General features: G+C 44.1%; 1 protein-coding gene across 1 annotated transcript; it reads left to right on the top strand.

The window, feature by feature from the left end:
• Nucleotides 1-28,224: 28,224 nt before the first annotated feature.
• On the top strand, nucleotides 28,225-66,748 carry LOC122933908 (zinc finger protein 260-like). Its single transcript, XM_044289015.1, has 5 exons — nucleotides 28,225-28,575; nucleotides 29,075-29,230; nucleotides 29,314-29,437; nucleotides 38,014-38,935; nucleotides 65,881-66,748. The coding sequence occupies exons 1-5, from the start codon at nucleotides 28,504-28,506 to the stop codon at nucleotides 66,719-66,721; spliced, it is 2,115 nt and encodes a 704-aa protein (XP_044144950.1). The 5' UTR covers nucleotides 28,225-28,503; the 3' UTR covers nucleotides 66,722-66,748.
• The last annotated feature ends 5,341 nt before the right edge of the window (nucleotides 66,749-72,089 follow it).

Here is a 72,089-nt window from a genome sequence, read left to right as displayed (position 1 = left end):
ATTTGGTTATTCCTTATTTGGATAATCTTCTAGTGGTGGCAGAATCTGAAAACCTTTTAACCTCTCATCTCCAAGAATGATTGTAAAACTAGAATGGCAGATAAATTGGGGAAATTTTTAGGGCTTATTCTGGACTCAGTAACCCTACGTTGTATCCTTCCTCAGCACAAGATATCCTGATTAAGAGAAGATGTGCGGTCCCTGGTAGCCTTAAAAGATTGAACCATAAGACAGAGATTAGCAGTATTAGGCAGAATGTCCTCCACGTTACCCGCAGTCAATTGGGCCCAGTTTCCCTCCAAAACACTTCAATGGCAGATTCTAAAGGTGTGGTAGGTGGATGCCCTGCTTCCTCTCACCCCTCAGGCGATACAATCCCTAATCTGGTGGCTGGATCTTTCAAATCTGTCTCAGGGCCTCCCGTGGGATCAGTCCAACCGGGTGGGGTGCCTATTGTCAGTGGGGTGTTCGACAGGGGGTATGGAGCTCAATTGAGAGTCAGGACTTCCAGAACATAAGGGAGCTCAGAGCAGTTTTATTTGCCTTAAGAGAATTACTACCCATAATACAAGCAAAGGGAATAAAAATCTTCTCAGACAATGCCACGGTGGTATCCTACCTACAATGTCAAGGAGGGACCAGATCAAAAAATCTTATGTCCTTAGCCGCAGAAATTTTTTCCCTGATTATTTCTTATGTTCCTTTTATCAAAGCCGTGCACTTAAAGGGAACAGAAAACAAAGTGGCAGACTATCTAATCAGAAATGTTCTAGACCAGGAAGAATGGTGTTTAAAAAAGAAGTCTTCAACCAGATAATTCGGCTCTGGGGCCATCCTCAAGTAGACCTGTTCGCAACCAGAGAAAACAAAAAATGCAACCTATTCTTTTCCTTAAAATCAGAAGATTCTCCTACAGGGATAGATGCCTTCTTCCTTTTGTGGCCAAATCGGCTTCTGTACGCCTTCCCTCCGCCGAGGTTTCTTCCGAGAGTCTTACAAAAGCTGAGGCAGGAACAGACGAGGATCATTTTAATCGCCTCCTTCTGGCCAAGGAGAACATGGTTCACCTGGTTGAGAAAGCTTTCTCTAACAGATCCTTGGATTCTTCCAGACAGGCAGGATCTGTTGTTTCAGGGTCCTGTCTTCCATCCGGAAGTGAGACACCTTCATCTAACAGCCTGGTATTTGAAAGGGAAATCCTAGAACGCAGAGGTCTATCTAAGGAAGTTGTATCTACCCTATTATCATGTAGAAAAAAGTAACCTCTGCCATTTACCTCAGAATATGGAAGACTTTCTTAAATGTCTCTAAAAACCCAGTAGATCCCTTGAGTTCTCCTCCTATGTGTAAAATATTAGATTTTTTACAAAGGGGTCTCGATAAGAACCTAAGACCTAGCACTCTTAATGTACAAGTTTCTGCCCTTAGTGCTTTTTTTGATTTCCCTATTGCCAATCATCCTTGGAAGTCTCCATGTACTTTTTTTCGGCACTACAGATTAGATTTAGACTCTAAGGACCAACTATCTTTTGGCAGGAAAGTCCTGCAGGCTGTTGTTCCCCCCTAAGCTATTAAGGGAAATTTAAGATTACACTTACCGGTAATCACTTTTCCATGAGCCCATGATGGCACCTGGGATTTATTCCCACCCTACCTTTCAGCCTGTCAAAAATAAAAAAAGATATATAGTTGCAAGAAAAAGTATGTGAACCCTTTTGGAATTATATGAATTTCTGAGCAAATTGGTCATAAAATGTGATCTGATCTTCATCTAAGTCACAACAATAGACAATCACAGTCTGCTTAAACTAATAACACACAAATAATTAAATGTTGCCATGTTTTTATTGAACACACCATGTAAACATTCACAGTGCAGGTGGAAAAAGTATGTGAACCCCTAGACTAATGGAATGAGGTGTCAGCCAACTGGACTCCAATCAATGAGATGAGATTAGAGGTGTTGGTTACAGCTGCCCTGCTCTATAAAAAGCACACACCAGTTCTGGATTTGATTTTCACAAGAAGCATTTCCTGATGTGAATGATGCCTCGCACAAAAGAGCTCTGAATTGTTGACTTGCATAAAGCTGGAAAGGGTTATAAAAGTATCTCTAAAACCCTTGCTGTTCATCAGTCCACGGTAAGACAAATTGTCTATAAATGGAGAAAGTCCAGCACTGCTGCTACTCTCCCTAGGAGTGGCCGTCCTGTAAAGATGGCTGCAAGAGCACAGCGCAGACTGCTCAATGAGGTGAAGAAGAATCCTAGAGTGTCAGCTAAAGACTTACAAAAGTCTCTGGCATATGCTAATATCCCTGTTAGCGAATATACGATACGTAAAACACTAAACAAGAATGGATTTCATGGGGGGATACCACAGAGGAAGCCACTGCTGTCCAAAAAAACATTGCTGCACGTTTACAGTTTGCACAAGAGCACCTGGATGTTCCACAGCAGTACTGGCTAAATATTCTGTGGACAGATGAAGCCAAAGTTGAGTTGTTTGGAAGAAACACACAACACTATGTGTGGAGAAAAAGAGGCACAGCACACCAACGTCAAAATCTCATCCCAACTGTGAAGTATGGTGGTGGGGCATCATGGTTTGGGGCTGCTTTGCTGCGTCAGGGCCTGGACGGATTGCTATCATCGAAGGAAAAATGAATTCCCAAATTTATCAAGACATTTTGCAGGAGAACTTAAGGCCATCTGTCCACCAGCTGAAGCTCAACAGAGGATGGGTGTTGCAACAGGACAACGACCCAAAGCATAGAAGTAAATCAACAACAGAATAGCTTAAACAGAAGAAAATACACCTTCTGGAGTGGCCCAGTAAGAGTCCTGACCTCAACCCGATTGAGATGCTGTGGCATGACCTCAAGAAAGCCATTCACACCAGACATCCCAAGAATATTGCTGAACTGAAACAGTTCTGTAAAGCGGAATGGTTAAGAATTACTCCTGACCGTTGTGCACGTCTGATCTGCAACTACAGGAAACGTTTGGTTGAAGTTATTGCTGCCAAAGGAGGTTCAACCAGTTATTAAATCCAAGGGTTCACATACTTTTCCCACCTGCACTGTGAATGTTTACATTGTGTGTTCAATAGAAACATGGTAACATTTAACTCTTTGTGTGTTATTAGGTTAAGCAGAATGTGATTGTCTATTGTTGTGATTTAGATGAAGATCAGATCACATTTTATGACCAATTTGTGCAGAAATCCATATCATTCCAAAGGGTTCACATACTTTTCCTTGCAACTGTATATATATATAAGAGTTTGTGTTAGATGTATTCTAGGACAATTTCTCGCAATTAACTGGTGGTATAGGGGCAGGGACCCTCCTTAAGAGCTCTCCACGAACGTTCCTGTTTCCTGTCCTGGATGGAGGCGGTCTCTCAAGGTTGCTGTCATGGGCTCATGGAAAAGTGATTACAGGTAAGTGTAATCTTAATTTTTTTGCCTCAATAATGGACACATCCATGCAGGCTATTGTGATTTCTGATTTGCCCCCGTATCTCTAATGATACCCAACTTGCCACCTCAACTAAAAGCATGACTATGAAGATTCCTGCTTATCTGATTGAATCAGATGACTACCAGGAGCTTCAATGGGCAAACTGTGAATGATAATCTGGCCCATGTTGATATTGCGGCCCTGTTCTGGGTCACTTCTAAGGCAGTTTTTGGTGGTCATGTGATATCTTACACAACCAGGCCATTTCTTGCTTCCAGCATTTACAATCCTCCCTTCTTACTAAGGGAACACGGAAACAACACCTCTTAGCAGGCCTAATGCCACTATAAAGATCCCAGACAGACATTGGACATCTTTATTCAGGGTCAGTCGGTTTGGTTGGAATGGATCAAAACAAGTTTTATCGAGAGGTTAACAAGTCGGGGCACATCATTCCTTCCTGGAGTAATAAATGATGTTATAATCACACTTTAAGGATCCATACTTGGCCAAACTGACTGGTCCTGATTACTACAAACACTTCCAGTCCCTAGTCACTCGGTCTTTCTCAAGAGAGAAGTCACTGAGGACAATGTCTGTCCTCCTACAGATGATTCTCCCCATTTTAATCCACCTCTCCAAAGAGGTTTTTCCAACCACAGTTAAGAACATTAGCGTTCACAGTCTCTGCCAGGGAGCTTGACTCCTTTCCAAACCTTGTTGTTGTGCCTTGATGCAGGCAAAGCCTTTGAAAAGGTCTTCTGTACATTCCTCCAGACAATTCTGAGAAATAGATGATTCAGCCCCACCCTTTGTGACTTTATTAATTTCTTATAAGTGGACTCCCAGACTTGCCTAACCATTAATGGACACCTCTGGATATCTTTAGAGGAACCAGACTGGGATGTCTCCTTTCCCCCCTGCTTTTTAATCCCTCCCTAGACCCATTACTCCATTATATATGCCCACCTGACTCACTGACTAGTTCTTACCGTCTATAAAGTCAGATATCCTTAACTGCTTTTGGAGATGATGTTCTTCTCATTGTCAAATAACCTCAAAGTACTCTCCCATAATTTTTATACAACTTAAAAACCCTTTGTAGTTTATCTGGATATATGATCAACTGGGTTAAAGTAGAAGATGCACTTCTACAAGGTCTGGCAAAAACCCATTGGGTCTCACAGTTCCCGTCATCATCACTGTCTTATTTAGGCATACAGATCTTAAAATTACCACTTATACATGGTGAAAATCACACCTTATCTTCTGTCCTTGGAGGCCACCCAACAGAAATCTGTCACTTCATTACGGTGGTAGAGCCCACCTTCTTAAGATGGTGGGATTCCCGCGTCTCCTATGTCTCTTTCATTCATTACCATTATACCTGCTTACCAAGGACAAAAAGAAAATCAATTTCCTATACCGTTCATTTGTTTGGAAGGGTGGCCAGCCTGGAATCCCATTTCACATACTGCAACAATCCCGTTTGAATGGAGGAATAAATTTACCAAATATACCGGTGTACTATATCGTGGCTTTAGTGTGTGTTGCAGTGGATTCTCACAGATTGCTCTCAAGATTAAACTTTTTCACCAAATACAGACCTCTCTAACCCCCTTCACATCTCTTATGACTCGATTCCAACCCTAAGCAATCATGACCCACTCCTAGGTCATGGCCACCTGGAAAGAGTGGCAGAAGATGTTGCTTCTTAGCCATCAAACACGTGACCGTATGTGTTTTGTGGTCCCCAAAACACAGATACTGATTTTTTTTTCTCATTTTTGTAGAAATGTCTTCAAAACAGACAAGAATAGGACATGTTTTATCTATTTTGTGGGCCTGCAGAATGGACATACAGTTGCAAGCATACATTTACTGTTGTGTGCGTGGAGCCTTAGAAAATTTCACCCTAGTCACTCCTTATGTCTTACTTTAGTACATACCCCGACATTCAAAATGGCTGTTCTCGCTCAACGTTCTGCAGATTGCGACAGGGTGGCATTCATAGAACCATTAAAATATTAGACATAGAAACCCATAAAAACGTGACCTTCAAATCACATTCCGACAAGCTCAGATAATGTTTTTCCTTTACCTCCACGCCCCTAGTTATGTCTCTCTCTTACAAACCAGGATACACACCACATCACCCCCATTCTTGTTCAGAGCTTCTTTGAAACTTGGGAAAGCTTTATTTCTATACTGTCATCACGGATACAACATAATATTAAGAATGTTCCATTTTACCAGATGGTTCCAAGAACTTATTCTGCTTGGAGATGCTCCAGTGGTGATAGAGTTATCACCAATTACATACCACTCATCACCTGATGCCAAGGGATGCCCTGCGCCACATAAACGATGATTCAGTTACGGCTGCCAGCTTGGACATATGGAGATATGAAACTTAGCGGACGTTTTCGTTATTTTAAGTTTGCCGTTTCTGCCCCTTCTCTTTGACCCATTACTATCCTCCTCGCAGCTTGGACCAGTAATATACATGGGTTTATGGCTATATAGGTACAGACAATTTAACTGACTCTTAGAACATTAGACAATGGCCTGTTCATGGCCTAATAGACCTTTTCTTTATACCTCTCTTATTACCATGATGTATTTACTAGCTACTTTCTTCCATCCAGCTGCTCATTCTGTGGTTTTTATATACATGTTTTTGCTAAACCCCTTCATCACTGTCGCAGTACATGTACGGCTGAAGTGCGGGTTTAAAAATGGCCTCTAATGGGCGCCATAGCAACTATATTTCTGCTGTTTTAAACAGCAGACACCCAGGGCTAATGTCTGTGATCGGGGATAACGCTGATCGCAGACTTTCCCTTTAGATGCTGCGAACAAATGTAACCATGGCATCTGAAAGTGGTAAATCCGGATGCGCTGCGCTCCTGGGGCTGAAACAGATCCCCCTTACAGTGATCGGGGGAGCTGTTCATTACCTGTGGCAGGTCCTGTCTATAGAAGGGTTCCATAGGAAGATAGTGAATACTTCAATGCTAAAGGATTGGAGTCTATGACAGAAGAGATCTGATGATCGCATGTTCAAGTTCTCTAGGGGAACTTTTAAAAAGTGCAAAAAGTTTTTAAAAATAAAAAATAAATAAGCGCCATAAAAATTGGATTTATTTGTTTTTATTCAACTCTATTTGGAACTTGTCCTGCAAAAAACAATCTCTTATACACTTATGTTAGCGGGAAAATAAAAAAGTTTTAAGAACCTCACTCGGAAGTCAGAGAGTGAAAAACGGAAAACGGTCCTGGAAGGGGTTATTAGGAAAATGTTAATAAAAACATTCTAAATAAATGTTTACAATTTGGGAAATATTTGACATTACACATGAGATATATCACACAGGAGAGAAGCCATGTACATGTTCAGAATGTGAGAAATGTTTTATCCCTATAGACAATCTCAATGGTCATGGAAGAAGTCACACGGGGGAGAAGCCATGTACATGTTCAGAATGTGAGAAATGTTTTATCCCTATAGACAATCTCAATCGTCATGGAAGAAGTCACACAGGGGAGAAGCCATGCTCAAGTTCAGAATGAGTTCAAAGATTTTCCAGCGATTAGTGCTGCAGCAAGTGAACTGGGCAGGGAAGGCTCAGAAATATGGTAAAAGCAGGGGCTGGGGAGAGAAGAGGCAGGCTGAGAAGCCTCCTCATGTTACACGTAGCCGTCCTCAGTACAGTATATATATTAGAGTGCTGCTAAAGAGATACTTTACAAGCCGTTTACCTAATAAAGTATATTACAAAAAAAATTATTAAAATCACTGACTACTACACAATATTAAAATTTAACCAACATGTTGTAGTCACACAACAGACAAGGTGCAGTTCTACGTGTAAAATCACTTGGCTACTAACAACCAATAAAACCAGACTGATTTGTGGTAAAACTTCATGTTGGGAAGCTCTCATACAGCTATGTTAGCGGGAAAATAAAAAAGTTTTGGGAACCTCACTTGGAAGTCAGAGAGTGAAAAACGGAAAACGGTCCTGGAAGGGGTTATTAGGAAAATGTTAATAAAAACATTCTAAATAAATGTTTACAATTTGGGAAATATTTGACATTACACATGAGATATATCACACAGGAGAGAAGCCATGTACATGTTTAGAATGTGAGAAATGTTTTATCCCTATAGACAATCTCGATCGTCATGGAAGAAGTCACACGGGGGAGAAGCCATGTACATGTTCAGAATGTGAGAAATGTTTTATCCCTATAGACAATCTCAATCGTCATGGAAGAAGTCACACAGGGGAGAAGCCATGTTCAAGTTCAGAATGAGTTCAAAGATTTTCCAGCGATTAGTGCTGCAGCAAGTGAACTGGGCAAGGCAGGCTCAGAAATATGGTAGAAGCAGGGGCTGGGGAGAGAGGAGGCAGGCTAAGAAGCCTCCTCATGTTACACGTAGCCGTCCTCAGTACAGTATATATATTAGAGTGCTGCTAAAGAGATACTTTACAAGCCGTTTACCTAATAAAGTATATTACAAAAAAAATTATTAAAATCACTGACTACTACACAATATTAAAAATTAACCAACATGTTGTGGTCACACAACAGACAAGGTGCAGTTCTACCTGTAAAATCACTTGGCTACTAACAACCAATAAAACCAGACTGATTTGTGGTAAAACTTCATGTTGGGGCATCTTTGGCAGCACTATAGTCACACCTCAGCGATGTCATGGACACAACAGTTATAGCCAGCTCAGCATGGCGCCCGACACAGTGATGAATGTACTTATGACATTTCCTTCTGTGAAATAAAGTTTGGTGAATTGTTCTTCTAATGAATAATTATAAGGTGTGTTTTCTAAATCTTTTTATATCCTGATGATGAAATATTGATCTGTCCATAAACAGTTTACATGCAGCTTCTTTACATTTCTAAATGACTGACCGATGCACATGAACAGACAAAGTCGTCCCATAGAAGGGAATGAGGGCGCCATACTTGTAATTACCCTGCTCACTACTGCAATTACTGCGGCGAGCAGGTCAACAGCAGAGAAGGCAGCGATATGTTCTCTTCATACAGCTGATCGGCCGGGTATCGGACCCTCGCCGATCTGATATCAATGACCTATCCTGAGGATAGGTCACTAGTAAAAAGTGGCCAACCCCTTTAAGGCTGGTTTACAGAGCGCAATGGAGCAGGTAATTGTATGGAAGCAAGCATTCCTTCCCCACAACTACATGATCGTCAGCGGAGAAGAAAGCTATCACCTATGAGGACGAGCGATAACTACTCCCATCATTCATCCTCAAACAATCGTTGTTTGGACAGTACGATCCCTTGGCCCCAAACAATGATTTAGGTGCCCACACAAGCGATTGTTTCCCTAATAAACAATGGTTTTGCCAGTCAGCCAGCAAATTGCAGATCCGCAAAACATGGATGCCGGCCGTTTGCGTTCCGCTGGGTGGCACATGATAGAAATGCCTACTCTTGTCGGACAAGTATAGGACATATTAAATTTTTATTTTTTTTGTGGGGCCACGGGGCAGAGCAACAGAGGCGGACGGCACATGGACTGCTAAATGTGTACAATATATCGATCGACACTGCGGGAGATAGAGTGGCGGTGCGCGTGTCCCAGGGCAGGCGTCCCATGTAGATCAAAGAAGGAACGGACCGGCACTCGCTGTTAGTATAGCATATACTAACAGCGAGTGCCAGTCCGTTCTTCCTTTGAGCACACGGTCTGCTGTCCGCATCTTTTGTTGCCCCATTGAAGTCAATGGGTCCACATCCGAGCCGCAAAAATGCAGCTCAGATGTGGATCCAATGGTCATGTGCATAAGCCTTAAAAGGTGATATCAGGGCTACTTAGATAACACTTTAAGGAGAAGCCCAAGCCAAGGTGACAGAGCGGATCCAAGTCTGCTTTGTTACAGAGAAGCTAAGAGCGATACCTAATTATCACAGAAAGAGTTCCAAAACCTGACGACAAACTGTGAACCTCTGTCAGACACAATGCCTTCTGGTTAACCATGAGGTCTCACCACTTGTTGGACAGAGAGAAGCCAGCACATCAGCAGATTGTAAGGCAGATAAAGACATGAAATGCGCCATTTTACTGAACCCGTTCACAACCATCCATATGGCATCCCACAAATCTGATGTGGGCAAATAAACAAAACTCCATGGACATATGCATCTATGGTCTCTTAGGGTGTTGCTATTGCACCTCGTTGCTCCCAGAGGCCCTTCTCACTGTCCTTCAGGGTGAACCCCCACCACTGTCTGACAGGGTCTGGCAGTGAAGACATTGGTCGAAGCGTGTCAGTAGACTGCATGAAGATGTGTGTCCTTTAGGAATTTTAAGTAAAGTCCTGCTTTTCAGTGGGGTCTGCTCCTGTCCATTGTGTCTATGGCCCATGGGGCTGCTGTAAAGCAATTTTCTTAATGCTGTTAAAAACAGCCCAGGCAAGATGGCCCCCATAATCATGTTCAGGAATAAAAAAATCTGTAATTAGAAAATAAAACAGATTACTATTTGCTACTATCTGCTTTTAACTGGCAGATACATTCTTTCGTGGCATATTTCCTTTAAAGTTATCATGCTGGTACGCAGAATAAAATGATCAGGTCTTGTGTGCTGCACAGTGAACACCATAAGTATTAAGGCTGGTTACAGCCTGCATTTGTGGGAGGGGCTGCTGACTATATGTTCCCCACGCGTCCTCACCTTGAGGACGGTTGCTTCATGCAGCTTCCTCGATCCGTCCCGTCACTTCCGGTTCGCAGCGCATCACTTCCGGGGCTCCTCCGAGCGGCGGTCACGTGCTCTTTGCTCTCTGGACCCGAGCGCTCCGCCTCCCCCACGCGTCGGCGGGACGGGTAGGGTCCGGCCTGCGGGCTACCCCCTCCTCTGGGTCTCACCCATCCTCTGGCTTGGGCGCTGTCCCAGGCCGGCGTGCGTTCCGGTGGGGGGCGCGCGCCGGAGCTTCTCGGCCGGGCCTGGGCTTCCGGTCACGTGATCGGCGTGCGTTCCAGCTTGGAGCGCACGCCGGAATCCGGCCGGGCCCGGGCCCTCGGTCACCTGCTCGGAGTGCGTTCCGGCGTGGAGCGCGCGCCGGATCCCTCACTCAGGCCAGACGATTCCAGGGCAGCGGCCCCAGGACAGGTAAGCTCTGTCCCCACCGGGTCCCTCCTCACCGCAACCCCCTGTCCGGGCCCCCTTCCGTGCTTCTTGAGGTCGGATAGGCGTGCGTTCCAGCGCGGAACGCACGCCGATACCTGCTCAAGCATGGTTTTATTATGCATGCATACCATGTTCACAGGAAAGGTAATTATGGACACGCTTGTAACCTCAGTTGATCCCTGTGATGTGTGCCTAGTGAACTAATGTATAGGAGATTGCAATATTTCATTAGAAAATAGTCACATGCCTAAAATAGAAAGCACATTTTGAATGTTCTAACTGTACGTAGGGTTTCCTTCCAGTGCCTGTGTTTACCAGAAGGGTTAACTACAATATTGGCATGATGTTCCTGAAGAGAATTGCAATGATCCCTTATTAATATTTTACATCTGTACTTCTTGCTGCCCAGAACTATCGAGTTGACATTGCTTCAAATAAACAATTATAGTGCAGCATAATCATGCTTCAACACTCCCACAGTCCTATATCATATACGTGATATACCCAGGATAACACGCGATACACATGATAGATACGTTCTATCCACTGCTTTTCGGATTCCACCCTTGTTCCGTGCTCGTGCATCTCACCATATGTCTTCCGCCCCCAACATCAGACAATGCTCTGCACTGTTTTTCATAGGTTGTCTTTTTTTTTACAATGTTTGTTTCCACAATGTCCTCTGAGAGATGTGGATATTTTCTTAAGCAGGTGGCCCCGGTGCATTTGTTTATGGCGCAGCGGCGTTGGGACCGCCGTCCTGTGCACACGTGTCTGGCGGCCGTGTCTGCCGCCCTCCTGGGCGCATGCGTCTGGCACCATTGTAGTGCCGTCCTCGCATGCTCAGGTTTGGCACAGCTGTCCCGTGCGGCCCTCCTGGGCACATGCGTGTGGCACCGCCGTGTTACACCTAGGTGCTGATTATTGCTTCTTGTCTATACTTGGGTCTGTTTTTCCAGGCTTCTTATCTCGCTCGCACACATCATCTGTAGTCTTCCTGGATCACCCAGGCTCGTTCCGCCTCTGTCATCCTGGATCGCCCAGGCTCGTTCCTGTCTCTGTCATCCTGGATCGCCCAGGCTCGTTCTGCCTCTGTCATCCTGGACCGCCCAGGCTCGTTCTGCCTCTGTCATCCTGGAGCGCCCAGGCTCGTTCTGCCTCTGTCATCCTGGACCGCCCAGGCTCGTTCTGCCTCTGTCATCCTGGACCGCCCAGGCTCGTTCTGCCTCTGTCATCCTGGACCGCCCAGGCTCGTTCTGCCTCTGTCATCCTGATTCGCCCAGGCCCTTTCTGCCTCTGTCATCCTGGATCGCCCAGGCTCGTTCCGCCTCTGTCATCCTGGATCGCCCAGGCTCGTTCTGCCTCTGTCATCCTGGACCGCCCAGGCTCGTTCTGCCTCTGTCATCCTGATTCGCCCAGGCCCTTTCTGCCTCTGTCATCCTGGATCGCCCAGGCTCGTTCCGCCTCTGTCATCCTGGATCGCCCAGGCTCGTTCTGCCTCTGTCATCCTGGTTCGCCCAGGCCCTTTCTGCCTCTGTCATCCTTCCTTGCTCCCCGCCCGGTCCTCCGGTCCCGCATCCTCTTTCTCTTCCCTGCTCTCCTAAAACGATGTTTAAGAACAATGATAATATTAAAGCCAGTTGGTATAAGTTCTTCTTTAGTACACCGGACCTGGGGGTATCTACAACTGTAATCAGGTATAATTGCATGTATTGTTTCATAATTGCATGTATTGTTTCTATTTTTCATTTATTTTGCAGTACATTCCAGCCGAGAAGCCGTGGTTAGCAGGCACGGGGCTGGCCGGTCTGTTTCTCCATTTCGAAAAAAAAAGAAAAAAAAAAAAAAAAGAGAAAAGAAGCTTCAGGAACGCAGCGGAGAGACCAGACGCCGGTGTGATCAGTAAGGTGCTGCCTTGCGGACGCTGCTGCAGGGGTCTGGAACTGCAGTTCTGGTTCCCATCGTCTAGGCTACCGCTGGCCCAGGTTTAGTAAGTTCGAACCTCCAGTGGACCCCTATTCCCACAAATGCCTTTTAATCGCTGCACAATCGCTCTCTGCCTCCTCGACTGGAACCAGAAACTGCTCCTTCCACTGCTGCTACCAGAGGTGACACAGGTTATCCCCTCCGGGGTAGCTAACTCCATGGATGTCGTTTTACTCGTGGGGTTTTTTGTCACTGTGCCTTTTTTCCGGGTTTCCTAATGTGCCATTTTGGGCAATCTTTTCTATAACAAACAGGGCTGCGGTGCCGTCGTTTATTCAGCCCTCCCGATCAGAAGTAGCGGCTCATCAGCTTCCCGAATTCTTCAGGTATCAGGTATACGCCTTTTGTCTGTCTTCCCTGTCGTCCTGGATCACCCAGGCTCTCTCTGCTCCTGTCATCCTGGTTCGCCCAGGCTCTCTCTGCTCCTGTCGTCCTGGATCGCCCAGGCTCGCTCTGCTCCTATCGTCCTGGATCGCCCAGGCTCGCTCTGCTCCTGTCGTCCTGGATCGCCCAGGCTCACCCTGCTCCTGTCGTCCTGGATCGCCCGTGCTCGCTCTGCTCCTGTCGCCCTGGATCGCCAGGCTCGCTCTGCTCCTGTCGTCCTGGATCGCCCAGGCTCGCTCTGCTCCTGTCGTCCTGGATCGCCCAGGCTCGCTCTGCTCCTGTCGTCCTGGATCGCCCAGGCTCGCTCTGCTCCTGTCATCCTGGATCGCCCAGGCTCGCTCTGCTCCTGTCGTCCTGGATCGCCCAGGCTCGCACTGCTCCTGTCGTCCTGGATCGCCCAGGCTCGCTCTGCTCCTGTCGTCCTGGATCGCCCAGGCTCGCTCTGCTCCTGTCATCCTGGGTCGCCCAGGCTCGCTCTGCTCCTGTCATCCTGGATCGCCCAGGCTCGCTCTGCTCCTGTCATCCTGGATCTCCAGTCTCCCTGGATCGCCCAGGCTCGCTCTGCTCCAGTCTCCCTGGATCGCCCAGGCTCGCTCTGCTCCAGTCTCCCTGGATCGCCCAGGCTCGCTCTGCTCCTGTCGTCCTGGATCGCCCAGGCTCACTCTGCTCCTGTCGTCCTGGATCGCCCAGGCTCGCTCTGCTCCTGTCGTCCTGGATCGCCCAGGCTCGCTCTGCTCTTGTCGTCCTGGATCGCCCAGGCTCGCTCTGCTCCTGTCGTCCTGGATCGCCCAGGCTCGCTCTGCTCCTGCCATCCTGGATCGCCCAGGCTCGCTCTGCTCCTGTCATCCTGGATCGCCCAGGCTCGCTCTGCTCCTGTCATCCTGGATCGCCCAGGCTCGCTCTGCTCCTGTCATCCTGGATCTCCAGTCTCCCTGGATCGCCCAGGCTCGCTCTGCTCCAGTCTCCCTGGATCGCCCAGGCTCGCTCTGCTCCAGTCTCCCTGGATCGCCCAGGCTCGCTCTGCTCCAGTCTCCCTGGATCGCCCAGGCTCGCTCTGCTCCAGTCTCCCTGGGTCGCCCAGGCTCGCTCTGCTCCAGTCTCCCTGGATCGCCCAGGCTCGCTCTGCTCCTGTCTCCCTGGATCGCCCAGGCTCGCTCTGCTCCTGTCTCCCTGGATCGCCCAGGCTCGCTCTGCTCCTGTCTCCCTGGATCGCCCAGGCTCGCTCTGCTCCCCCTACCCCGGTCATGCTGGATCGCCCAGGCTCGCTCTGTCTCTGTCATTCTGGATCACCTCTCTCATCCTGGGTCGCCCAGGCCCATGTTGCCTCTCACATCCCGGATCACCCAGCTTGCTCTTCCGCCGTCACCTGGACCGTCACGTCACTAACCACCCACTGCCTTCCCGGTTCGCTCAGGTCATTTAACAGCCCAGCTCCGGCCTGAATCACTCGTGCCCTTGTTACCTCCCGTGTCGGTCGGTTCAATTAACTATTTCCCTCCTACAGCGTGGGTAGTCTTCTTGCCCACTTATCCAGGCCTACCCCGCACTGGCTCCAGGCACAGTTCAGCCAGACTGATCTTGGAGGGTGATAGGCATCCCTCCCGACTCCACGCCAATGTACACCTCAGCCCCTACCACAAGTAATAAGGCTGGTTACAGCCTGCATTTGTGGGAGGGGCTGCTGACTATATGTTCCCCACGCGTCCTCACCTTGAGGACGGTTGCTTCATGCCCCACCCTCCCGACCCTTCTTTCTTTCATTCCACTCTCTTGGGTGGCCCACTTATCCAGGCCTACCCCGCACTGGCTCCAGGCACAGTTCAGCCAGACTGATCTTGGAGGGTGATAGGCATCCCTCCCGACTCCACGCCAATGTACACCTCAGCCCCTACCACAAACATAATAATAAAACCCAAACAAAATTGTGAAATTGTGTTTTTTTTTAAATAAAAGGTAATAAATAAAAATGTAAAAAATCATTCATTAGATGAACCCCAAAACAAGCCTCATACGGCTATTTCAACAGAAAAATGTTGCCATTTTGGATGTAAATCTGTTTTCTCTTAGTCCTGTCAGCAGCACTATGATGGTTACTTCTCTTTCCTGTTAGCTGTTAGGATAGAAGTTTTAAGGAATGTTAACTGTATAAAGTCTGACCTTAAACTTCACCCCCTTGTATTAATTTTTATTTACAAGCTGTCTAGAAGTAGGGAAGGAGGAGCCTTGTGCTTCTGACAGAACTAAGGGAAAACACATTTACATTCAAAATCTAAGGCAGCACAATGATAGGGATGTAGCAAGTAGAATCCCTTAGGGAGAGACCTCAAGCACAGATCTTAAGACAGACCGCCAACAAGGAAGTCTCCAAAGAGCTCTCAGAATGAAAAAGTACTGGTGAAGAATGGTAGGCTGTGCCACAAATCTGCTCAATATAACCTGAGCTGAGTGCTCAGCTATGGTGGTAAACGGGGAGCTGGTGGGGTATTCTACAGCAAAAGATGGAGCTCTTGAATTCCTTATTTTATCCAGAAAAATAGACTGGAAAGTATTTCACTTTTCTCACAGACAGTAGCATCTTAAAAATGAATGAGGAAACTTCTCACCTGCCTTGTACTGGTAAAGGCCCAAACCATTGGCTTAAAAGAGCAGAGACCTCAGAAGCGTCTTGTCTCGAAAAAAACTCTACATATACAGTAGGTCTGATGACTCAAGTGCTTGTTAATTTGCTAACTCTTTTGTCAAAGTTAATGCCGACAGGAAGAACACTTTTCAAGACAGAGGGAGGGAGGCTCACACAACCTTAAAGGGCATCTGTCAGCAGTTTTGTACCTATGACACTGGCCGACCTGTTACATGTGCGCTTGGCAGCTGAAGGCATCTGTGTTGGTCGCATGGTCATATGTGTCCACATTGCTGAGAAAAATGATGTTTAATATATGCAAATGAGCCTCTAGGAGTGTTGCCATTACACCTAGAGGCTCCACATTCTCTACAACTCCTCTCCACTTTAATTGATAGGACCACGTGTGATGACATTTTTACTGCCTAATTCTGTCAAAGTGCAGAGGACACAGCAGTTGTAGAGAGATCAGAGCCTCTAGGTGTAATGGCAACGCCCCTGTTGCTCCTAGAGGCTCATTTGCATATAGTTAAACTTTATCTTTCTCAGCAATGCGGACACATATGAACATGGGACAAAGCTGCCAAGGGCACATGCAACATGTCAGCGAGCTTCATAGGTACAATTCTGCTGACAGATGTCCTTTAATAGGACCAACCTAAGATTAGTACCAACCTAAGATTCAAGGAGATAGGTTGGAGTACCTTTGACCTAAGTCTTGATATTGCCTTAGAAAATCTCTGCACAACACGGTCGTGAACATGTCTCATGCCTAATGAAGTGGATAAACCACTTGTCACTAACCAGCGGGGGGGAACCCACTGTGCCACGTGTCCTACCTCCTCTAAGGGTGTTGTCTAAGTGAACACCTCGATCTTAACAGTACCCCTGATTGTGGGAATAGACTTTCCTGAGGGGAACACCAGGTCTCTACCTCTTGAGGAGGGTAGGCACATGAGGCAGCTGGTCCAGGCGGACCAGGAGGTGCCTGAGTATGTACCAGAAGTACAAGCGTAGTCAGGCAGGCGGAGTCGTTACCAGGAGCAACAGTGCAGGACCAAAGGATGAGGCAAAGGCGAAGTCAGACAGACAAAAGGTCAGAGCAGGCAGCACAGGAACAGGTCAGGGAATCCGGATCGGCAACGGGAGAGTCAAAGCAAGCAGGCAGGGATCAAATGGGTAGCAGAATCCAGGAACGAGGTATAAGTCAGGAGCACACGTGAGTATCAGGTGCTTAGCAAATACAAGGACCTTGACACTGAGGAATCTGGAAAGGGGGCAGAGCCACTTTAGTACATGCAGGAGAACCAGGGTTGGTCTGCGAGGTCACATGACCCAACCCATGCAGCCCAGGGAGTGATGCGAGCTGCCGCCCCTTGGGTAGTATAACAAAAAAACAGCAGCAAGCATGCTGTGGTAGGGCTGAGTGAAAACTGTGGGGTGGAATCCTCAGAACCACAGCACTTACACAGACAGAGACCAGGACTGCAGTGGTGGATAGAAGAGATCACCGCTGAGCACGGTGCCCAGGACCAATGGCGGTAAGCGGGGGAACAGCGGCGTACAGTAGCCGCTGTTACACCACTGTTGCAGGAACTCCAAGACTGAAATCAGTGATGGAGGAGTAGATGATAACTCTCTGTCTTCACACTATTTTAGGTAGACTAACTTCACTGTGGAATTGATCTTTTTGATGGACGGTCTTCTGGACTTAGGGATTGGTTTGTGATTAGGGTCTCAAAAATTCCTTCAGATCTCAAGCAGTCCATGCAGTTAAAGGGCTGAACCCGGACATACCCATAATTTCACCCAGGCAGCCCCCTTGATGTTAGCATCAGAGCATTTCATGCTCCAATGTTCTCCCTTGCCCTACGCTCTTTTATTTACAATAACACACTGCCAGGCTAAAGCCCGCCCATCAGTGCCATCACAGCTCGCCTGGCAGTCCTATGGAGAGCCCGGTTCGTCACCGGAACTCCAGAAAATGCCTTTGCCCTATCCGATTCAGTGCAGGGCAAATGAGAGCATCGGAGCATGAACTGAGTCAGGGGGGCTGCCTGGGTGAAAATGGGGATATGTCCGGGTTCAGCTATGAACCCGGACAACCCCTTTAACTGTAGTATTACTGGCTGCCTCAAGACACCAGGATATGCCTGAGAGGGGTTCAATGACCTTAGCTGACAGAATCAAGCTCCTTTGGGACAGTAAGGGATTATGGGGGATTATGGCAATGAGAAAAACCTGATCCTGAAGGACTTTGGTTATCATTCTCCGAATCATCATCACGTGAAGCAAATCCATCCTGACTGTTCTGAGCTACTAGCTATTGGAAGGCATCAGACCTTTTCAGGAGGACCAGGAACCCATTCATTCATAGTTGTTAAGGCTGAAAAAAGACAAAAGTCCATCAAGTCCAATCTGCAAACCTTTCACCATTAGCTTCTCCTGACAAGCTCCCCAGCCTACCTGGGAGACATCCATTGTTATGTTCCTCCAAGTTATCAGGGCAAAATATCTCTCATTGGGGGGGGTTCTGCCACCAAGCTAGGGACTGGAAAACACAAGAAGAGAGAATGAGAGATCTCTTGTTGCTGTGGATTTATTGGTATGTGAAGTTATGTTTCCTTGAGATCCAGGGAAACCATCATGTTGCCTTCCCACAGAACAGAGCCTCGGTCTTGGAGGGATTTCTGAAAGCAATTTTTGTCTACCAGTTTGAGCATGATGGATTCCATAATACCCTGCCCTACTGCGGGTAACTTGAACACAAGAGAGTAACCCCTTTTTTATATAATCAGAATCCACCCATCTGCAATATTGTCCTCCCATGCAGGAAGACAAATGGATAAGGTGGCCTCCAACTGGTATGCTTCTGGTGTCACTGGTACCACAGGTTTTTTCGGTTCCCCTGTGAATGCACTGTCTGGCCTGACCTATACGCCAGCTGTTTGAAGGCTGTGAGCTCCTAATTGGGAGTGCCTCTAAAGGACCTACGGCCTCTGCCAGTGGCGTAGCATGGGTTGCCAGTACCCAGGGCAAGCCAAGTATTGCTCCCCCCCCAAACTGTGGCCATGCCACTTTTTACAGATAATACATTAGATGTCAGATGTCACTTGCAGTCCTATGTAACACCACAGATAACACAGTGATAACTCAGATAATGTAGTAGATGGGTGTGAGGCCCCAGAATTCAGAACACGCACAGTGTGACCTGAGGTCTGGGGCCAGAATGCTACAGTGTGGGCCAAATTCTATATCCACCCCCCTCCCCCAATCCTACCGTGAAACAGATGTTTGGATGGACATTACATACATTGCTACAAAATATACAGTAGAATACAGCACCACATACAGTACCGCTTACATCCAGTGACATCTCCTGTAGACTTTCCTCGAAGTCTTCATTCGGAGATAAAACGGCCACAATACCTTCTTTCAGCCGCGTCTTATCTCTGCAGAGTTTCACAGAAAAATATTATTTTTATTTTATATTCCTCACTTTACTCCTGGTACCTCAACACTGTCATCCTGCTGCTACCCCCAATACTGTGGTAGAGCCAGACAGATAGTCCCCCATAATAACATGCTCCCAAACTGTCCTCAATGGTAATACCTTAGTATTGAGCAGGTGATATAATTAGTGTCAGTGCGTCAGGACTTACCTCAGGTATTCATTCTGTGGGATATTCTCAAATCATGACCGATAGGTGGGCGCGGAGGACTGGAATTGAGGAACACTGCCCTACAGTACCTCCAATAGCATTCCCATTAATATGTGCTCAATTATAATGCCCCCAGCAGTTACAAAACCCCTCTATAAGATACCCCTATAAGAGCATGCAGTAGTAATAAAGTCGCCTATAGTGTCTATAGTAATAATTCTCTGCTAGAGCACTCATGGTAGTAATAGTGCTCCTATAGTGCCCCAGAAGTAATAATGCTCCCATAGTGCCCATACTAGTAATCATGTTCCCCGTAGACCCCAGTAGTAATAAAGCCCACCATAATGCCCCCCAGTAGTAGTAATAATGCTCCTTAGGCCTCATGCACACGACCGTTTTTTTTTAAGGTCCGCAAAAATGGGGTCCGTAGGTCCGTGATCCGTGACCGTTTTTTCGTCCGTGGGTCTTCCTTGTTTTTTGGAGGATCCACGGACATGAAAAATGAAAAAAAAAATCTAAGTCAAGTTTGCCATTGAAATGATAGGAAAAAACGGACACGGATCACGGACACGGATCACGGACACGGATGACAATCTTGTGTGCATCCGTGATTTTTCACTGACCCATTGACTTGAATGGGTCCGTGAACCGTTGGCCGTGAACAAAAATAGGACAGGTCATATTTTTTTCACGGCCAGGAAACACGGATCATGGATGCGGCTGCCAAACGGTGCATTTTCCGATTTTTCCACGGACCCATTGAAATTCAATGGGTCCGCGAAAAAAAACGGAAAACGGCACAACGGCCACGGATGCACACAACGGTCGTGTGCATGAGGCCTTATAATGTGACAGTACAAAAAATGCCCCCTTATAATGTGCGCCAGTGTAAAAAATACCCCCTTTTAATGTCCCCAGTTGAGCTATATGTCCCTATAGTGCCCCCATAATGTGCCAGTATAAAATACCCCTATATAGTGCCCCCAGTAAATGCATCCATAGTGCTCCTCTCCCCCTTCCTCCTAGTGCCCCCCCATAATGTACCAGTATAAAATGCCCCTATATAGTGCCCCAGTAGATGCCCTCAGTGTCCCCCATAATTTGCAAGTATAAAATACCCCTTCTTAGTGCCCCCCATAGATGACCCCATAGTACTCCTCTCCCTCCTTCCCCATTGTACCCACCATAACGTGTCTCAGCATAAAATGCCCCTATACAGAGCCCCCCATATAAAATACCCCTTCTTTGTAGCCTCAGTAGATGCCCCCATAGTGCCACCCAATAATGTGCCAGTAAAAAGTGCCCTCATAGTGCCCCCACAGTGTCCCCTAATAATGTGCCAGTAAGAAGTGCCCCCATAGATGCGCCCCAATCATGTACTAGTAAGAAGTGCCCCCATAGATGCTCCCCAATCATGTACTAGTAAGAAGTGCCCCCATAGATGCCCCCATAGATGCCCCCAATCATGTACCAGTAAGAAGTGCCCCAATAGATGCCTTGTCACGGAAGGTGTACATAAAACTAGAAGACACAAAATGCAGATCCGACTAACTGGATCCAAAACTAAGGAACCAAAGGGATAGCCCTGCAACAGACCTGGCTCTCTCCCTAACTGCTCAGCCTATGCAAAAATCTCAATGGTAGATGATCGCATATCCTCGTTCCTCAACTGTATAACACCTGAACACCCTATAATAGTGAGGGGACACGACACGGAGGGGTCACCTGGGATCCAGCAAACAGGAAAATACAAATGAATGAACAAAACTTATCTGTAGAAGACTCAGTAGTAGCATCCAGCATGCACACACTCCGGGAAGTTGTATAAACCCCAAAGTGATGCAGTATGGGAAGGGATTTAAAGGGATGCAATCAGTGCACCTACATGACAGCTGAGAGAGGCTAACGAGATGAGAAAACGAAAGCAAAACAAAAGGAACCTCAAGGAGGATAGGGATGAACGTCTGTCAGAGCTTCTCAGATGTCTGGTGGTGACAGTACCCCTCCTTCTACGAGTGGACTCCGGACACTCAGAGCCCACCTTCTCAGGATGGGACCTATGGAAAGCCCTGATGAGACGAGTGGCCTTAATGTCCGTCACTGGGACCCACATCCTCTCCTCAGGACCATAACCCTCCCAATGAACGAGGTACTGGAGAGAACCGCAGACAACACGAGAATCCACAATCCTAGAGACCTGAAATTCAAGATTACCATCAACCACAATCGGAGGAGGAGGCAAAGACGAGGGTACAATGGGTTGGACATAAGGTTTTAATAAGGACTTATGAAAAACATGATGGATCTTCCAAGTCTGAGGAAGATCAAGACGGTAGGCAACAGGATTGATGACGGACAAGATTTTGTAAGGCCCAATAAACTTAGGACCCAACTTCCAGGAGGGAACCTTCAATTTGATATTCTTGGTAGACAACCACACCAGATCACCAACATTCAGGTCCGGACCAGGCACACGTCTCTTATCCGCCACGCGCTTATATCTCTCACTCATGCTCTTTAGATTATCCTGAATCTTTTGCCAAATAGATGACAAAGACGAGGAGAATATGTCCTCATCAGGTAAACCAGAAGACCCCTCTAAAGAGAATGTCCCAAACTGCGGATGAAACCCATATGCACCAAAAAATGGTGACTTATCAGAGGACTCCTGACGACGATTATTTAAAGCAAACTCAGCAAGGGACAAAAAAGAACACCAATCCTCCTGATTCTCCGCCACAAAACAGCGCAGATATGTCTCCAGATTCTGATTGACGCGCTCTGTCTGGCCATTCGACTGCGGGTGGAAAGCAGAAGAGAATGACAACCGAACCCCCAAGCGAGAACAGAAAGCCTTCCAGAATCTGGAAACAAGCTGCGTGCCCCTATCAGAGACTATGTCTGAAGGAATACCATGCAATTTGACAATGTGATAAATAAATGCCTGCGCCAGCGTCTTAGCATTGGGCAAGCCAGGAAAAGGAATGAAATGCACCATTTTGCTAAAACGGTCCACCACCACCAGAATCACAGTCTTCCCCGAGGAACGAGGCAGGTCCATAATAAAGTCCATGGACAGATGTGTTCAAGGACGGGAAGGAATGGGTAACGGAAGGAGAGGACCTGATGGCCGTGAATGAGGGACTTTGGCACGAGCGCAGGTCTCGCAGGCTGCCACAAAACCCTCAACTGACTTACGAAGCGCCGGCCACCAGAATCTCCGAGCGATGAGATCCAGTGTGGCTCTTGCCCCCGGGTGCCCAGCAAGGACCGTATCGTGGTGCTCCTTAAAAATCTTGTGTCTTAAAGTGAGAGGCACAAACAACCTCCCAGGAGGACAAAGATCAGGAGCCTCTGACTGGGCTACCTGAACCTCTGCCTCCAATTCAGGATAAAGAGCAGAGACCACCACACCTTCAGCCAAAATGGGACCCGGGTCTTCAAAATTCCCACCTCCCGGAAAACAACGTGACAGGCAAAAACAGGTATATCCTTTCCCAAAGTGCATACCTGGAAACCATGAGTTATAGCAAATTGATTATCAATGAGATTGACAGCTGCTCCACTATCTACAAAAATCTCACAAAAAATGTTTTTGCTCTCTAGCGCCACCCTGGCAGGTAGGACAAAACGGGAACTACAAGCAAACGGAAAACCTTCAATTTCCGCATCAACCTTGCCAATAGTAACAGATGGAAAGTTTTTAGAGGATTTTTTTCTTTTTGTTTTTTTATTGCTCTCAAAAAACTGAATCTCCTAGAGGGACAAACATTTGCCAAATGATTTATACCTCCACAACAGAAACAAACCTTCCTATGAGAGCTGAATCCTCTATTGTCAGAGGCAAGCAAACCCAGCTGCATGGGCCCCTGCTCAGAAGGGATTGAGAGCGACTGAGACTCCTGTGCACTGAATGAGACCGCCGCACTGTCCTTGGACTGAGTATGACAGGAAGGAGTGATCTCTCCTCTCTCTCTAAGACGCCTGTCAATACGAACGGCCCGATACATGGCAGAGTCCAAGGAGGTAGGTTTCTCATGAAAGGCAAATGCATCTTTCAATCCCTCTGAAAGACCATGGCAAAATTGACTTCCGAATGCAGCATCATTCCAACCAGTATCATGCCCCCACAGTGCCCCCAATAATTTTCCAGTAAGAAGTGCCCCCATAGATGCTCCCAATCATGTACCAGTAAGAAGTGCCCCATAGATGCCCCCCAATCATGTGCCAAAAACAAGTGTCCCCACAGCACTCCTCTCCTGTATTGTACCATATAAAAATAATAAACTCACATACTTACCTCCATCAGGCTGGCAGCGATGCGATGCAGGCCTCTTCCAGCCTGTGTCCCGCGCTGTACGGCTCAAGTGGCGCGATAATGTAATCACGCAGCCTGCACAGGCCTCTGATAGGCTGCAGGCCTAGTGCCTGTAGCCTATCAGAGGAACGGAGAAGGGAGACGCCTCTCCCTCCCCTGCCCCACAGCACTTCTATCTGTATCTCTGTCCTGAGGACGGCGATACAGATGACTATGGAGATGAGCGCTTCCACAATGGAAGCGCTCATCTCCCTGTGCCCTGCCGCCGCCCCCCCCACTTGTGAGCAGGGCCGCGCCCCGTTGCCCCTCCTGGATCAGCCAGTGGCGGGGGACAACGCGCAGTGTCAGGGGCGGACTGGCCATAGACCCTACAGAGAAGTTTACCGGTGGGCCGATGCCCCGGGGGGCCACCCAAGCCTCCTTCCTGGCACTGACTGGGTACATAATGAGCTCTCAACAGTAATTAATGCTGTGATGAGAACTCATGTACCCGGCCAGCGACCGCTCATGTCCTCCTGAATTCAATTACTGTGTCCCGCGCCTCACCTCCTAAGCCCCCTGTTCCGTAGACAACTTTAGAAGGAGGACAGAAGAGGGCCGCTATTGATGACCTCCTCAGAAGGCCAGCTTTTGGGGCAGTATATTGTGCTACACTGTGTTATTTGGTTCTGCTGGGATGGTATTTTGCGCTATGGTAATGTTGACCTCTACTACTTATGTTGCCCTGCCTTCTGTTAATTTGGACCTGTCTACAAAATGGGGCCACTTTAAAAAAAAAATTCCAGGGCGACTTTAAGTTCCCAGTCCGCCCCTGTGTAGTGTAATGACCAGGAAGCAGCACTTACATGGAGCGCCACCTCCTCGTCAAACAGATGTCAGATCCCCACCAATCTGACATTGATGACCCATCCCGATGACAGGTCATCAATGTCAAAGGCAGGACAACCCTTTGATTATTTTACAGATGAGTGGTCTGAAGGTGTCTCAGAGACCTGGGGCCCCCACTATGTCTACCCAGGAACACATTCAGTCCAGTATTCAGCGTGTCGAGCAGTGTTATAAATCTGTATTCCCAGGTTCTTCTGGCTCTTTGAGATGTGAAATCACCATATAATATGACGACTTTCATGTGTCCCGGGCTACAAAAATTCTTAGCCACAGAAAAGTGGACCTTATCCTTGCTTTAACCCCTTGGTGATGACCAATACACCTTTTTAAGGCGGTCACTAAGGGGCCATAGACTGGGCTGCTGCCGTTTTTACGGTGGTCCAGTCTAAGCGCTGCGCGGGTGTCTAACATTAGGGCCGTGCTCCTGCTCTATTGGCTTAGACCAATAAGAAGGCCAATCTGGCAAGTTTAACCCCTTACGTGTGGCGGGCAATAGTGCCCGCGTCACGTAAGCAGTTACCCAGGGAGCGGACCTCCCTCTGTCTCTTATCGGAACCCCACGAATGAGATCGACTATTAGGTCTCATTCACATTTCCATGTCCATTTGACATCTGTGAAAAAATCTGTATGTGTTTCATCTGTGAAGATGTCCGCGTTTGGTCGGGGTGTCTACTTTTTGCCCTCCATGTGTCCTCCGTATTCCACCCTGCTCAGAAATTAATCTCCGAAGCATCTCCTATCAGTAAGAAACGGACAAACATGGATGCCAACTGTTCTGTGTCCGTGTTTTTTCACTGACCCATAGACTATGATGGGCGTGTTTGGTCCACATCACGGACCTGATTAGTGCACGTTGACGTGATTTTTTCGCGGTCAGTAAAAAATACTGGTGTACACATTAAAACCAATGGGCTTGTGTGCTGTGAAAAACAGACATGTGAATGAGGCAACAAGACGTCTTGTGGGACTATTAAATGGTTAAAAAAGTAAAAAGAAAAATGTATTAAATAAATAAATTCCCAGTAAAAAAAGATATGATTTTCCATTAAAAAAATGCTTTCAATGGAAAAAAATTGCAAAAATGAAATCCCCTCCACATATTTGGTATCGCTGTGTCCATGACGACCCGCACTGCGCAGTTAAAGTGTAATTTATCTTGAAGGGGGAATGTCGTAAAAATTCTACAAAGGGAATAAAAAGCCATCAAAAAGTCGTCCCACGAGAATCAAGCCCTCAAAAGGCTCCTTAGAAAGAAAAATAAAAAAGTTATGGGTCTTGGGAGGGAGCGATGCAAAAACATCTTCTAAATTAAAAAAAATATATTTCTTTTGCAAAAGTAGTAAAACATAAAAAAAACCTCTATATAATCGTACAGACGCAGAGAATGACGTTAGGGCGGGTTCTCAACAGCGTTAGAAATCCAGTTATAACATGATTATAATACGTAAACCTTGAGAGGCGTTCCGTTTTGATCAGTCATACTAGAGGTCTATGGGCAAATACACTAGATCTGTCTGGTATGTCGACAGGACCTTTTTCTGTCCTGGATAACGGAAACCAGAAATAACGGAATTCCTAACGCTGATGCGAACTCGCCTTGAGAATGTTATTTATGTTAAAAAATAAACGCAGCAAAATCTAAAACGCAAAAACTCAGTGTCCATATTGTTGTTTTTAACCATCCCCCTCCCAGAAAGAGGTTAATGAACATTAATCAGTAAGTTTTGTGGACCCAAAAATGGCGGCATTAAATACTACAACATGTCTTGCAAAAAACAAGCCCTCCTATGGGCAAATAAATAGTAAAATAAAAAAACGTATAGCTCTTGGAAGGCAACGGTGAAAAAATGAAGAAAAATAAAAATAAAAACAATGCTTGCTCATTAAGGCCTCATTCATACAAGCGAGTTTTCCATCCGGGTGTGATGTGTGTTTTGGACGGACAGCAGGGGCGTAGCGAGGGGGGGAAGACAGGGCATGTGCCCCAGGAGCAGAGGCTGGGGGTGCGGACCCACCTGGCAGTTCCTGTCCGCTCCCTACTTCACTGGTCTCCGGCTCTCCCCCCTTAGGCCGCATATGGCACTGCTGGCAGTGGGAGGAGCGCTGAACGCCCGGAGGTCGACCTCCTGCACAGCTAGCAGCGCCATGTATGTGGAAGCATGTCATTAGGAAAGATGGTAAGTATTTCATTTTTTTTTCTTTCATGTAGCTGGAGAGGGCACAGGGGCCACAAGGAGGACCTAACTCTGTGAGGGGCACAAAGGTGTGCATGACTAGTGTGAAGGGGCACAAGGGTGGGCATAACCACTGTGAGGGGCACAAAGGTGTGCATGACTACTGTGAAGGGGCACAAAGTTGGGTATAACTACTGTGAGGTGCACAAAGGAGGGCATAACATTTTGTTTATTACCTGGTGATAGATTTTATCAGGTGGGACTGGGTGAGTGTAATTATGCATTGGGTGGAGTTAGAGGAGTGGCTTAGTGTAACAGAAATTTGCCGTGACGCGCGGCTTAACTACTGCCTCTTTAAAGTAGAACTCCTGCAAAAAAATATATTCTCTGACCTGTTAGAAAGGTGCATGATGTAATCTGTAGAGAATGTAATCTTCTCACCAGTGACTGTATTTGTGAGTTATCCCCACCCTTCTAATTGTAGTTGTGTCATGTGACCAACTCTCTGATCACCAACTGATACAGGACTGGAAGTCAGTTACTTCTCTAGTCATCCCTATGAGACTGAGAATGAGGCTTCCATAGGAATACACAGAAACTGACTTCCTGTCCTCACATAAGATGCTGTGTCAGTTGGTGAGTCTGATTGCAGGTCACATGACACAGAAGAGAAGCAGAAGGGAGGTTATAACTCACAAATACAGCCACTGGTAAGAAAATGACATTCACTACAGATTACATCATATAACTTTCTAGCGGGTCAGAGAATAAAAATTTTTTGCGGGAGGTCTTCTTAAAGTAAATTTGATTCTCGCAGGAGGCGCAAATCTGAATTCTTGCCCCGAGTGCAGGAAAGCCGAGCTACACCTTTGCGGACAGCATCCAGACTGAATCCTGACCATTCCTGTCAGGGGTCTGTGCACACGGTTTTCACGCTTCATCTTTGTGTTAAGAAGAAATCGCAGTTTATTCTGATTGATCCTGACCCCAAAACCATCAGCTTTTTCCTGACACAATCCGTGGAAGATCTGTAGCCTAAGGACCAAAAACAGGCTGGTCACTAAGGGGTTAAGATTCTGTCCTGTTTTCCCACACAGAGACCCCAACAGGACCTTTAGGACATTTGTAATGATGACAGACAAGATCCGGATTCCCAACACACAGAGGACTATAAGATCCCGGGACATTTACGTGTTCTACATTCAATGTTCTGGACCTGATTCTTTGCACTAAACGTCCTGTTCGGGGAGAAACTGAACAGAAACGTAAAGCAAGGATTAGGTCCCACCACCACATTCATAGAGACAACCCTCCTACACTCCAGTGACTCCACTGCTGAGCTCCGCCCTTTGCACTGGTCACATGATGGTGACATCATCACAGGTCTTTTACCACCACTTCTCGCTAGTACTGAGCTCCACCCCCTGAACTGATCACATGATGGTGACATCACTACTTATCTACAGCTGAACTCCGCCCCCTGCACTGATCACATGATGGTATCATCATCACAGGTCCTTCAGCTTTTGCAGTGCAGCAGATACAGAGCAGGTTCTTGTTGGTAGTCACTGCTGTAGTGTCTGGAGCCTCTTCTTCTCTCTGGTATCAGCCATTTTTTTTCCAGAATCCCCCTTTATCCCCGGTGCTGGGGGTTCTGAGAAGCGGGGTCTCTCCAGGAGCAGTAAGTGCGGTTCTGGATCTCACTAATGCTCTTGTCCCTGGAGGATTTCCAGCCTCTCCTCTCCTCATAAAGACACCTGCAGTACTAGAAGCCTCCAGCTCCTCCAGTTCTCTCCTCTTCTCCTGAATGACCACGAAGGATGGACAGGAAGGAGATCAGCAGAAGAATATTAGACTTCACCTTGGAGATCATCTCCCTGCTGAGCGGAGAGGTAAACTTTTCTAGATTTCTCTCCTCTTTATTGTATTCTGTAACAAGTCAGACATCGGGAAGGAGAATCCATTATAGGAAGTGATAGGAAGAGTCCAGGGTCCTGAAGAACGGCCTCCAGACCTTCCAAATGATAGAGAAGCTGAAGATCAGCCACCAGTATGGTCAGTGATGGATCATGGAGACCAATAGTCATGTTGTAGGAGCCATGAGAAGGTAACTAGGCACTTTGTACCCAGGAGGAGAGGAAGCAGAGGAGGAGATGGCCGGAGTCTTTACTGTAAGAGCAGTGAGACTATAGAGCTCTCTGCCAGAGGAAGGAGTCATGGGGGATTCTCTAGAAGAGTCCAGAAGGGGCCTGGAGGTCTGGAGGGTAATAATATTCCAGCTTCTGGTGACTAGATTACTGGAGATGAGGCCATGATCCAGGGAGGGATTCTCAGTGTAGATCTGGAGTTAGGAAGGAATTTCTTTCTCTTAGTGTCTTTCTCCATCCACAGGATTACACCATAGTGAAGAAGACATCGGGGCTGACTCTCATCCTCCATGAGTCAGGAGGGTGGAGCAGGACCCCCATCGCAGAGCCTTCCCCCCTAATAGTTGAGCAGAAGATCCTAGAACTCACTCACAAGATGATTGAGCTGCTGACTGGAGAGGTGACATTGCTGGGAATGCTGGGAAATTCTCCAGTAACAGCACTGGAGGGGTCTGGGTGATGACGGTGTCATTGTGTTGTCAGGTTCCTGTAAGGTTTCAGGATGTGGCGGTCTATTTCTCCACGGATGAGTGGGAGTATTTAGAAGGACACCAGGATCTGTACAAGGAAGCCAGGATGGAGGCTCCCCGGCCTCTGACATCACCAGGTAAGAAGAGACGAGGTGAGAAGAGGCCATGTTAAAGCCTCAGTCCTGTCATGTGCAGTGTGTACACGCGTGTAATGACATGTAATGTAGGAGCTCCACATGGTATTCTCTGGTCACATCACATTAGAGCCTACATTTCCCATATACATCACACTTCTCCATAGGCTCCATCCCCCTGACAGATATAGTGTCCGCTTGGCCTCCATCGGGCCGGTACAGTAGATTACATTATTCTATACAGAGGATCCTGCAGGAAAACCTGCGCCGTGCCGTATACATGGGGCTTATGGGTGACGTCTGCCCCTGTGTGACTATATAGAATGATAGGACTGTACAGGGGAGACAGTTCCCAAATAAGACAGCTCACGACCCTTTCAATGCCTGCACGGGAAAGGAGCGATCCCCATATGATGCATACGAAATGATCCCAGCAGACGTGATTGCTCTTCAGAATGCAGTTGAGGAAGGCAGACATGCCGCAACGCGCTCTGTGAACCGTTTAATAAATACATTCTGAAGAGCAAGCACGTCTGCTGGGATCATTTCGTATGTATAGGGGAGACGTCACCTCCTTCTATCAGAGATCTACGTTAGGAAACCCTCCTGATATCTACCTCTGATGGAAGGCTCAGACGTGGTGTGAACATATCCTTATTCCATAGTCACTTTCCAGTAGTTCTCCCTTCATGTCTGGGATCCTCTAGTCACTCCACAAGCAGAGAAGACACAAGGTGCTATACGTGTCTGGAGGAGAAGGTGGGATCACCGGGCTCTTCTTTCTCCTCCTCCAGTCTGTGGTCCTGTCAGAACGGACATGTGTCTTCTAGCAGTAGATGTACGGCCCGGAGTGTTCTAGCTGCGGAGGCTCCACAATATGTCATGGGCTCCATTTTCTCTTAATCCGAAAATCTGCTCCAGAATAAATAGGAGTGTGCTGACATGGGGGGTGCAGATGAATCGGGCAGTCTGAGGGGTTTACAAGACGTCTCTGATCAGTAGCCGATGCCTGAGCTCCACACACACATTCCTTACTTTACTGTACTGCTGCATTAGGGTGTGTTCACACACAGCAGATTTATTGTACAGTTTTCTTCTCTTGAAATCCATCCCACATATGTGAATTTGGATGTTCCTGCAGGAAGGGTATGGATATAGCGGTGGATGATGGTAGACAAACCTTGTTTGTTGATCCCTCTCCATATGACTCTCATCCTTGCTATTTAGCCTCTCGGATGCTGTGGACAATAACCACTGCGGTATCTGAACAGTTGTACAGAGCAAAGTTGTTCCAATACCATAATTTTGAAATACATTTTTATACCAAGAAAAAATTACAATCCTCGATACTATTCGATACCACACAAAAAATATACCCATACATTAACCCCATGTTGCCAGTTGTGAGAACTGATTATTTATCACCCCTAGAACACTCTGCTTATAACTGTTTATTGTATAAGGGCAGGAGAGAACAGAGGAAAGGTGAGAACTGATTATCACTACTAGAACCCCCTGCTTATCACTGTGTATAGTATAAGGACAGGAGAGGTGAGAACTGATTATCATCACTAGAACATCCTGCTTATCACTGTTTTATAGTATAAGGACAGGAGAGAACACAGGATAGGTGAGAACTGATTATCTATAATCACTAGAACATCCTGCTTGTCACTGTTTATAGTATAAGGGTAGGAGAGAACAGAGTAGAGGTAAGAACTGATCACCAAAAAATAGAAGCTCATTTTTGATCAAACGTGTGTCAAGCCCATCTACCAGGTGTCAAGGTGACTTCTATAAGGACAGGAGAGAACACAGAAGAGGTGGTAACTGATTATCTATCACCTCTAGAACACCATGCTTATCACTGTTTATAGTATAAGGACAGGTAAGAACACAGGAGAGGTGATAACTTATTTTCTGTCATCACTAGAACACAATGCTTATCACTTTTTATAGTATAAGGGACAGTAGAGAACACAGGAGAGGTAAGAACTGATTATCACCACTAGAACCCCTGCTTATCACTGTGTATAGTATAAGGACAGGAGAGGTGAGAACTGATTTTCTATCACCACTAAAGCACCCTGCTTATCACTGTTTATAGTATAAGGACAGGGGAGAACACAGGAAAGGTGAGAACTTATTTTCTGTTACCATTAGAACACCCTGCTTATCACTACTTATAGTGTAAGGACAAGGGAGAACACAGAAGAGGTGAGAACTGATTATCTATCACCACTAGAAGACTCTACTTATCTTTGTGTATACTATAAGCTACAAGAAAATTTAGACAAGCACATTCATAGTCGCAGGTGCACATCCATAAAGCGAGCATGCAGAAAACAAACAAAAAAAGGTATGACAGCACAACATCTCACATACAAACAATAAAACTGGGAAATAGGGATGATTCTAAATTAAAGTGATATTATACCTACTACAAATGAAAAAAATAGAAGCTCTTTGCACACATTTTTGATCAAACGAGTATCGGGCCCATCTACTATGTGTCAAGGTGGCTTCTATAAGGACAGGAGAGAACATAGAAGAGGTGGGAACTGATTATCTATCACCTCTAGAACATCCTGCTTATCACTGTTTATAGTATAAAGACAGGGGAGAACACAGGAGAGGTGAGAACTTATTTTCTGTTATCACTAGAACCCAGTGCTTATTACTTTTTATAGTATAAGGGACAGGAGAGCTGAGAACTGATTATCATCACTACTAAAACACCCTGCTTATCACTATATATAGTATAAGGACAGGGGAGAACATAGGAAAGGTGAGATCTTATATTCTGTTAGCACTTGAACACCGTGCTTATCAGTATTTATAGTATAAGCACGGGAGAGGTGAGAACTGATTATGTATCATCACTAGAACACCCAGCTATCACTGTATATAGCATAAGGAGAGGTAAGGACTGGTTATCTATCATCACTAGAACACCCTGCTTATCACTGTATATAGTATAAGGACAGCAGAGAACATAGAAGAGGTGAGAACTGATTATCATTACTAGAGAACAACCTGCTTATCACTGTGTATAGTATAAGGGACAGGAGAGGTGAAAACTTATTATAATGGAGGACATTACACAGAAAACTGAACAGGTTACATATGAATTAAGCAGTGACATGAGACAGTGAGGGTATGAGGGTAATTATCAGGAAATAATGCCCATTGCTGATGGTTTTCCCTGTGTAAAGAAGCCATTGATCATCTGATCAGTGAAAAAATACTTGTTCTTTGGGTAAAAGCAGTGTTTATGTTGCACCCGAAATCATCGCTTCTGGGCAGCAGATTTTCCTCTGTAATCAGGGATCTGCCAACAATGAATCTGTATGGGGACAAGGTATCACAGTAGCCATGACTGATCCTCATGCAGAGAAGTTGATTGCCACATGTATATAAATCATTTAAAAAACAGCAACTGTGTCTGTGTCTGTCTCTGTGTCCCTTTTCTTTCTCCTCCTCCCCCTCTCCTCTCTATACAAATCTATGTAATCTGATCCCTCAGTGAGCAGGCAGCTCATCTTTTAGATGAATTTGACCAGTGAGTTGAGAATTAGATGAAAGAGGAGGAGGGAGCAAGAGAAGAGTCTGATAACAGACGAAGGAAGCATTTTCTAGGAAAAGATGTACGACAAAGGTGTTTAAAGTAATTCTGTCATCAGGAAAACAGGAAGTTCTGCATGTCAACAACCTGCCCAGATGAGCTAATGCAGAAGGCAGGAAAGGAAAGTCCTGATGTAAAAAAGAGGTATACGTGGCAACTCTGAGCAGATAAAAAATATGTCACTATGAAATCGAAGAACTCCATGAAGGCACAAAGTTGGCTGGTCACTAAGGGGTTTGTCATATATCTTCTATATGAAAGAATCTTCGTATAGAAGAGAGGATAAAAAAATATATAAAAAATTATATTATCCTTCAGGCGGACATAAAAAAAACGCCTCTAAGTTCTTTTTATCAAGTATCTTAATTTGATTTGTGCAAGCAGTGAAACAAAGGGACAATTGTATGTGCAAAAATATATAATCGTTTATTATAAAAACCAAGAATATAAAAACAATACAACTGCAAAACAAATGATGAAGTTACGAAGTAACACCCAAAATGTACCACATGGTAGTGTTGACACACCCCTATCTGATCAGCACAGTATAACTTGGTGATTTATGACAACCAGTGTCATCCTTTTAACAAACGGACTCATATACCAAGAGAAACTTAGGATCTTCTGTTATCAAACAGGCTATAACAATAAAACACGGATTTACAGGAAAATAACTGTTATCCCTTGACTCTGTTTTCCTATGACCAATCAAAAATATATGATATTAATATGATAAAATATTCAGCTCGGCAATCAGACTAAGGAAAATAACTTCCCAAGGGTTTAGTCCTCTTTTCAAATAATGTCAGATCTTCCATTAACAATATGCATCTTTGCTAAGAGAATAATCAGCATTACGGAGGCGCCTAAGACTATATATTCCCACAGTATGGGAACTCTTGGCTATATACCGAGAGAAATATCTTATTAATATCATGAGTAGTAAACAAAATATACGTTACCGGGTCAAAGGTAGACAGAGTTCAGATGGGACCAGTTCTGAAGAACTTTCCTAGTAATCCAAAAAGAATAATCCAAGTTTCTTCTGATAAAGTTTTTCTTTTTGAATGAATGGATCAATGGATATATGGATCTTTTTTCCCTCTCTCTCTAGTTCTCCCTTTGCTACCCCGCACACAAGTAATTATTCCCCCCCCCCCCTTATCTAAGAATCATCCCCTTTAGATGAGGGATTCCCAATCAGGTAAGGTGGGCGTACTTGCATGCTAATAATACCATGATGTCATGTCAACTCCTAATATGGTAAAGAACAAATAATGAAATAATATAATATTGTCCATCTGCCTCCAGATGGCACTGCGGGATTGTAAATGAACATCACAACTTTTAAGCATTTAAAATTAAATATCTAATAATATGTTTTCAGGAACTTGTTGACCTTTCTATATAAATCATTGAGGAAGGTCTTTCCCTGACACATTTAATTACCTATATCCTGGACTTGTTGGAGTTGACTGTCTTCTCCTATCTTTTTTGAAATATAGTTTGACTTGATGAAAATGTTATATAGCGGCTTTGATGCTTGGCATCGGAACTTGTACATTTCACTTATCTACATCCATGAATAACTATTGTTTTGAAATAACATTTTCTCTTCTCAGAAAACCCAATTAACATAAACTTACTTGTTTCTATACCTTCTACAATACCTTCTAAATGATAAATACATGGTATAACATATATATATATATATATATATATATATATATATCGATACATTGTTACACATAGATAATACATTATATGAATTATTGATTAACATGTGTTGTAAACTAAATATACCATGCAGAGATATATATAATATAATTATGAATATATAAATTGAACTTCATATAGCAGGTGTGCCTCAAGGACATGAAACCTTATCAAATAACCTTGTTCCCTCCAGACATATACAGGTCCTTCTAAAAAAATTAGCATATTGTGATAAAGTTCATTATTTTCTGTAATGTACTGAAAAACATTAGACTTTCATATATTTTAGATTCATTACACACAACTGAAGTAGTTCAAGCCTTTTATTGTTTTAATATTGATGATTTTGGCCACAGCTCATGAAAACCCAAATTCCTATCTAAACAAATTAGCATATAATGAAAAGGTTCTCTATTAACCTAATCATCTGAATCAACTAATTAACTCTAAACACCTGCAAAAGATTCCTGAGGCTTTTAAAAACTCCCAGCCGGGTTCATTACTCCAAACCGCAATCATGGGTAAGACTGCCGACCTGACTGCTGTCCAGAAGGCCATCATTGACACCCTCAAGCAAGAGGGTAAGACACAGAAAGAAATTTCTGACCGAATAGGCTGTTCCCAGAGTGCTGTATCAAGGCACCTCAGTGGGAAGTCTGTGGGAAGGAAAAAGTGTGGCAGAAAACGCTGCACCACGAGAAGAGGTGACCGGACCCTGAGGAAGATTGTGGAGAAGGACCAATTCCAGACCTTGGGGGACCTGCGGAAGCAGTGGACTGAGTCTGGAGTAGAAACATCCAGAGCCACCGTGTACAGGCGTGTGCAGGAAATGGGCTACAGGTGCCGCATTCCCCAGAAACAGCGGCAGAAGCGCCTGACCTGGGCTACAGAGAAGCAGCACTGGACTGTTGCATGTCATTCGGAAATCAAGGTGCCAGAGTCTGGAGGAAGACTGGGGAGAGGGAAATGCCAAAATGCCTGAAGTCCAGTGTCAAGTACCCACAGTCAGTGATGGTCTGGGGTGCCCTGTCAGCTGCTGGTGTTGGTCCACTGTGTTTTATCAAGGGCAGGGTCAATGCAGCTAGCTATCAGGAGATTTTGGAGCACTTCATGCTTCCATCTGCTGAAAAGCTTTATGGAGATGAAGATGTCATTTTTCAGCACGACCTGGCACCTGCTCACAGCGCCAAAACCACTGGTAAATGGTTTACTGACCATGGTATTACTATGCTCAATTGGCCTGCCAACTCTCCTGACCTGAACCCCATAGAGAATCTGTGGGATATTGGGAAGAGAAAGTTGAGAGACGCAAGACCCAACACTCTGGATGAGCTTAAGGCCGCTATCGAAGCATCCTGGGCCTCCATAACACCTCAGCAGTGCCACAGGCTGATGCCTCTATGCCACGCCGCATTGAAGCCTCCTGGGCCTCCATAACACCTCAGCAGTGCCACAGGCTGATTGCCTCCATGCCACGCCGCATTGAAGCAGTAATTTCTGCAAAAGGATTCCCGACCAAGTATTGAGTGCAGAACTGAACATAATTATTTGAAGGTTGACTTTTTTGTATTAATTAATTTTCTTTTATTGGTCGGATGAAATATGCTAATTTTTTGAGATAGGAAATTTGGGTTTTCATGAGCTGTGGCCAAAATCATCAATATTAAAACAATAAAAGGCTTGAACTACTTCCGTTGTGTGTAATGAATCTAAAATATATGAAAGTCTAATGTTTATCAGTACATTACAGAAAATAATGAACTTTATCATAATATGCTAATTTTTTTAGAAGGACCTGTATGTTTTAGGGAGTTGACTTACTCCTTACAGATGGTCCCATATCTTTAGCAATAACTTTTAAACACAATGTCCGTTTATGTTCACAATTATTTTTATATAAACTGAACTTGCCATGAACTCATCTTGGTTTCCTCAGCCACATAATAGAACTTTGGTTCAGGCTGATTTTATTCTTATAGGCAATGCGATGAGCATACATCTTGATCATAATGTCATTAGATAATATTGTATACGTATGAAAATGCACAACAGGTTAAGTTATTATCCCCAATTGATATAGAAGGGTCTTATGTGCTGGCAGGGGACAGGCCCGATTGTCAGAGAAGGTGATTTTCAGATTTACATATGTTATCAGGTCTGGGTTTATGTAGGAGAAGAAGTAATCACCAAGTGTAAAGCAAAGTCATGTGGCCAGATTTATCATTAGCTAAAGTCAAATTTATGGTGTGAAAAATTCGCAAAAATGTGCGCAATTTCACACCAGTGAGGACCATGCTTATGTTGGGAACATTATATATGCAACTTTTCTGTCAGAAACCTTTAAACGTGCAACTTTTTCGTAAAGACGTGCAACTTTTTTAAAGCAACTTACTAAAGCATAAACTGCTACCGTCAAACCACATTTATCACAGTATTAAAGGTCCATTAATAAATCTGATTTTTTTTGAGCCAAAAGTGACTTTAGACATATATAAAAGTGGAGTAAGATGTAAGTGTAATGATAAATCTGGCCCATGGACTTTATCATTCATCCATGATAAAGAGTTATACAGAGATTTATAAGGCTGCAGTCACACAGGCAGGTTTTGTGTCAAAGCCAGAAAGGGATTCAAAAGGAATAGGAAATATAAGGGATGTACACTGGTGCTTTGTGAAGCCTTCAGAACTTTCTATATATACTGCATAAATTTCACCTAAAACTCCATTAGAAAACCTAAAAGTAGATAAAGAATATTAAGCTCAGCCATTTATTTATTGAGGAGATTGATCCAATGTGATCGGAAATGTATGTGAACCTTTGCTTTCACTATCAGGCGTGATTTGCGTGTGCAGAAGTAACTGCAACTAAACGTTTTGGGCAATTGCTGATGAGTCCCACACATCGGCTTGGAGGCATGTTCATCCATTTCTCAGCTTTAACTCTGTTATGTTGGTCTAACATTGTTGACTTCATTCCTTGATTTAGTTTTCTTTATCTACTTTTAGGACTTGTGTGAAAATCTGATGCATTTTTCGGTCGGATTTATGCAGGAATATTGAAAATTTTATAAGGTTCACAAACCTTCAAGCAGCACTGTGTATTTCTATTTTCTGCTGGAACCACTTCTGATTTGGGCTCAAAATCTGCATGTATGTTTCCAGTGTAATACAAAGGTTGTAAATGTATCTACTTTATGGTTTGAAAATTAAAATCACAAAGTCTCTTTTTAATTAACAGAAAATCCCAGTAAGATCTCTGAGGGCAACTTCATGTTATCGCTAAATCATATAGTAGAAGATGAAGATATCGGGCAGCGCTCTTCAGGAGGAAACCTCATTACCTGTAATGTCCATCCAGGACTTCACAGTACAGATCTATCATATAATCCTCCAAATCATGATGAACTTTCTCCTGACCATTCACAAATTGTTACCACAAGTAATGATAAAAAATTTGGTAAAAGAGAGAAGTCGTATTCATTTTCAGAATGTGGGAAAGGTTTTAATACTAAAGAGAGCCTCAACGTTCATCAGAGAAGTCACACAGGAGAGAAGCCGTATTCATGTTCAGAATGTGAGAAATGTTTTAAACAAAAGTCATATCTCATTACACATGAAACAAGTCACATAGGAGAGAAACCATATTCCTGCTCAGCATGTGAGAAATGTTTTATTACTAATAACATGCTCAAGGTTCATCAGAGAAGTCACACAGGAAGGAAATCATATTCATGTTCAGAGTGTGGGAAATGTTTTACAAGAAAGTCAGATCTCTTTTTGCATGACAGAATTCACACAAAAACAAAGCCATTTTCATGTTCAGAATGTGGGAAATATTTCATTACAAAACGCAACCTCAAGCTTCACCACAGAATTCACACAGGAAATATGCCATATTCCTGTTCAACATGTGGGAAAGGTTTTATATTTAAATCAAAACTTGTTGCACATGAGAGAAGTCACTCAGGAGAGAAGCCGTATTCATGTTTAGAATGTGAGAAAAGTTTTAAACAAAAGTCAGATCTTGTTATACATGAAAGAGGTCACACAGGAGAGAAACCATATTCATGTTCAGAATGTGGTAAACGTTTTATAAAAAAGTCAGATCTTGTTATCCATGAAAGAATTCACACAGGAGAGAAGCCGTATTGCTGTTCAGAATGTGGGAGATGTTTTACAAATAAGTCAGATCTTGTTAGACACAAAAGAATTCACACAGAAGATAAGCCATTTTCATTTTCTGTATGTAAAAAATAAAAATGTTTTACAGGAAAATCTAATTTTTAAAGTCATTAGGTAATTTACAGAGAGAAGAAACCAAATTCTTGTCATAAGAGCAAACAAGATATTTTTTGCTCTTCTACACACTGAATTTACATCATTGCAATACACCCCGTGGACAAAGTCATTTTTGATTATTAAAGAGGTTGTCCCATGTTGGACATTGGGGGCATATCGCTAGGATATACTTAAAATGGAGACCTCAAAGTACCTCAACCATATACATTGCTGCCCTCCATTCATTCCTATGGGAGTACCGAAAATAGCAGAGCAACACCCACTTTCTTAATCACCTTGAGTGCTGTCTATATTGAAGTTTGGTCTACAGTGGTGGTTCTTGGACCAGCACCCATGGATTCTAATACAATCTGGTATGACAAGCTGACGTTGAATACTACTTGGCAGAGCTGTGGGGATAGGTCTTTCCTGACTTCCTCTTCTGTGGCCTTGCTGGAGAGAAAATGAGAAGAACCTGGACGTGGCAAATGGGGAACTGCTTGGACACTGAGACATTATGAAATATAGACAGGGACTTTTGCCGTATTCTGAGTCATGTCTGTATGTCTACATGTACTTTTCCTTAGCATTATGCTTCTGATTGGCTGCTTTAACCCCTTAAGGACCCTGCCATATTTCACTTTGAGGACCAGGCCAATTTTTGCAAATCTGACATGTGTCACTTTATGTGGTAATAACTTTAAAACGCTTTTACTTATCCAAGCCATTCTGAGATGGTTTTCTTGTCACATATTGTACTTCATGACAGTGGGAAATTTTTGAGTCAAAATATTTCATTTTTATTTATAAAAAAAAATACAAAATTTACCAAAAATGTTGAATAATTAGCAAATTTCAATTTCTCTACTTTTATAATAGATAGTAATGATAGTATTACCTCCAAAAATAGTTATTACTTTACATTCCCCATATGTCTACTTCATGTGTGGATCATTTTGTGAATGCCATTTTATTTTTGGGGGACGTTAGAAGTTTAGAAGCAAATCTTGACATTTTTCTGAAAATTTCCAAAACCCACTTTTCAAGGACAAGTTCAGGTCTGAAGTCACTTTATGAATCTTACATAATAGAAACCACCCAAAAATGACCCTATTTTAGAAACTACACCCCTCAAGGTATTCCATACTGATTTTACTAACTTTGTTAACCCTTTAGGTGTTCCACAGGAATTAATGGAAAATGGAGATGAAATTTCAGAATTTCACTTTTTTGGCAGATTTTCCATTTTAATAAATTTTTCCCAGTAACAAAGCAAGGGTTAACAGCCAAACAAAACTTAATATTTATTACCCTGATTCTGTAGTTTACAGAAACACCCCATATGTGGTCATAAACTGCTGTATGGGCACACGGCATTGCGCAGAAGGAAAGGAGCGCCATATGGTTTTTGGAAGGCAGATTTTGCTAGACTGGTTTTTTGACACCATGTCCTATTTGAAGCTCACCTGATGCACCCCTAGAATATAAACTCCAAAAAAGTGACCATATTTTGGAAACTATGGGATAAGGTGGCAGTTTTGTTGGTACTATTTTAGGGTACATATGATTTTTGGTTGTTCTATATTTTATACATTTTTCGTGAGGCAAGGTAACAAAAAATAGCTGTTTTGGCACAGTTTTTATTTGTTGTTATTTACAACGTTCATCTGACAAGTTAGATTATGTGGGAATTTTATAGAGCAGGTTGTTACGCATGCGACAATACCAAATATGACAAATTTTTGGGGTTGTTTGTTTCAGTTTTAAATAATAAAGCATTTTTTTTAATTATTTTTTTAGTCTCTCCACATTCTGAAAGCTGTAGTTTATTTTTTTTTGTTTCTGGGCAACTGTCTTATGTAGGGGCTAATTTTGTTCGGTATGAGATGACAGTTTGATTGGTTTTATTTTAGGGTGCATAGGACTTTTTGTTCGCTTGCTATTACACTTTTTGTGATGTAAGGTGCCAAAAAATGGCTTTTTATTTTTTTTACGGTGTTCACCTTAGGGGTTAGGTCATGTGATATTTTTATACAGCAGATTGTTACGGATGCGGCGATACCTAATATGTATACTTTTTTTATTTACTTAAGTTTTACACAATAACAGCATTTTTTGTGTCTCCATATTCTGAGAGCCATATTTTTTATTTTTTTTGGGCGATTGTCTTAGGTAGGGGCTTATTTTTTGCGGGATGAGATGACGGTTAGATTGGTACTATTTTGGAGGGCATACACCTTTTTGATCGCTTGGTGTTGCACTTTTAGTGATGTAAGGTGACAAAAAAAAAAGTTTTTTTTAGCACAGCTTTTATTTTAATTTTTTGATGGTGTTCACCTGAGGGGTTAGGACATGTGATATTTTTATAGAGCAGGTCGTCACAGACGTGACAATACCTAATATTTATACATTTTTTTTATTTATTTAAGTTTTACACAATAATATCATTTTTGAACCCAAGAAAAATCATATTTTAGTGTCTCCATAGTCTGAGAGCCATAGTTTTTTATGTTTTGGGTGATTGTCTTAGGTTGGATATCATTTTTGCGGGATGAGATGATGGTTTGATTGGCGTTATTTTGGGGTGCATATGACTTTTTGATCGCTTGCTATTACACTTTTAGTGATGTAAGGTGATCAAAAATGGCTTTTGACACCATTTATTTTATTTTTACTGTGTGCTCACCTGAGGGGTTAGGTCATGTGGTATTTTTATAGAGCAGGTTGTTACAGACGCGGCGATGCCTAATATACTTTTTTTTTTTACATTTAACACAATAAAAGTATTTTTGAAACTAAAAAATCATGTTTTAGTGTCTTCATAGTCTGAGAGCCATCCTTTTGTGCGATTGTCTTAGGTAGGGGCTCATTTTTTGCGTGATGAGGTGACGGTTAGATTGGTATGATTTTGGGGGGAATACGCCTTTTTGATCGCTTGGTGTTGCACTTTTAGTGATGTAAGGTTATTTTATTTTTTTGACGGTGTTCACATGAGGGGTTAGGTCATGTGATATTTTTATAGAGCCGGTTGATGGACGCGGCGATACCTAATATGTCATTTTTTTCCCCTATTTTTTAACTTTTTTTTTTTTTACTTTATACTTTTAATTCTTTTTGTAAAACTTTTTTTTTAACTTTTTTTGTTTTTATTTCTGTCCCACTCTGGGACTTTTGGGGGTCTGATCCTCTTTACAATGCATTACAATACTTCTGTATTGTGATGCATTGGCTGTAAGTGTATTACACACTGTATCACAAGGGGCTGGATTTCACAGGCTGCCTTCCCTGCCATCGGGTCCCCCGTCACAGCAGCGCTGGGACCCGATGGAAGCTCGCCCTCTCCACACATCGAACGTGCCGCGGTCAGCGTTGACCGTGGCACATTAAGGGTTAATGTGCCTGCATCAGTGATTTCACCGATGCCAGAGCATGCAGCAGGGGTCCGGCAGTCACTGATAGCGGATCGGGCGGGCGCATCTCCTGCACCCGCCCAATCACAGCCCCGTACATATATGGAGCTGGTCCTTAAGTCACAGATATCTGCGCCGTACATGTATGCCGCAGGTCCTTAAGGGGTTAATAAATACTTGTGATTGGACACATTAAAATTGATCGCTAAAGGGGGGGGTTAGACCTTCAAAGTACAACTATGAGAATTGTCTTTGCCCTCTCTACCTCTTACAAAGCCTGATTGTTCACATCCCACAAGGAAGGGCAGGATCGAGCCCAATTGGTCTGCTAACATTTTTGCCCAGATCTTCAGGTCTAAATTTAATAAGGAAATAGGCACAGTTTTGTGGGTCTTTGCCCTGATTATTGAGCTTGTCTTGGGAGAATATCGAACTTTAGTAAGAGATTACAAACCTCCATAAAGTGAGGTAGGAGAATATCCTGGAATTGCTTATAATAAAGCAGAAGAAAGACCATCTGTAGTGCCCTGAGGGAAGTTAGTAAGATACAAATGGATTGGAAGTATCTATTAGTGACATTCGACGTAAGTAGCCTTTGCACGTCAACAGAGGTGTTGCTATGGCTCGTGTTCCCCGATGCAGTAGAAAATTGTGTCAACCCCCCCCCCCCGAAGCAATAATTTCTTTGCCATATACCCAAAAATATGCTGAAAGAAATCAAAGTTAATGCTTTTTAAAAAATGACGTTTAATTTAAATTCAACCTTTACTGAACAAATAACAACATTTTTACAAAACTAAATTTAACAGGAAAAAAATAATAAATAAATAAATAACACAAAATGCAACAGGAAAAAATAATAAATAAATAATTAAATAACAGAAAATTAAACAGGAACAAATACAAGTGCACTTAAAGAACATCTTAATCAATTCAGAACTTTTTCCTGGTCTTCAAATTACTTCATCAAAATCAATGGTTTGCACTAATTCGCCTTCAACTGACAATAGTGCAAGATCGGAAAGCCTAGACTCTCCCATTGTAAATCGCAGATAATTTTTGATAAGTTTAAGCTTTGAAAAGCTCCTCTCGCACGAAGCCACAGATACGCAGATTGTGAGAAATAATTTCAGACATAGTGAAAGGTGTGGGAGAGATTCAATAAAATCCCATTCAGCTATGAAGGTCAAAACGTATAAAGCTGCCCAATCTGTGACTTCTTTTAGGTCCAACTTTGCTGCTGTTAGGTGTCTTCTCAACCTTGGTATCTCCAGTAACAGCTCACTCTCGGATACCTCATCATAGAAATTAGTCAGTTTTGGAATGGACACCTTTAATTCTCCTTTAGTGGCAGATATGAGACTCTTTGCTTGAAAGCCTCAAACGTGCCTGCTACTTCCATGATGGCTCTTAATCTGATCTGGAGTTCCAAATGAAAGCGATCAATGCACTCAAGCATCGCCCTCTTTTTTTCTTCTTGGAGACTTGTGCTTCCAGCATCTCTTGCCAGTTTCCCTGCCATCCTCTTCTTGAACCTGGCTCTTCTTTCTACTGCAATTCCATATTCATCATCTTTTAAAAGTGCCTGCTGAATTGCATTTTCGACTAGGTGACTGCGCTCCTCACACAGAAAAAGTCTTAGTGTCTCAAGCTTTGTCACCACTTTATCGAGACTTAAGCCCTTAGTCTGCAGGTACTGCTGTGCATCATCAACTTCCCTCAGTACATAAGACCAGAAGGAAGCATAGAAAAGTAAAGTCACAGACAGCAGGTAGAAGAGCTTCAAGTGCTGACACAAACATGTCAAATTTTTCTTTTACTGGCTTACTGCAGCCTAATGAGCACTCCAGCGTGTTGTGGATAGTCTTTTTACCAACACTCCAGCATGGTCAATTAACACATCCCATCGATGAGTGGAAGCAGCAAAAAAAGAAAACATTGTCTGCAGAGTTCCAAAAAATGTCACGCAAGATGCATTTTGAGCAAAAGAGTGCTGACCACACAAGTTAAGGGAATGGTCCACACATCCATTAAAAATAGCCTTCCTGTTTTTTTCCTTCAGAATGGATTGTACACCTCCATGGATTCCAGCCATAGTAGCAGCATTATCATAACCCTGAGAGCGGCACATCATTATGTCTAGTCCGTATGAAGTGCAGGGAGCCGGTGGTCGTGTCCCCTCACTTTTATAGGGTTTTCAGGTGTCACACAGTCTTAGGTACGTGGGCATACAATCGTCTACCTTTGAGACCCTTGTATGTGCTTAGCAGTCAGGGTGAGCTCTTAGGGTTTTATAGGGGTCACCTATATGCTCCTTAGTTTGGGATCAAGCCAGTCATACGTTTATTTATTACTTCCAGCTATCTGCAACATCATCCGTGACATAGGCTTAATAAGATGACTACCAAATTCCAGGAGAGGGGATATCCCCTTCATATATTATTAAAACAACGAGCTAAAATTGACTTACCCCAGACCACCAGTAGAAAATCGACACCACAGTCTAAACGTCTCTCTTTCATTGTGAAGTACCATCCCTGGATGAACAAGGTGAAATCAGTGCTAAATAAACATTGGGGTATTATAATAAAATCATATCCCACAGTAGAATTTCAACATTCCCCAATGATCTGCTATAAACGAGCAGGTAATATATGCGATAAAATCATAAAGGCAGACATTGGGAGCAAGAAAACGACATCCACACAAATGCATCTCTCTACTGTTAGGAAAGACACTTTCCCCTGCCTTAATTGTATACATTGCTCTAGCGTAGGGTTCGTACATGTCTGATCCACATACAGGTGAGCAGATACCAATACGTGGCCACTTCACATGTGATGGCAAGTTTATTATTTACATCCTCAAGTGCCCCTGCGGTCTTGCTTACGTAGGGGAAACAACAATGCGCATGAAAGATCGTTTCAGCAAACATAAATCCACAATACGAAAAGGCAATACACTTTTGCAGATTCCCCATCATTTTCATGCACATAAACACAATATCGCACAACTACGATTTCAGATTATAGAAGAAGTACCGTTGCCCCGGCGAGGAAGAAATAGGATGGAAATGTTGATGAAAAGAGAAGCATATTGGATCCATCGTCTGGAGACCTTGGAGCACAAAGGACTTAATAGAGAATATGCTTACAATAGTTTCTTGTGAAATGTGCATAGATGTTTATTATGTCCTTTTTTAATTATGTTCTTATAGTGCATTTGAAGTGCGGCAAACAAGAAAACTTACAATTGACAACAGCTGATCGTCATTTGCATAACCCGCCCCGTGAGTTCTTCTGAAGCGTACATGGTTGCTAGGACAACGTGACATCAGAACCAAGTGATCTAGGGCGGGCTATTTAAACGAGTATCTCATTTTGTATGTTAGTGCTACTTATTCACAGTTTGACAAAGGCATTATACATGCCGAAACACGTCACTGATGTTTGAATAGTGACCAATAAAACCTTTTTCTATTAGCAACTTGGGAATGCCGGTCCTCTATTTCTCTTTTTGGCTGTGTCATTACCATTGAGTATCATTGAATCTCTAATGTAAGTCTATACCAGACGGGAGCTGAAACATTGTATCTGTTTGTGCTGAGTTTCTCCACTCACCCACTAGAAGGTTCTAGTCTAGCAAAAACTATATATAAGAAGAGCAGTCAGAGCCCCTAGTGTGCTGCAGTTAGGGACCAGTGATTGGAGGGGAGACTCTGCCAGTCTGCATGAGTGACCAGAAGACACTGAGACGGGTATACTCTGCCAAAGACTCTGGATCACCAGCCTTGGACAAGGGTACCAGCCTTCTGAAGAGAAAGAGGGACAGCTAGCTCAGGCCTTTCCTCAGCAACAAACCCTTCTTCTGCCAGTCAGGAGACTGGAGAAGCCAACCCTACGCCTCGCGTGTATTATTTTGCACCTGAATTCGTCCAGTAAAGAAGCTCACTGGTTACTGCAGACCCTGACTCTCTGGACTTATTACCCATTGGGGTGCACCACTCCATACTATCCCTTCCTGAGAGCAGCAACACGTGGTGACACCTAGACAAAACCCAGCCACTGCACATCTGATCCTGAATTTTTCCCTGGAGCAAAATTTGAACGATCCACCTCACCTCATCCTGGGTCATAGGTCAGATAAAATGCGTTTGCCTGTCTAAGGTGTAACATCTCTGGGCCGTCATTCTGATTAAGGTTATATAATGCCGCATGGAACTCCTGGAAAGCTTTAACGATTGCAGGAGTTCCGGTATGCACAGAGCTACCCCTGACCATAGAGATGTAAGTAACGTGTTTTGTTTTCATTTTACCTCCTTTGTTAAAAATACAGCATCTGTTTTGCAGCTCGCTGTGGAAAGAAGCCTGTGAAGTTGTAGTCTAAGGTCAATGAGGTCTTGATGACTGGCCCCACTCGCTGATTGTTTATGCAATCTCTCTAAAGTGGCAATTTGAGAAAGAAGAGAGTCAATGGCTTTCTGCTGATCATTTTTAACCGTAATGCTCAAAGATATGAAGAGACCACTAATGTTTGCCTTATGGGCCTCCCATATAATTGGGTACTTACTGTGAGCTAGCAAACTGAGTGTGAAGTAGGATGTTAAGTGAGATTTAATCTGCTCACAATGTTGTCAAAGCTGTTCATTTAGTTGCCAGTTCCAGTCTCATTTAGGCAGAGGCCAGAGTAAGGACAGTGTCACCGCCAGTTCTGTGAGAAGATCTGGCAGACGTTCTTCTCTACCATTTGTATGATGTTCTTTGTTTTGGTTTCTTTGGTTTCACTTTCTCATCTCCTTTCCTTCTGTCAGGTGTCACTTATTTAGACTAATCGTCTTCCTTTATAATCCCTCCCATACTGCCTCACTTTGCGGTTTATACTACTTCCTGGATGAGGTGTTCACTGCTGAAGGCTGCTTCTGCTGTTTGTTCAGATAAGTCATTTACTTTATTGTGTTTCCTTGCTGGCTTGATTCTAGGTGACCCTGACTCCGTCCGTATTAAGTGCAGGGAGCCGGTGGTCATGTCCCCTCACTATTATAGGGTTTTCAGGTGTCACACAGTATTAGGTACGCGGGCATGCAATCGTCTACCATACAGACCCTTGCATGTGCATAGCAGTCAGGGAGAACCCTTAGGGTTTTATAGGGCTAACCTATAAGCTCCTTAGTTTGGGATCAAGCCAGTCGCTCGTTTATTTATATGTTCCAGCTATCTGCCAACTTCATCCGTGACAGACAGCCATACAGGGAGCATGGTCAAAAATGGTAATACTTCCTATCTTAGCAGTGCTAAAAAGAGGTAGGAGAGAGGCAGACGTCAAAAAATATAGTCTAAGCCTTGGAAAGAGTGGTGGGTAGTGGAATAAAAAGAGAAATCCCTAACAGTAGGGTTAAGGTGTCTCCAAATATCCATCAAGTGGAGTTCCTGAAATTTCTTATGTATTTTGCTTATACAGTTGCAAGAAAAAGTATGTGAACCCTTTGGAATGATATGGATTTCTGCACAAATTGGTCATAAAATGTGATCTGATCTTCATCTAAGTCACAACAATAGACAATCACAGTCTGCTTAAACTAATAACACACAAAGAATTAAATCGTACAATGTTTTTATTGAACACACCATGTAAACATTCACAGTGCAGGTGGAAAAAGTATATGAACCCCTATACTAATGACATCTCCAAGAGCTAATTGGAGTGAGGTGTCAGTCAACTGGAGTCCAATCAATGAGATGAGATTGGAGGTGTTGGTTACAGCTGCTCTGCCCTATAAAAGACATACACCAGTTCTGGGTTTGCTTTTCACAAGAAGCATTGCCTGATGTGAATGATGCCTCACACAAAAGAGCTCTCAGAAGACCTACGATTAAGAATTGCTGACTTGCATAAAGCTGGGAAGAGTTATAAAAGTATCTCTAAAAGCCTTACTGTTCATCAGTCCACGGTAAGACAAATTGTCTATAAATGGAGAAAGTTCAGCATTGCTGCTACTCTCCCTAGGAGTGGCCGTCCTGTAAAGATGACTGCAAGAGCACAGCGCAGACTGCTCAATGAGGTGAAGAAGAATCCTAGAGTGTCAGCTAAAGACTTACAAAAGTCTCTGGCATATGCTAACATCCCTGTTAGCGAATCTGCGATACGTAAAACACTAAACAAGAATGGATTTTATGGGGGATACCACAGAGGAAGCCACTGCTATCCAAAAAAAACATTGCTGCACGTTTACAGTTTGCACAAGAGCACCTGGATGTTCCACAGCAGTACTGGCAAAATATTCTGTGGATAGATGGAACCAAAGTTGAGTTGTTTGGAAGAAACACACAACACTATGTGTGGACAAAAAGAGGCACAGCACACCAACCTCAAAACCTCATCCCAACTGTGAGGTATGGGGGTGGGGGCATCATGGTTTGGGGCTGCTTTGCTGCGTCAGGGCCTGGACGGATTGCTATCATCGAAGGAAAAATGAATTTCCAAGTTTATCAATACATTTTGCAGGAGAACCTAAGGCCATCTGTACACCAGCTGAAGCTCAACAGAAGATGGGTGTTGCAACAGGACAACGACCCAAAGCATAGAAGTAAATCAACAACAGAATGGCCTAAACAGAAGAAATCCGCCTTCTGGAGTGGCCCAGTCAGAGTCCTGACCTCAACCCGATGGAGATGCTGTGGCATGACCTCAAGAAAGCGATTCACACCAGACATCCCAAGAATATTGCTGAACTGAAACAGTTCTCTAAAGAGGAATGGTCAAGAATTACTCCTGACCGTTGTGCACGTCTGATCTGCAACTACAGGAAACGTTTGGTTGAAGTTATTGCTGCCAAAGGAGGTTCAACCAGTTATTAAATCCAAGGGTTCACATACTTTTTCCACCTGCACTGTGAATGTTTACATGGTGTGTTCAATAAAAACATGGTAACATTTAATTCTGTGTGTTATTAGTTTAAGCAGACTGTGATTGTCTATTGTTGTGACTTAGATGAAGATCTGATCAAATTCTATGACCAATTTGTGCAGAAATCCATATCATTCCAAAGGGTTCACATACTTTTTCTTGCAACTGTATGTTTCTAAGATATGTGTGATTTTGTGGTAGAGGAATCTACCCTAGGATTGATGACCAAGTTACGATCAGTTCCCACTATTACAGACCCCTCTGCAAAAAGCTTCATAGTGTCCAATGCCTGTAGCAGCGGCATAAAGATTATCGAAGGTAAACATTTGAGAAGCAATTTCTCCTTTTGAACAGTAGAATTCTTCCCTCAGCATCCGAAAGCTGCTCTATAAGGGCAAAAGGTACAATATGGTGGAAAGCTATGGCAACCCCTTTAGAGGCAGAAGAGGGATGAGTACTATGAAACCACTGCTTAGATGGATGCAGGGGTGCACCACCAATGAGGCCAGGTGAGGAAATCACATCAGGAAGCAGCAGGTAGGTACAAGAGGGGGGAAGCAGAAGGGTGGAGATTGCCTAGCTGTTCACCCGGTGGTCGTTTTGTGGCGAACTTTGCTCGTACGCGATTTGCCGAATATGCGAACATATGGCGATGTTCGCATGCGCCATATGTTCGCATATTCGGCGAACTGCTTGAGGGGTGCGATATACCTCCTTCCACAAAATATTGATTAAGGGGTTCTATATACCTGCTTCCACAAAATATTGATTGAGGCCTGTGATACACCTGCTTCCACAAAATACTTATTGAGGGGTGCGATACACCTGCTTCTGCCGTCTGCCCAAACAGCACTTTATGACCACATATGGGGTGTTGTCGTATTCAGGAGAAAATGGGTAGCAAATTATGGGGTGAATTTTCTCCTGTTAACCCTTGTTAAAGTGAAAAATTTGGGCTTTTTGGCAATTTTTTTGTAAAAATATGTGTTTCTAAATATTATCAAATGCCTCTGAGGTAAAAGTGGTCAGTAAACTCCTCAATGAGTTATTTGAGGGTGTAGTTTCCAAAATGGACGGTTTCTACTGTAGCGGTGCCCTAGTGTGCCTTCAAATATGACACGACACTCAAAAGCTATTCCAGCAAATCTGCTCCTTTCCTTCTGTGCCCTGCCATGCACCCATAGAGCTGTTTATGAACATAAATGGGGTGTTTCTGTAAACTGCAGAATTAGGGTAATAAATATTAGGTTTCATTTTGCTGTTAACCCTTGCTATGTTATAGAAAGAAATTGGAATAAAATAAAAAATGTGCACAAAAACTGAAAATTGAAAATTTTACCTCCATTTTGTGGGACACCTAAAGGGTTAACATAGTTTGTAAAACCAGTTTTAAGTAATTTGAGAGGTGTAGTTTCTAAACTGGGGTCATTTGTAAGGTGTTTCTATTATGTAAGGACCTCAAAGTGACTTCAGAACTGAATTGATCCATGAAAAAGTTGGTTTTGAAAATTTTATAGAAAAGTTAAAAAATTGCTTCTTAAATTCTAAGCCGCCTTCTAACGTCCTAAAAAAATAAAATGTGATTTTCAAAATGATTCCAACACAAAGTAAACATATGAGGAATCTTAAGTAAAAACTATCTAATAAGGTATCACTATCTGACTTTAATGCATGCAAATTCAAATTTAGAAAAAAAAATTGTTTCAAAATTTTCTATAAATTTTGGATTTTTTATAATATAAAAGGTAAAACTTATTAACCCAAATTTACCCCTAACATCAAGTACGAGATGCCAAGAGAAAACAGTCTCAGAATGGCTTGGATAAATAAAAGTATTTCAAAGTTATTAGCACATAAAGTGACACATGTCAGATTAGCAAAATTAAGCCTGGTCATGAAGGAGAAAAATGGCTTGGTCTTCAAAAGGTTAAAAAAAATTCCAAGTTAAAAATACACCTTTTTCTCATGGAAAAAAAAGCTTTTCAAAGTAAAAATTGCAAAGAATGGAATTCCCTCCAAATATTTGGTATCATTGTCTCCACAATGACCTGCACTACGCAATAATCATGTAATTTATCTTGTACAGTGAACTCCTTAAAAAAATATTTTTTTTGCTTATTTGCAAAGAATAAAACAGAATAAAAAGTGTTATGCACCCCAGAATGATACAAATGAAAACTATGAGGCTTCCTGCAAAAATAAAGCTGCATAGAAAGAAAAATAAAAAAGTTATGAGTCTTGGGAGGCGACAATGCAAAAACCTTTTTCTTCTTAAAAAAAAAGAAAAAGGTTTTTATTGTGCAAAAGTAGTAAAACTTTAAAAACACTCCCGGACCCAGATAATAAGCCTGTAAAATGTATTATGTAAAAATGCATTATTTTTCAATCTCACACTTCCAGAAAGAGTTAATAAAAGCTAATCAGTAAAGTATGTAGATCCCAAAATGGCGCCATTAAAAACTACAACTTGTCCCCAAAAAAAAAAAAAAGCCCTCCTATGGTTATATCAACAGAAAAATAAGTTAAAGCTCTTGGAAGGCAGCGATAAAAAAAATCACAAGACGCTTGCTCATTAAGGCCTCTTCCGTCCGGATGTGATGCGAGCTGTGAACGTGTTTAGGGAAAATGCCGGTGTTCTGATTGGACTTACTGAAAAACCGGCAATACCATCGGCCTTTCCCTGAACAGATCCTGACACAATCCGTGAAAGAGGCCTAAGGCCCAAAACAGGCCGGTCACTAAGGGGTTAAGATTCTGTCCTGTTTCTCCCACACAGAGACCCCAACAGGACCTTTAGGACATTTGTAATGATGACAGACAAGATCCGGATTCCCAACACACAGAGGACTATAAGATCCCGGGACATTCACGTGTTATACATCCAATGTTCTGGACCTGATTCTTTGCACTAAACGTCCTGTTCGGGGAGAAACTGGACAGAAACGTAAAGCAAGGATGAGGTTCCACCACCACATACATAGAGGCAACCCTCCTACACTCCACTGCTGAGCTCTGCCCTTTGCACTGATCACATGATGGTGACATCATCACAGGTCTTTCACCACCACTTATACTCTCTATCGCTGAGCTCCACCCCCTCCTGATCACATGACAGTGACGTCATCCCAGGTCCTTCAGCTCTTGCAGTGCAGCAGATACAGAGCAGGTCCTGGTCGGTAGTCACTGCTGTGGTGTCTGGAGCCTCTTCTTCTCTCTGGTATCAGCCATTTCTCCAGAATCCCCCTTTATCCCCGGTGCTGGGGGCTCTGAGAAGCGGGGTCTCTCCAGGAGCAGTAAGTGCGGTTCTGGATCTCACTAATGCTCTTGTCCCTGGAGGATTTCCAGCCTCTCCTCATAAACGCGCCTGCAGTACTAGAAGCCTCCAGCTCCTCCAGTTCTCTCCTCTTCTCCTGAATGACCACCAAGGATGGACAGGAAGGAGATCAGCAGAAGAATATTAGACTTCACCTTGGAGATCATCTCCCTGCTCAGCGGAGAGGTAAACTTTTCTAGATTTCTCTCCTCTTTATTGTATTCTGTAACAAGTCAGACATTGGGAAGGAGAATCCATCATAGGAAGTGATAGTAAGAGTCCAGGGTCCTGGAGAACGGCCTCCAGACCTTCCAAGTGATGGAGAACATGAAGATCAGCCTCTAGTATGGTCAGTGATGGATCATGGGGACCAATAGTCATGTTGTAGGAGCCATGAGAGGGTAAGTAGGCACGTTGTACCCAGGAGGAGAGGAAGCAGAGGAGGAGATGGCCGGAGTGTGGCCTGGAGGGAGGATTTCTACCACTAGTCTGACATCTAGATGATACTGGACTATAACAAGGAGGCCTCCACTACGTCTAGAGGAAAGAAGGTTTCTCCACCAACATAGAAGAGGATTCTTTACTGTAAGAGCAGTGAGACTATGGAGCTCTCTGCCAGAGGAAGGTGTCATGGGGGATTCTCTAGAAGAGTCCAGAAGGGGCCTGGAGGTCTGGAGGGTAATAATATTCCAGCTTCTAGTGACTAGATTACTGGAGATGGGGCCATAATCCAGGGAGGGATTCTGAGTGTAGATCTGGAGTCAGGAAGGAATTTCTTTCCCTAAGTGTCTCTCTATATCCACAGGATTACACCATAGTGAAGAAGACATTGGGAGGGACTCCCATTATCTATGAATCAGAAGGGTGGAGCAGGACCCCCATCACAGAGCCTTCCCCCCTAATACATGAGCAGAAGATCCTAGAGCTCACCCACAAGATGATTGAGCTGCTGACTGGAGAGGTGACACTGCTGGGAATGCTGGGAAATTCAACAGTAACAGCACTGGAGGGGTCTGGGTGATAACGGTGTCATTGTGTTGTCAGGTTCCTATAAGGTGTCAGGATGTGGCGGTCTATTTCTCCATGGAGGAGTGGGAGTATGTAGAAGGACACCAGGACCTGTACGAGGACACCATGATGGAAGCTCCCCAGCCTCTGACTTCACCAGGTAAGAAGAGACGAGGTGACATGCCCCTGACAGATATAGTGTCCTCTTGGCCTCCATCGGCCGGTACAGTAGATGACATTATTCTATACAGAGGATCCTGCAGGAAAACCTGCGTCGTGCCGTATACATGGGGCTTATGGGTGACGTCTGCCCCTGTGTGACTATATAGAATGATAGGACTGTACAGGGAAGATATCACCTCCTTCTATCAGAGATCTACGTTAGGAAACCCTCCTGATATCTACCTCTGATGGAAGGCTCAGACGTGGTGTGAACACATCCTTATTCCATAGTCACTTTCCAGTAGTTCTCCTCCCTTCATGTCTGGGATCCTCTAGTCACTCCACAAGCAGAGAAGACACAAGGTGCTGTGTGTGACTGGAGGAGAAGGTGGGATCTCCGGGCTCTTCTATCTCCTCCTCCAGTTTGTGGTCCTGTCAGAGCGGACATGTGTCTGGAGCAGTAGATGTATGGCCCGGAGTGTTCTAGCTGCAAAGGCTCCACAATATGTCACACTCTGGTTGTTGTATCTGTAATCCTAGTAACAGGCTCTTGGTGCGGTATAAATTCTGGTCACACTGAGGATGTTGTATCTGTAATCCTAGTAACAGGCTCTTGGTGCGGTATAGATTCTGGTCATATTTAGGTTGTTGTATCGGTAATCCTAGTAACAGGCTCTTGGTGCGGTATAGATTCTGGTCACACTCAGGCTGTTGTATCTGTAATCCTAGTAATAGGCTCTTGGTGCAGTATAGACTGTGGTTACACTCAGACTGTTGTATCTGTAATCCTAGTAACCGGCTCTTGGTGCGGTATTGTCACACCGGTGATGAGTTTTCAAAGGTCTGAAAGATTATCTGCACATTAGTGGTCTGATAGCCTCTTTTGGTTTTGGTTTCACTTTATCTGTGTGTTGCTTGTATCTCCACACCTCCTGTTCAGGTGTGGATCATGTGACCTTTACCTCCCCCTATTTAGTCTGACTTTACCCATCACTCCTTGCTCTGGATAGCTTCATTTGGTTTTTGGAAGAGCTGGAGTGTGGTTCTAGTTGAAGTCCTGTTCATCCATCACCCTCAGAAGTTAAGTGTTCCGCTTGTTGTATTTTGTATTCCCCCTCGCCTTTGTTGTTTACTAGGCCTCAGCGAGACGCTGGTTTCTTCACCAGGGAAGGAGCAGGTAGTCTCTGCCCTGTCATTACCATTAGGGCATCCGAGGGCCACCAGGGTTTTCTAGGTTCCTGTGTATTGGCATCTCTACCATCGAGAGGTTCCCATACGGATAGGAGTTAGGGCCAGGAACAGGGTTTTATAAGTGGTGACCCTTTTCCTTCCCTAGCGGTGAGGCCTAGTGTCTTTTCCCTTCCTTCTTGTTGTCTTTTGGTGTTCTCCCCTACTACATCTGTGAAATTATCCAGAGCCAATACCGCCATTTTTTGTTCTGATCTGTGCAGCTATGGATGCTATGACTGCACTGGTCGAACAGCTACAGAATCTGACTTTGGAAGTAGCAGACCTCCGTGTGATGGTTTTTCAGATTCAGAGTCCACAGGCTGCTGGTTCCGGTGGTGGGTTCCAGTCTTGCCCTGAACCGAAGGTAGCTCTCCCAGACAGGTTTTCCGGTGGTAGTGACAATTTCATCCTGTTCAGGCAGTCATGTAAATTATACTTTAGGCTGCGTCTTTACTCTTCTGGTGATGAGTGTCAACGTGTGGGTATGATTATTTCATTGCTTAAAGAGGACGCCCAGTCTTGGGCTTTTTCTCTGCCGACCGGATCACCGTCCCTCCGGTTGGTAGATGAATTCTTTAAAGCCTTGTCTATGATTACCCGGATCGGATCTCTCAGGCAGAGACCAAGTTACGGGGTTTGCGGCAGGGAGAACGTTCTGCGGAGACCTATTGCTCTGAATTTAGGAGATGGGCTACAGATACAGAGTGGAACGATTCTGCTCTCCGTAGCCAATTCTGCCAGGGTCTCTCTGAGAGACTGCAGGATGCATTGGCTTTTCATGAAAATCCTGAGTCATTGGAAGCAGCTATGTCCTTTGCTGTACGTGTTGATAGATGCCTGAGGGAAAGACCTAGGGGTCCTCACCTTCAGGACGTACTGTCCAATAAGGGTACTGCTTCCTTTGACACATGGTGGAGAGACACGGGTGGTTGTGCCTTGTGATGAGCCTATGCAGTTAGGAGAAGCTACTCCTGTAACTACTGGCAAAAGCTTGGGTCATGTGAAAGGAGTCTGCTTTTGTTGTGGCAAGAAGGGACATTTTGTGAATATTTGTCCGTACTTGCAGCATCAAGGTGTAAACAAAAAGAAAAAAAAGTTTAATCCCCAAATTACTATTAGTAGTGTGGGTGGGGAGCAAGAAAACCTACTTTTGTCTTTTACTGGTAGTACCCGTTTTATCCTGTCGGCCGAGGTGGCGCTAGAGTCCAAAACTGAAAATCAAAGCATTTATCGACAGTGGGGCAGGAGTTAATTTTATTGATGGACAGTTTGTACGCATTCACGGGTTGACTACTAATGCATTAGAGAATAGTATTTCTGTCTTTGCAATTGACTCAGTACCTCTTGCCCAAAAATGCCTGTCGCAGGTAGTGAATGACATTCATTTAAGAGTGGGTGATTTGCATCAGGAATCTATCTCCTGTTATGTGTTGGAGGGTCTGCCTGCTCCGTTGGTAATGGGCTTACCATGGTTAAGCAAACATAACCCTAACATCGATTGGCAAACGAGACAGATTCTCGAGTGGAGTGATTTTTGCATGGACAACTGTCTTAATGCATCATTCTCTATGGTTATCACTTAAACTGTTCCCTCGTTCATTTCTGAATTTTCTGATGTGTTTTCTGAGAGTGGTAATCAGGAGTTGCCTCCGCACCGGGAGTATGACTGTCCCATCAATCTTATTCCCGGAGCTAAATTGCCCAAATCTCAGTTGTATAATCTTTCGGAACCCGAAAGAAAGGCTATGCGAGAGTATATCACCGAGAGTTTGGCAAAGGGACATATTAGACCATTCAAGTCCCCAGTGGCTGCTGGATTTTTCTTTGTAAAGAAAAAGGATGGTACCCTGAGACCATGTCTGGACTCCTGTAAGCTAAATTGTATTACCGTCTGTGATCCTTGCCCCCTTCCTTTGATTCCGGATTTGTTTAGTCATATTGTTGGTGCCAAGGTGTTCTCTAAATTGGATCTGAGGTGGGCATATAATCTGGTAAGGATCAAGGAGGGGGATGAGTGGAAGACCGCATTTAATACCCCTAAGGGGCATTTTGAAAACTTGGTCATGCCCTTTGGGTTAACCAATGCTCCTGCGGTTTATCAACACTTTGTCAATGACATCTTTCATTATCTGGTGGGGAGGTTTGTCGTTGTATACCTTGATGACATACTAATTTATTCACCTAATATGGAGACTCAACAGGATCATGTGAGACAGGTGTTACAGATCCTAAGAGAGAAAAGGTTGTATGCTAAGATGGAAAAGTGTGTATTTGCTGTACAGGAAGTGCAATTTCTCGGTTACCTGCTCTCATCCTCAGGTTTTCGTATGGATCCCGAGAAGGTCCGTGCCGTGTTGGACTGGGATCGACCCGCAAATCTGAAAGCGCTTATGCGGTTTTTGGGGTTTACCAACTAATACCGTAAATTTATCTTGAACTATTCATCGGTGGTTAAACCATTAACAGACATGACTAGGAAGGGTGCTGATATTTCTATCTGGTCTGATGCGGCATTACAAGCCTTTTCTGCTATGAAAGAATGTTTTGCGGTTGCCCCTATTCTGGTGCAACCGGACGTGTCTCAGCCATTTATTGTTGAGGTTGACGCGCCTGAGGTAGGGGTAGGAGCAATATTGTCATAGGTCCATCACCCAGTAAATGGCACCCATATGCATTTTATTCTAAAAAACTCTCGACTGCTGAAAAGAATTATGATGTGGGGAATAGGGAATTGCTGGCCATTAAGTTGGCGTTCGAGGAATGGCGGCATTGGTTGGAAGGAGCAATTCATCCTATTACGGTAATTTCGGATCAAAAGAATCTGGCCTACTTGGATTTGGCTAAGCGACTGAACCCGAGGCAGGCCAGATGGTCATTGTTTTTCACCAGATTTAACTTCATCGTCACTTACCGCCCTGGGGTTAAGAACGTCAAGGCGGATGCTTTGTCACATAGCTTTCCTGTGGGGGTGAGTCTAATGACCCTAGTCCTATTTTATCTTAAGGGGTGGTTATATCCGCTCTTTATCCTGATCTCGAGGCCAGAGTGTTGGAGGCACAGGAGGATGCTCCGGACTCTTGTCTTTAGGGGAAGTTGTTTGTTCGCTCCGAATTACGTCACAAGGTGTTCGAGGAACATCACTGTACGGTGCTTGCTGGGAACCCTGGGAGTAGATCGACTGTCGATCTCATCTCTTGCAGATTCTGGTGGCCGGGGTTGCGTAAGTGTATTGAGGACTATGTGTCAGCCTGTGGTACCTGTGCACGTGCTAAGGTGACACATACTCGGCCTTCCAGATCTCTGCTTCCATTGCCCATCCCGTCCAGACCTTGGACCCATTTGTCCATGGATTTTATCACAGATTTTACCAAATTCTTTGGGAAAGACCGTGATTCTGGTGGTTGTCGATCGTTTTAGTAAAATGGCACACTTTATTGCATTACCTAGTCTACCCAATGCTAAAACTCTTGCACAGGTGTTTGTCGACAACATCGTGAAACTACATGGCATTACTTCTGATATGGTGTCCGATAGAGGGACTCAGTTTGTTTCCAGATTCTGGAGAGCGTTCTGTACTCGTCTGGGTGTACAATTGTCCTTCTCTTCTGCTTTTCATCCTCAGTCGAACGGACAGACGGAGCGCACTAATCAGAATCTGGAGACTTACTTGAAATGTTTTGTTTCAGAGAATCAGGAAGATTGGTCTTTATTTTTGTTGTTAGCTGAGTTTGCTATAAATAACCGTAGACAGGAATCCACTGATAAGTCGCCGTTTTTTGGGGCATATGGGTTCCATCCACAGTTTGGTACATTTTCTGGTGCTAATAATTCTGGCATTCCTGAGGAGGAACGATTTTCTTCTTCTTTGTCTTCTACTTAGCGGAAAATCCAAAATAACCTGGAAAAGATGGGCAACAGGTATAAGCGTGCGGCTGACAGGAAACATATGAGTGGTCTGGACCTGAGAGTGGGTGATTCTGTGTGGCTGTCAAGAAACACTAAACTTAAGGTACCTTCTTGGAAGTTGGAACCAAGATTTATTGGTCCATATAAGATCACTGCCATTGTTAACCCTGTAGCCTTCCATCTTGAACTCCTCAGGCATTGAAAACGTTTTTCATAAATCGTTGTAAAAGAAATGTGTTGAACCTGTTGAGCCGTCCTCATTGCCTCCAGCTCCTGTCATGGTGGACGGCAATTTAGAATTTCAGATCAGCAGGATTGTGGACTCCCGAGTTCTCCGGAGATCCCTCCAGTATCTCGTTCATTGGAGAGGGTACGGACCTGAAAGAGAGGATGTGGGTTCCAGCGACTGATGTTAATGCTAGTCGTCTGGTGAGAGCATTCCACAGAGCTCATCCTGATAAGGTCGGTCCTGGGTGCCCGGAGGTCACACGGAGAAGTGGGGGTACTGTCACACCGGTGACAGGTTTTAGAAGGTCTGAAAGATTATCTGCACATTAGTGATCTGATAGCCTCTTTTGGTTTTGGTTTCACTTTGTCTGTGTGTTGCTTGTATGTCCACACCTCCTGTTTAGTTGTGGATCATGTGACCTTTACCTCCCCCTATTTAGTCTGACTTTACCCATCACTCCTTGCTCTGGATAGCTTCATTTGGTTTTTGGAAGAGCTGGAGTGTGGTTCTAGTTGAAGTCCTGTTCATCCATCATCCATCAGCCTCAGAAGTTAAGTGTTCCGTTTGTTGTATTTTGTATTCCCCCCACCTTTGTTGTTTACTAGGCCTCAGTGAGACGCTGGTTCCTTCACCAGGGAAGGAGCAGGTAGTCTCTGCCCTGTCATTACCATTAGGGCATCCGAGGGCCACCAGGGTTTTCTAGGTTCCTGTGTATGGGCATCTCTACCATCGAGAGGTGCCCATACTGATAGAAGTTAGGGCCAGGAACAGGGTTTTATAGGTGGTAAACCTTTTCCTTCCCTAGCGATGAGGCCTAGTGTCTTTTCCCTTCCTTCTTGTTGTCTTTTGATGTTCTCCCCTACTACATCCGTGACAGGTATAGACTCTGGTCACACTCAGACTATTTTAACTTCTGGATGACTATCTTCCAGGTGTGGAGTATACATCAGTAAACTTCTCTGTTTCACACAGCTGTCAGTACATACTGTCAAGTGCTGGGGGCCAAAGGCAGACCTCCAGAACGTCTTGCAAAGAGGACACAGGTGGATATATTCAGACCAGGGACTAACAGAATACTTTATTACTCATGTAATAAAAGCACATGACAGTAGAGACATGAAGGTTAGGCAATAGTGGTAGCCCTACTACAGAACCAAGTGCACCGGCAGACCAGAGGCAAAATCCAGAGGGTGTAGAGCCAGTGTGCCCCATTTTTCACAGAGCCCCTGGTGGTGGGGATGAACTCGGCTGAGGGCTCACTGGTCGCACCTCCAGGAAGGTCCTGGTACACTTGGTGCCTACCTGCAGAGAACCAGGCTGGTGAAACCAGCGGAAAAGACAACAGAACTGGAACCCGAGCAAACACAGGACATGGAACAGACAACAAGACAAACGACAACCAGCACAGAATCAGATGCCTGGACTCTAAGCGGAATAGAAGCATGGAGGTCTCAGGCAGAGCTGCACACAGACTAGAGATCCTCTCTCCGGAGAACCCAGGGGCCCTCTGACGAAGGCAGGACACACATGGGACAGGAACAGAAGTAGTAAGGCACTGCAGGACAGACAAGGAACGAACTAGATCAGAAGCAGTAGGCACTGCCAGGCTGGACATAGAACAGTCAGGACCAGAAGCAGTTTAGCACTGCCAGGCTATCAGATGCAGTTAGAGCACTGCTAGGATAGACATGGGACAGAGTGGATCCAGACAGAGAACAGGAACAGAAGAACAGGCAAGTCATGGACAAGGATAACAACATCATAACAGGACAGATACAGAAGAACAGACAAAGCAACAACAACATCACTTTGCCAGGCGACACCGCAAAGAAGGGCAGATGGCAAAACCCCCTGGGTCAGCAGCAAGGGGCTACACCCAGCAAGGCAGAAGACAGACTGACCACAAGCCCCACAGCTCAGAGGTAGAAATAGCTGCATAACAAGGGCACCTGATAAGCCACACCTAGGAACGGACCAGGGGATGTTAACCCCATCAGAACCAGGATTAACAAGAAGCACAGAACACAATCAAAAGTGTCAGTTCACACCAGACACAGAATGCTGCAGCCAGCAGGCCCGAACAACAACCAGCATACACAGGATATCTGGCTGGTACGAGGTTACAGGCAGCCGCCTACACATCAACAAGGAGTGACAGGACAGCACTGTGATACAAACAAATACATCTATACTTAGACCCTGTTCACACACAAGGCCATAGCCAGCACGCATTGCAGAACCATCATACATGGGAACACCCACAGCCAGCCTGCACGGCACCAGAGACAGGAGCCACAGATATGCAGACACAAGAAGCCACAAACACAGGCCAGAGTTCACACGCTACACCTCAGCCAGCATGCAGTCCCAAGCAACCAGCATACACAGGTATCAGCCTGCAGCCAGTACGCAAGGGAGCCTGCAGCTAGCCTACAAAGCACCAGAGACAGGAACTGCACAGAGATGCAGACACGGGGAGTACACACATTCACGGGCATAGTTCACACAAGACACTGCAGCCAGCATGCAGACCCAAGCAACCAGCATACAGAGGAGACTGCAGCTAGTACGCAAGAGGACATGCAGCTAGCCTACATGGCCAAAACTGTCACAGTGAACCACACCATGACACATAAATCTTGCCTTCCTGGCTTACTCACAATTTCTAGTAATATATCCACACTGTCCATAGAGGAATGCGGCTCCAAATACAGCATGTACTTCACTGTAGAGTGTGAGTAGAGGTCAGGCTAACTCCTGTCTCACATAGGTTGCTAATGGAGTCCATAGGCTAAGGTAACACTCTCGCCTCCACTAGTTCCTCCCTATACTTCTCAACACTCTGTGTTTTTGTTGTTCCTCTCTTGGTCTGCGCACAACTCAGAGGAGTAGTTACTTGTCAGTTTACTTGGCTTCTGGGTTTAGCAGGTCCACCCTTTGCTTTGGTTAGCCGACTCGTTTTGTCTAACTCTGCAGTCTGGCTTAGGTGTCTGAATTTTGTGTCTAATTCTGGAGTTAGCTTTCCTTGGCTTTAGACTAAACTTATGCTGACCTGATTGCATTGCTCTCAACTGCTGAACTTCACTGACTCGCTCCCCTCACTTCCTCTAACTACATACTCTGCCTTGCCACCTAGGTGCCAGGCCCTTCTGAGAGAACGGGCAGTGGCAAAGATGTTTCTTGACCCGGCGGGTAGGAACAGAAGAAGGGTTGGTAGTAGCAGCAGTGGCAGCAACAGGCCAGAGCTTCCAGTGTCATCCAGCAGTTTTGACCAGCAACTCAGCTGTCCTTGAATGGTTGACTTGCTCTTCAACATCATCTCAAGTGACATCAAACACCCATAGCCAGGAGTCGGTGGGTTCCTCTGACATCATGCTTAGTTAGCATGGCCCAGGAACAAGCTCTGTGCCCCCACCTGTCCTGAAACTGCCTCTTTCTTTTTCTGTTCCTTCTGCTTGAGAAGTATTTCAGTGAGGACAAGCTTATTGAGGACAGTCAGCAGCTCCTGCCCAACCAAGATGTAGAGGAGAGGTCCGCTGCTTCCACCTGTAGATGTGCAAGTAGTGACGACAAGAGTCGTGTGGGAGCAGGTTTTGTGAGCGGTTAGGGACGCGGCCATGAGACTGGTGAGGGTGATATAAGCAGGTGGTGGCATGCTTTGAGTGCACCCTGTCATCCAAGATCCCCTGGACTACTGGGCAGCCAAATTAGATTTGTGGCCGAAACTGACTGAGTTTGCCCTGGACAAGCTGTCCTGCCCAGCCAGTATTGTGGCATCAGAGTGGGTGTTTAGAGCGGGGGCATAGTTACCCCAAAGAGAACTCGCCTTTCAACATAAAATATGGAAAGACTGACCTTTGTGAAGATGAATCAGGAGTGGATCAGCCAGGATTTTCACTCTCCAATGACTGATGTGTCAAACTAGAACATTCTAGTAGTAATGTTCTGACTACCGTGTGCTGCCACACTGGAACATTGTGAAAAATGGCCTGTTACTTCTGGCCACGTGTTTCGGCCACTATTTTGATGCTGCCATCCGCTGATGCCACACATCTGCTGCCATCTTCTCCTACTGCCACCATCTTGTGCTATTATTGCAACTGCTGTTGCCACCCTCAGCACTCTTTGACTGGGCCACTATATTGACTCCTCATTCTGTTGCCACCCTCCCCACTCTGTGACTGGGCCACTGTGTTGACTCCTCATGCTGTTGCCACCTCCCCACTCTGTCACTGGGCCACTGTTTTGACTCATCATGCCGGGCCACCTCACTACTCTGTGACTGGGCCACTATGTTGACTCCTCTTGCTGTTGCCCCCCTCCCCACTCTATGACGGGACCGCTATTGTTCCTGTTTGGCCTTGTTGACATTACAGTTTATTTTACCGTTCTCCTGATCCGTCAAAAGAACCTGAAAAATGAAAAACACAACGAATCCTGTCTTTGGAGAAGCTGTAAGGCCTGTATCACATGGTCCCTATTTTGAATCAGGATTTCATAATTATTTGAAAGCCAAAAGCAGAAGACATTCGAATATTACCTTCACTTGTCATTTCTGTTTTTGCCTTACCAATATTGATCAATTACTAACCAAATGCTGACCGTGTGAAGGCAGATGCTCAGAAGACAGGATCCATTTTTTGAGGGTTGTTCTTATGACTGATCAGAAGAATGGAAAAATAAACAGTGACGTCAACACAAACTTACTGCTGACACCCTCTCAACTCTGTCATTGGGCCACTACTTGTATCAGCGTGTAACAGAACAGGTTCTGTAGAAATCTATGTGGAATCAGCTGAAGACGGCGTAAAATGAGACAGCTCTTTCACTCTATAGTAGAATGAGTGAGTAACACAATACCTTATCTATCAATCAATGTGGACACCCCACAAACAGTGAAATGAGAGCGCTCTTTTACAACTTAGTAGAATCAGTGGCTAACAGGTTACCTAGCAATCTATGTGGAAACAGCTGATGACGGTGTAAAAGGAGTGCGCTCTTTCACTCTATAGTAGAATCTTGGGCCTCTGCACGGTTTTTTATACCTGATGCAAACATTGGCCTGTAAGGCTGAGATCACACTTCAGTTATTTGGGCAGTTAATTCCAGCAGTTACTGTATGGTGAGCCAAAATCAGGAGCCAATGCTACTCGCAGATAAGGTATCATGAAAAGATCTGCACCTGTTCTGTGTTTTGGACCAGTAACTGACCAAATAAGTGAAGGGTGAACTGAGCCTAATAGTGAAGCCCGACAATGTGCTCATCCATATACTGCGTGTGACCTGACATACTGACGCACAGTAACTGTTTCACTACCAGAAAGGACTAGCTATGCATGTTGCTGCAATGCACAGTGATGTGCACCCAGATACTGTCCCGCGCTTCGTGATGAGTTAATTCGGAACAAAGCAAATTTTTGGGAAAAATGTGGTAAAGCATCTGAATCAAATTTTTGAAAACTTCTCTCATCTCTAGTTATAAGGCTGCAGTCGCACAGGCAGGTTTTGAGTCAAAACCAGGAAGGGATTTGAAAGGAATAAGAAATATAAGGGATGTACACTGATGCTTTGTGAAGCCTGCAGAACTTTCTATACAGTGGGATGCGAAAGTTTGGGCAACCTTGTTCAACGTCATGATTTTCCTGTATAAATCGTTGGTTGTTACGATAAAAAATGTCAGTTAAATAGGTGTGTCTCCTTTATGATATATTTAACTGACATTTTTTACCGTAACAACCAACGATTTATACAGGAAAATCATGACGATGAACAAGGTTGCCCAAACTTTCGCATCCCACTGTATATACTGCATGGATTTCACCTAAAACTCCATCAGAAGACCTAAAAGTAGATAAAGAATATTAAGCTCGGTCATTTATTTATTGAGGAGATTGATCCAATATCACGTCTGTGATCGGAAATGTATGTGAACCTTTGCTTTCACTATCAGGCGTGATTTGTGTGTGCAGCAGTAACTGCAACAAAACATTTCTGGCAATTGCTGATTAGTCCCACACATCGGCTTCGAGGAATGTTCATCCATTTCTCAGCTTGGTCTAATATTGTTGACTTCATTCCTTGATTTGGTTTTCTTTATCTACTTTTAGGACTTGTGTGAAAATCTGATGTAGTTTTAGATCAGATTCATGCAGAAATATTGAAATTTTTGAAAGTTTCACAAACTTTTAAGCCTCACTGTAAATTTTTCTTTTCTACTGGATCCACTTCTGATTTTGGCTCAAAATCTGCATGCATGTTTCCAGTGTAATACAAAGGTTGTAAATGTATCTACTTTATGGTTTGAAAATAAAAATCACAAAGTCTCTTTTTAATTCAAACAGAAAATCCCAGTAATATCTCTGAGGGCAACTTAATGTTATCAGTAGATTATAAAGAAGAAGATGAAGATATCGGGTGGCACTCTTCAGAAGAAAATCTCATTACCTGTAATGTCCATCCAGGACTTCACAGTACAGATCTATCATATAATCTTCCTGATCATGAGGACCCTTCTCCTGACCAATCACAGATTGTTACCACAAGTAATGATAAGAAGGCGGGTAAAAAATTTCATTATGGGGAATGTAAAAAACTGTTTACACAACACTCAGGTATTTTTACCCACAGTAGAATGCACATAGGAGAGAAGCTGTATGCTTGTTCAACATGTGGGAAATGTTTTATATGTAACTCAAAACTTGTTCTACATGAGAGAAGTCATACAGGAGAGAAGCCGTATTCATGTTCAGAATGTGGGAAATGTTTTTTATATAAATCAAAACTTGTTCTACATGAGAGAATTCACACAGGAGAGAAGCCGTATTCATGTTCAGAATGTGGTAAATGTTTTAGAAAAAAGTCAGATCTCATTATACATGACAGAATTCACACAGGAGAGAACCCGTATTCCTGTTCAGAATGTGGTAAATGTTTTTTATATAAATCAAAACTTGTAGTACATGAGAGAATTCACACAGGAGAGAAGCCATATTCATGTTCAGAATGTGGGAAAAGCTTTACACAAAAGTCAGATCTCATTATACATGAAAGAATTCACACAGGAGAGAAACCATATTCATGTTCAAAATGTGGGAAATGTTTTATTACTAAAGACAAGCTCAAGCTTCATCAGAGAAGTCACACAGGAGAGAAACCATATTCATGTTCAGAGTGTAGTAAATGCTTTACAAAAAAGTCAGATCTGGTTGTACATGACAGAATTCACACAGGAGAGAAGCCGTTTTCCTGTTCAGAATGTGGGAAATGTTTTAGAGATAAATCACGTCTTCATAAACATGAGAAAATTCACACAGGAGAGAAGCCATATTCCTGTTCAGAATGTGGGAAAGGTTTTATAGATAAATCAGGTCTTCATAAACATGAGGGAATTCACAGAGCAGAGAAGCCGTATTCCTGTTCAGAATGTGGGAAAGGTTTTAGAGATAAATCACGTCTTCATAAACATGAGGGAATTCATAGAGGAGAGAAGCCGTATTCCTGTTCATAATGTGGGAAAGGTTTTTTTTTAAAAATCTGATCTTGCTAGACATGAAAGCCGATTTGATTTTCTATATGTGAAAAATAAAAATGTTTTATAGGAAAATAAAGTTTTGAATGTCATTAAAGAATTTACATAGAGAAGAAACAAAATTACAGTTTGAAATATGGCAAATCTTATAAGGGCAAGTAAGATATTTTAACACAGGTTCCGTATTTACACTGAATTGACGTCATTGCAGTACACCCTGGGACAGGGTCATGTCTGATTATTAAGCATCTCTTGGACACACTGACTCTTTACGTTGTAATATCTGATGCTTCTGCTTCTCTGTATACATTATTCTTCATGTGGGCCAGTGTTTCTATTGGCTAGTGTTTTGACCTCCATGATGTCACTAGGGTTAATGGAGAATCTCATTTGATGATGTCACTACTTTTTATATAAATGTTTATTTAGTCTGGTGTATGTAGGCTTTGTCCGCTTTATTTATATTGATGACCTATCATCAGGATAGGTCCCGGGAGAATCAGCTGGTTTAAGAGTAGGCCATGCACTGTGCAATCGCTGCCTTCTCTTCACTATTTACCTACTCGCCATCACAACAGTAGCTGTGGGCAGTGTAATTACAGCTTAGCCGTCTCATTCACTTCTATGTGACCGGTCCGTTCTGTACACTTGAATTGGATGGACCGGTCCTATAGAAGTGAATGAGACGGCTGAGCTGTAATTACACTGATCACCGCTGCGGTTGCGATGGCGAGCAGGTAAACAATGAAGAGAAGGCAGTAGTGTTGATCGAGCATGCTCGGCCGAATACCAGTTCGACTCGAGCATCGCGATACTCGGCACATTGCGGTGTTCGGCTGAATATCGCGTGTGCTCGAGCGCGATGCTTGAGTCAGTGTATTTAGATTACACTACACTACAGCAAAGGATCTTAACCACTACACTATAGAGCTGCATGGCCAGTTACTAAAAAAATTAAATAAAATGAGACTTCTGCTGTATAGGAATACTTACTAGTAAGTATTCCTATACTGCAAAAGTCTCATATTTTATGCCTGGTTTAATGCTCGTGTTCTCCCATTGACTTCCATTGTGCTCGGGTGCTCTGTAGAGCACCCGAGCATCAGGAAGTGTTCTACTCGAGCACATGAGCACTTTGGTGCTCGATCAACACTAGAAGGCAGCGCTCACTGTTCAACCAGCTAATTCTCCCGGCACCTATCCTGAGGATAGGTCATCAATATAAATAAAGCAGAGAAACCCTTTAAGCTAAAATGTTGTATCTGGAATTGAAAAGTCACTAAGTATGCACTTGGGAGTTCTGTCTCCATTTCTACACTACTTTGGATTATCCCTATGTTGGGAATTGGACCTTACTCCTGGAAGGCGTTCCCCCCGCTTTCTTAATCACTTGGAGTACTGTCTATATGGAAGTTTTTTCTACAGTGGTGGTTCTTGGACCAGCGCCCATGGATTGTAATATGATCTGGTATGACAAGCTTATGTCCAATACTACTTGGCAGAGCTGTGGGGATACGTCTTTCCTGACTTCCTCTTCTGTGACCTTGCTGGAGAGAAAATGAGAAGTGGAGTCCGTTCCCCGTTGTCCCTTATTTTTATCACCTCCCCAAGGTTCATAAGATTCTCTGGGTAGACCTATTGTGGCTAACACCAGCTCTGCCCCTAGCTTTCTATCCATCTATCTATACGAAGGTACATGACGCAGTCACCCAGTTTCTTACAGGACTCCAGTCAACTTGTTAATGACCTTCACACACTTACCTCGAACAGCGACTTATACCTGGTCACTTACCTAGTCACTATGGATGGTCAGGCATTGTCCTCTAACACTGAACATAATTTAGGTTTTTCATGTGTCCGCAAACTTTTAGAAGCAGATGACCGTAATCCACGGCCATAAAAGGCCTTCTTAGAAGATAGTCAGGATTTTGTTCCTGCAGCGCCGCTTCGTTCCTCTTCTTCTTCTTCTCCTTTTACTCTGTAATATTGTATCTAGCTTCGGCGTACGTCACCTCGGAGAGGCCGTGTGCAGCAGCAGGACGCCACTTTGTATCATGTTCTCCAGGCTGCTGTGCGCTCAGCACAACTACATTCGGTGAGTGCCCCCTTTGGCATTTTGGGCCCGTCACCTGCTTTTACAGCCGCACACATTGTCTGTGCTCTTCTCCCTCCTAGATGTTTTTAACATTGAAACAGAATTACAAAAATGTTTTTGACACTTAGGTTCAGGCCCAGGAACAACCCCTTGTGAGTCAGAATCTAACCCTTAGGACACTGAGCAATACTGGTGGAGCACAATTGACATTTAACAGGTTAAGGACCCAGGATGAGAATGCTCATCCTAAACAGCTGGTACTTGGTGCCCCAGGACAAGCATTCTCGTCCTGTGGTCCTTCTCTTGCCTCATATGCGGTGCCGCGATCAGCATCAGGGGCCCAGCTGCTGCTGACAGCTGGACCCCTGCTGCATCCACCAGCATTGGTGTAAACGCCGATGCCGGTAGATTAACCCCTCATATGCCACGGTCAGCTTGACCGCAGCATATGGGAGGTTCGTGCTCCCCTCTCCTGATCCATTGCATCCCCATGTTGTGATGACGGGGACCCGATGGTTGCCATGGCAGCCCCAAGTCTTTCAAAGGTCTTGGGGCCCAGCAGCTACGAAGGCCTATGAGGCTTCTGTACCTCAGAAGTAAACTTTATGCCAATGTCATTGTCATTAAGTTGCTTGTCGAAATCATAAAAGTGATCAAAAGGCCCTGATCATACTTTGACATTTTTAGACCTTTTCTGTGGACTCTGGTGGCCACATCATGACTGAAGTGTACCATAAGTCCACTTCTACAAATAATCTTCTACATTGGCAGAGCTACCACACTCAATCACTTAAAAGGGGTCTACCCACAGGGAAATACATCAGGGCTCACAGAAATTGCTCTCATAATTTTAGTTTCCTTCATGAAAGTAAATTCTTATTTCAGAGATTCTGTGAAAGAGGATATCCTAAAAAGACACTATATAAATCTTTTTCCAGAGCTAAAACTACTAACCATTGTGATCTATTATGAGACAAATCTGACATACAAACATCTAAAACCACCTATGATGTACAAAACCAGAGGACACACCAAATATTACAGAAGCATTGGCACATGTTGCAGGCAGATAATGATCTCAGGGATGTCCTGACTAAAAAAAACGAGCATCACTTACCATAGAGCAGGGATCCCCAACCTGCGTCCCTCCAGCTGTTCAAAAATTACAACTCTCAGTATGCCTGATCACCCTACAGCTATTATGGCATGCTGGGAGTTGTAATTTTGGGACAGCTGGAGGGACGCAGGTTGAGCACCACTCTCCGTAGAGGAAAGAACTTGAGAAACATTCTTGTTCACAGTTACTACTGCTCAGGATTGCCCACCTCCACCTGGCTGAGATCTGGGGTGGTGGGCTCGCATACATGTGGTAGATGTACTTTTTTATTTATTTAAAGACCACATTTTTCATAAATCCTGTTGACAACAAAAGTTGTATGAGATTAGAGAATTTGTATTCGGGTCGTCTATGTGTGTGAGACCTACCTACCTACATCTAAAGCAGTAGATGTGTGCTGAGACTGCTGTACGGAGGGTAGGCTAAAGGGGCCAAAAATGACAAACATAGCTTAATGTTATATGTTTATTTACAATGACAAAACTAGATTACTGAAGGCACTAGACATTTCAACCTGCGGGTTTGGTATATATCGGGCATAACAAGCCGACTTCCACCTGCCTAACTTCTTGTACCAGGACATTGTGCTTAGATGTGGCGGAGGCCGCCCCAATGCGCATGGAATGCCCAGTAATCGAGCTGGGGTCGACACCAATGTTCCTCAACAGAATACGAATTAATTTGAGGAAGTTTGTGCAACTCAAAGGAGCAGAACCTAACTGAAGCAGAGGTGCCTCACCCGGGGTTTCCTTAATAAACTGTAACCACTCTAGAATGGTTCTCACAGGACACCATTTGTTACCAGTAGGAAAGTATTTAACTTCAGTCAGCTTTCCTGGCCGTGTCGTCTTTGTGGAGGTTAGCGCAAGGATGTAACATGACCCGTCCCAAGAGAGCTGACTCTTCCTCAGATAATTTTTACACCTTGAAGCGCAGGTAAATTCGCCTGGTCTGAGGAAACCATAGAAAGCCAGATACATGGTTGTCTTTATCAGTAAGCTAGTATATTCACCAAAAGGATATCCTTGCAACATATCAGATAAGGACCTTAACATCTTCCCCGTAAATGGCTGCCGGGAAGGACGGGTGACAGCAGAGCCTTTCTGTATACCCCTCAGTAACATTCTGATAGGATGCGCTGAAAACAATGATGGTAGATGGGGATGCTTTAAATACAAATGATGTTGTATCCCAGCCAGATATGATTTAATAGTACTATAAGACAGTTTCAGGTGTGAGTGTCAAAATGCACTAAATGCCAGTAGATAAGATATATATCCTGCTCCACCTGACGGGTGCGTTCTCTTAAAGTTACAGAATGACACCCAAGCTTTCTTATACATCCTCAAGGTGTTATCGGATAGCGATCTAGTCATAAGAGACCTAGCAGTGGTAAGGTGAGCCGCTAGTCCATCACTAACTGGTCGAACTCGGGAATGGTTGCCGGTGTGCGGTCTGCCTGTGGAGAGACCTGAAAGAAGAGCGACAGGTTACCCCTAGATAAAGCATCCGCCGCTACGTTAGTTTGACCCCTAATGTGATCGCATATAATATGGAATTTATATTGAAGTGATAACCATACGAGACTCCTCACAAACGACATAATCTGAGCGGAGGCCGATCTACCCTTAGTGAGTATCTCTACTAAGGCCTCATTATCTGTCAGGAAGAGAACTGACTGATTCCTCCATAGTGGGCCCCACACCCGAGCTGCCGCCACCAGCGGGTATATCTCGAATAATGAGGGACACCTGGTGAAGCCCTCCAACCTGACCACCTCCACTGGCCATTGGTCTGCCAACCACCTATGACCGAAAATAGCTGCAAAGCCTACTAAGGATGAGGCATCCGTATGAACTACTGGAGATTCACTTGAAACTGACGGAACAAATAATGATATGCTGTTCCACTGTGACAGGAACTGATCCCACATGACAAAAATCCGCCATCACATTCTGATTTATGACTACCAGGCAATCTTGATCGTGAGCATGTTTCAACAGCTTTAACAGTCTAGCAATGAACGACCTGCCTTGTGGAATAATGCATGTAGCGAGCATGCCAAGCAGTGACTGGAGATCTGCTTTGGTGACAGTGCTGACGCGTGCTAACCTGTGAACTGTCTCCTTAACTCT

Source organism: Bufo gargarizans, chromosome 4 (assembly GCF_014858855.1).
Source record: "Bufo gargarizans isolate SCDJY-AF-19 chromosome 4, ASM1485885v1, whole genome shotgun sequence".
Classification (NCBI taxonomy): Eukaryota; Metazoa; Chordata; class Amphibia; order Anura; family Bufonidae; genus Bufo; species Bufo gargarizans.
This window is presented reverse-complemented; position numbering and strand designations above follow the sequence as displayed.

Bases quoted from the DNA above. Each gene is read 5' to 3' on its own strand.
- LOC122933908 (XM_044289015.1), top strand. From the start codon at position 28,504: ATGGACAGGAAGGAGATCAGCAGAAGAATATTAGACTTCACCTTGGAG. The intron at 29,231-29,313 runs GTGACATTGCTG...TTGTGTTGTCAG, and splicing joins TTGAGCTGCTGACTGGAGAG to GTTCCTGTAAGGTTTCAGGA. The intron at 38,936-65,880 runs ATGTGGGAGATG...TGCTTGTTCAAC, and splicing joins AAGCCGTATTGCTGTTCAGA to ATGTGGGAAATGTTTTATAT.